This window comes from Eucalyptus grandis, chromosome 9 (assembly GCF_016545825.1).
Source record: "Eucalyptus grandis isolate ANBG69807.140 chromosome 9, ASM1654582v1, whole genome shotgun sequence".
NCBI classification, from domain to species: domain Eukaryota; kingdom Viridiplantae; phylum Streptophyta; class Magnoliopsida; order Myrtales; family Myrtaceae; genus Eucalyptus; species Eucalyptus grandis.
Genome location: NC_052620.1, coordinates 32,353,755 through 32,425,843, shown reverse-complemented (window position 1 = coordinate 32,425,843; position 72,089 = coordinate 32,353,755). Strand labels below are relative to the sequence as shown.

At 39.6% G+C, this 72,089-nt stretch overlaps 3 protein-coding genes across 8 annotated transcripts; 1 reads left to right on the top strand and 2 right to left on the bottom strand.

Moving 5' to 3' along the window:
• Nucleotides 1-446: 446 nt before the first annotated feature.
• LOC104419339 (ATPase 11, plasma membrane-type) lies at nt 447-8,017 on the bottom strand. Its single transcript, XM_039301552.1, has 22 exons — nt 7,752-8,017; nt 7,543-7,620; nt 7,226-7,345; nt 7,016-7,114; nt 6,575-6,712; nt 6,270-6,404; nt 6,001-6,180; nt 5,345-5,555; nt 5,141-5,259; nt 4,942-5,061; nt 4,691-4,813; nt 4,507-4,611; nt 4,256-4,400; nt 3,657-3,821; nt 3,172-3,410; nt 2,787-2,819; nt 2,569-2,650; nt 2,201-2,361; nt 1,762-1,947; nt 1,488-1,670; nt 1,236-1,408; nt 447-735 (listed from the first exon to the last, which is right to left on the bottom strand). Exons 2-22 carry the CDS (start codon nt 7,594-7,596, stop codon nt 639-641), a joined length of 2,868 nt encoding a protein of 955 aa, XP_039157486.1. The 5' UTR covers nt 7,597-7,620; nt 7,752-8,017; the 3' UTR covers nt 447-638.
• A 20,482-nt stretch (nt 8,018-28,499) lies between these two features.
• LOC104419338 (inositol hexakisphosphate and diphosphoinositol-pentakisphosphate kinase VIP2) lies at nt 28,500-48,366 on the bottom strand. 6 transcript variants are annotated; one of them, XM_010030970.3, is made up of 31 exons: nt 48,157-48,366; nt 47,915-47,998; nt 47,755-47,814; nt 47,260-47,306; nt 46,165-46,248; nt 44,438-44,501; nt 44,150-44,303; nt 43,283-43,353; nt 42,308-42,412; nt 41,314-41,406; nt 40,915-40,989; nt 40,578-40,663; nt 40,007-40,213; nt 39,828-39,927; nt 39,670-39,740; nt 38,548-38,629; nt 36,660-36,818; nt 36,453-36,495; nt 35,604-35,686; nt 35,393-35,455; nt 35,240-35,314; nt 34,953-35,078; nt 34,266-34,507; nt 33,855-33,899; nt 33,085-33,151; nt 32,626-32,697; nt 31,816-32,051; nt 31,679-31,736; nt 30,987-31,154; nt 29,635-29,709; nt 28,500-29,073 (listed from the first exon to the last, which is right to left on the bottom strand). In XM_010030970.3, the coding sequence occupies exons 2-31, from the start codon at nt 47,966-47,968 to the stop codon at nt 28,756-28,758; spliced, it is 3,183 nt and encodes a 1,060-aa protein (XP_010029272.1). In that variant the 5' UTR covers nt 47,969-47,998; nt 48,157-48,366; the 3' UTR covers nt 28,500-28,755. The 6 variants fall into 6 exon arrangements, with proteins under 6 accessions (XP_010029272.1, XP_010029274.1, XP_039157752.1 ...); XM_010030972.3 differs by having other exon boundaries at nt 28,500-29,025; nt 48,157-48,365; XM_039301818.1 differs by lacking the exon at nt 46,165-46,248.
• A 3,924-nt stretch (nt 48,367-52,290) lies between these two features.
• Nucleotides 52,291-53,165, top strand: LOC104420668 (LOB domain-containing protein 27). The gene is made up of 2 exons (XM_010032467.3): nt 52,291-52,962; nt 53,057-53,165. The coding sequence occupies exons 1-2, from the start codon at nt 52,310-52,312 to the stop codon at nt 53,163-53,165; spliced, it is 762 nt and encodes a 253-aa protein (XP_010030769.1). The 5' UTR covers nt 52,291-52,309.
• The last annotated feature ends 18,924 nt before the right edge of the window (nt 53,166-72,089 follow it).

Below are 72,089 nucleotides of genomic sequence, written 5' to 3'. Positions count from 1 at the left end.
AAAACCCTAAAATTTCGCTCAACTAAATTGTTGCTTCAAATTAGAGACTATCAAACCCCATGGTTTGGCAAAAATTTGGAATTCCCAAGTCCCACAATTCAAAAATTTGGAATTCCCAGCTCGATTTTCACATATTTTTGAATTTAAGCCTTCATTGCAAAAACTACCCCGATTAAGAACAAATGGCACAAGCACTACCACTTACCGAACTTAAGATGCAAAGTCGAATTGGTTTGGCAAATTTGTGGTGCGAAACCCTCTTTTATTTTTCCTTCTTTCCTTCTTCTTTCCTTCTTTTATCTCTTTTCTCCCCAAGAGCTCTCGGTGCATAAAATGAGCTGACCGTCCAAAGGCAAAAATTATGCCGTCGAACTTCGCTTGATTATCTAATCTTAAACATTTGAAGGGAGTCAAGCTCGTGTCGGATCGGGTTGACTCTAGCCAGCTCGAGAAAGTAATCAGTAAATGTCATTCTTGGATCAACATTCAAACATACAGACAGTACGAATTCGAGGGAAAGCACCACGGATTATATTATGCATAGCTCCTATGTATATGGCACATGCTAAATATATATCTACTCCTCACTCCGGCATAAGCACTTCTATACAAGGTATGAGCAAATCCAAGGCCCCTCTCTAGACAGTGTAGGCTTGTTGGATCGTGTCGATGTCGAGGCCCTTCAGTCTCACCACTGACTCGACGTGCCCCTTCAGTGTGTTCAGCTCTCTCAGCCTGCAAGACACACGGTTGAAATGGTCGGTATCTCTGGAAAGCAGAAAGCATTTACCTCTCTAAAGGACTACAGCTTCATAGTATTCCAAAGTCGCTCTGAGTTATGAACAGTATATAGGATGCTCCATGGGATCTTGCGATATCAGAATCAATACCCAGTTTCGATTCTCTTTGTTCTGATTCTTTTCGAGTTAGATAGATGGGCATCGGCATCAGAACTTAAAGTGACGTTCTCAAGCATTGAAGATATTATCAGACTTCCCATTTTCACTCGAGTGAGAGAAAACACAAGGTATAATTGCTTTAGTTGCCTTATCCTAATCTTCTAGTGGAAGCTTCCGCCCTGCTTCTATCAGACAGGAGTAGTTTGACTCGATTATCCTCTCTTGATTGAAGAAAATATCAGATTAAGATGCAAAGTTGTGCAAGCTAAAGCAGCAGAAAGAAACTTGGTCTTTTGGCTGAGAAGAGTTGCAAAAGTGTAGCCAATGATACCATACCTGGCAATTTCAGCCCGTCTTTTGGCTTCTTCGGCCATCTGGTTCAGCTCAGTATAGCTGCTGCCGAACATCTTGGTCTCAGGCGGATGCAGGCCATGAAGTGTCCTCTGCGCATGTGCCCACTTTAGTTCACGTTCTTCTTTTCCGAAATCCTTTTTCCTCGTAAACGCAATCTGCAGAGAAACAACCAGAGTCAGCTTGCTCACCAAATGCTAGGTTCCTAACCCAGGAGTGAGTGAAAGCTGGCCATACCCTTTGCTCTATGACGAGATCCCAAGCCTTTCCGCTCAATGCATATCGTGTGAAGAATTTGATGAAATCAAGCGGTATATAGAATATAAGGTTGTAAAGCCAGACGATACCAGCCCAACCCCATCCGATCCCTTCTATCGCCGCAAAGCTCCAATTCGCATAAACAGCCATCAGGGTAGCAATCTGTTGTCCATAGAAAAGGAAAAGGTTATAGAAGAAATTGAATCGGCTTGACAAACTCCAGTCACTGAAAAGGACCGTCGAGGCATCTTACCAATTGCGCAATAACAAAAGCGGCCACCAGTAGGAGACCGGGACGCTCAACAAATGACCAACTCCTGGCCCGAGTTACGAATATGAGGGCCTGACTGATAGTGCTCACTTGAAGGTATACTGCAGAGGCGAGCTTCCTAGTGTCATCTCTATCGCCTTGCTGAAGGCTCGACACCCCAAAAGTACGCTAAAAACAGGAAATCCATAATCAGAGACTAGAATCAAGGGGTTAGCATCTCCCTTCAAACTTACATAGCAGCGAAAAAGATTAATAATTCATGAAATCAGTAAAGAAAAAATGTCGCTCACAAGACACTGCTTAAACAAAAGGAAAAGGTACACGTGCAAAGAACACAAATTTACTGGAAAAAAATTGGAACAATTATTTGTGGGGCTATTGTGTTATACGATGTTGTTCACTATAAAAATACAAAATTTACCGGAAAAAAATCTGTTTTGTACGCTGCCCAGAAGAAAATGACCGTCATCATCGCCAGGTAACCACCCAGAATAATACCAGTTGTGAAGATCTCTGCCAGCTTCCAACTGTCTGGCTGAGGTGATGGTTTCACTCTGTCCTTGGATATCGTCATGATGGTACCTGTTGAAACATACAGCATTGGGATAAGAAACAGCTAAGTGCTGCAGTATGCTCGATGGCAATACGGCATCAAGGAGAGAACTTGATGCTTCAACTCAGTGACGCATATATTCTCCTTCATTTGTGGCATAAGAACCCACAAAAATCATAACCGACTCTTAGCCCTTGAGCAGTCGGTTGGAAATTTGCAATGAAAATAGGACGCACCATCATTGAGGATAGCGATGATCAGCACCATGAAGGGTGGAAAATCGAACTGCCAGATGAGGGCCAGCAACATGAAACCAAGCTGTAATAGACATCAGATTGTGACATAACAGTTACATAAAGATAGCAAAAGTTCTTATTGGCGGTGGTTGAAAACACGACAAAACTGTAGAATTGTCAGAAATTAACTAGTTCCAAGCAAGCAACACAGAACTTACCACAATACGGATTGTGATGGAAACAGCGTAGATCTGTAACAGAATCAAAATTGGGCAAGTCTAGTCAAACAAGGAATATATCACAATGAAAAACAATACTGTAATTAATTTACTCATTCCTTTTCTTGCGACAAGGTGCTGAATGGAAAGAGAGATAGACAGCGAAGGGCACACAAAACAAGAAGGGCAAAGGACCAAAAGAAAGGGGGAAAAAAGAAAGCTGCCTAAACACAATAGCACACTGCTTTAGGCTGCTTTCTGTGAATTGTAGATTGTGGGTCAATGACTGCCAGGATTTTTAGGGTAGCTTGTATCTGTGGACTCATCCTCCAGATAAACTCTTGAATGCTCAACTCGAGGTACATTCCAACAAAACCCAACTCACCGTGTAATTCTTCATTCTTTGGAAAATTGCCCGACTAGTTAGCACTGCACTTATGATAACACTAAGGCCTGGTTCAGTAAGAACAATGTCAGAGGCACTACGCGCTGCATCAGTTGCATCAGCAACAGCTATGCCAATGTCGGCCTTTTTAAGTGCAGGAGCATCATTAACTCCATCTCCTGTCATTCCACATATATGTTTCCGAGCTTGCAAGCGTTTCACAATCTCATATTTATGCTCTGTATAGATACAGAATATGATTAGTCAAACATATAGGAATAGCAGCAGCCGATGTCATGCTAATTATGCCATGCAGATAAAATCTGGTCCTCCGCTGACATCTAGCTGGTTAAGACTCCGTGGAGGTAATTCTAGTGCAATGTCCATGCATATTCATCTAATAATATTTATTATAAGTTGAAAAGAAGAAGACAATAAAACTCGTGACAGCTGAAGGAAGTAAGACAGCAATGAAAATAAAGTACCAGGAAAAACACCAGCAAAACCATCAGCCTTTTCAATAAGTTCATCCACAGGCAAAGCAGCAATTGACTCGTCCTTGTTCTGTCCCAACAGAGCAGATGATGGATACATGTTTGTTCCCATACCCAGACGACGTCCGGTTTCCTTTGCAATTGCCAGTTGATCACCTTTATTACAAGGTCATACAAAATAGGCAAGAAACTATAAGTTGGTCGGAAAGGCATGCAGAAAGATTACGACAAAGCTAAAATGAAGTAGATTATGGATGCGGAAATCATAAACGAAGTGATAGTCTGGACAAAATTGCCAGAGGCGAGCTTTTACAAATATAACAATCTAACTATGAGAGAAGTATTGGTGCATCATAAACCCTTAAGATCTAATATTGGCTACTATCTCCTTTAAAATAGCACCATTCTGATGGGGAATGTCAAAGAAACAGTCAATATATATAAAAGTTGCAACACTTCTTCCCCCTACACCTGGCACAAGCAAGGAGTACAGGGTTCTTTATTAACATTATCACGAATAAAGAATTATGCAATAGTGCGATCATCACGCTGTCAAGCAGAAAATTAGCAATATGAGTAGTTATATTCACCAGTTATCATTTTGACATTAACCCCCAAATTAAGTGCCCTTCTTATCGTTTCTGCACTATCGTGCCTTGGTGGGTCAAACAATGGCATGAGACCTATAAACTGCCAGGGACCTCCTGGGCTCTCTTTTGTTCCTTCAGGAACTTCCTGCACAGAAGATGGTGAAGTAAGAAATGGTAAAGAGGACCGAAATGATCTGAATTATGGTAAAGCAGAAGTGAGCAATGAGGGCAATCTCTTTCAGACATTTCACCTGGTAAGCTACTGCGAGGGATCGCAATCCTCTTTCAGCGAACTTATCGATCACAGAGTGAACTCTTCGCTCTATCTCTGATCTGTTGTGGACAAGGTTCAAAATCTATAACAGTAATCACAAGGAAAAATCAGATCTGTGTTTCAAGATCAGTCAAAATGAAGACAATCTGCTTTATCCTTACCTGCTCTGGTGCACCTTTACTGACGCGATGCATTTTACCTTCCCTATCGATATATGTCAGAGCTGTTCTCTTGTCAGTAGGATTAAAGGGGAGGAAATGAACCTCTTGAATGCCAGCACGTGCCTTTGCAAAAGAAAGAATTTAAGAAAATCATAAACATTAACAACAATATGCGGCACATTTCAGATCCCTCCTACTTGAAATGACCTTCCATCATAAGTACAAGAAGCAGTGCATTATCAGTCACATACCTCCTTTGGATCTGCCAAAGTCCCAACGATAGCAGCATCTATTGCATCTTGGTTCTCCATTCTTGATGCTCTTGCTGCCATTAGAACGACAGTATCAGCATCCACCCCTTTAGCAAATACCTGAGTGTGTGAAAGATGTTACCGGACAAGTAGATAAAGGAAATAAGAAACAGATCACAAAATTGAGCTATATAATAACCTCAATAAGGTTCTTGTCAACTGTTAGCTTGTTTAGGGTCAGAGTTCCGGTTTTGTCACTGCAAAGTACATCCATCCCTGCCATTTCTTCTATTGCCGTCATCCTTTTGTGATAGCTCCCTGGATTTATCGAAAATAAGCAATGAGAAGATGCTGTTATTTCAAATATGAAACCACCAAAACATTGCACAGTGTCCATCAAGACCTACCTGCTGAGATAGCCGATGAGACCCAATTGCCATTGTTACTGATAACACTGTCGGCATGGCTATAGGGATTCCCCCAATAAGAAGTACCAGCAGATTGTCAATTCCTGGACGGTATTCTCGGTGCTGGATTGGGAACATGACAATGATCTCTACTATCATCCCCACAGCAATGGAACATATACAGAAATTCCCGATGGCAGTTAACACCTGTAAGCAATGCCAACTTAAAAAATCTGAATATAGAATTTCACGTATAAAAAAGTACAAGTCCAAATTAGGGCCAAAAAACCAAATAGCGAACACTTTTTTCGCAAAAGACATAGCTAATCCAACTTCCGGCTCCAGTATCACCAACAAAGTGCAAGTAGTAGTTATGTCAAAGAAGAAGACAAAAATATCCTGTAAAATTTAATGGGGTCGCTTCAAATTTCCGGGGCTATATGTTGGGTGCAATTTTGCAACTAGGTCCCACTTTAGTGAACTAGCCATGAGCTGGTGCTACACATGCTTCATTACAAGAAGATTGCTTTCCTTTGTGTTCAAGCAGTATCTCTTCTTTCTCTTTTCTCATTCTGTAGTTCATTTTCTGTTCCTTCTCTTGATTTTGCTGTGGTCATAAATAACGGGGACCTTGTCATGCACGTCTGCTCACCTTTTGGAAGTGTCCTACTTGGTTTGTGGAATCAACAAGATGAGCAGCCTTGCCAAAGAACGTGTGAACACCTGTTGCAATGACCACAGCTTCTATTTCTCCTTGTTTGCAAGTAGAACCAGAGTAAACACTGTCACCAGGACCCTTCGTCACTGGAAGCGATTCCCCTGTAAGCGCAGACTGCAGATTTAAGAGCAAAACCCACATCAGAGAAGTCAGATACGTTATCATAAAAATCTCAACACGAGTATCTGAATCATTCTCAGCACCTGATCGATTTTTAACGGATCACCTTCAAGGAGGCGAGCATCAGCTGGTATAATGTCCCCCAGCTTCACGCTGATTATATCACCAGGAACAAGAATCGAAGCATCCTCCTCAATCCACTTCCCATCTCGAAGGACCTGACCGAAAATTTTGGAAAAAAAAAGGATAGGTGATTTTGTGAAACGGGGGTGGATCAGCCAAATTGCACACGAAGCAATTAGAGCAAGAGAACAAGACCGACATATTGGTAAAAAAAGAAAAATCAACAATTTTTGGACATAGTTGCATTGGCTGGTCCGGTAACTACCTTAGCTTTGGGTGCCAGACGGGCCATAAGGGCTGCAGCAGCGTTGCCAGCGTTATTCTCCTCTATGAAGCTGATGGTTGAGTTGATAAAAAGCAGAGTAATAATCCCCACAAAGTCCTGCCAATCAGGAGGTTTTCCCTGCAATTCACAAAAGTTATTCTCTTATCCACCCGGTATGGTTCTATATGAATCAAATTTCGTGTCACCACTGACAAACCAAGCTCAGGCATGTAAATTCAACGGTGACAAAACAAAGAAACATAAAAAAAAAACCCATGAAGTTCTCATTGTGTTGCCATAAAAAGCAGTGTAATACTGCTTAATCTTTTCTACCCACTATTTTGTTTCAGCAACTAGGAAATTACAGAGACTGAACATGAATTTAGCTTCATTTTCGATGGAGGGAAAAAAAACAGAGGCAAGCAAGGAAGAAGCACTTACTCCACCGTTGGCCATGGCAATAGCCATGATAGCAGCAGCTTCCATGACCCATGAAAGTGGATTCCACATGAAACCCAAGAACTTAAGAAATTTACTCTCCTGCATAGTTTTTTTTTTTTTTTTTTTGGGGAAAAAATTAAAGAATGGCTCAGAATCAGAGCTTTAAAAAATCACCAACCTCGAGAATTAACGGTAGTATCATATGATTACCTCTTTCTCTTCAAGCTTGTTGTGACCAAAAATGGCCAACCTTTCTTGAGCAGCCTCCGATGTGAGACCATTTGGCTGGCACCTAAGTGTCTGAAAAACCTCTGCAATAGGAACATTCTCCTGCACCACCAAACGAGCTCAAGTTCACCAACAACATCAAAAGGAACTGTGAAGCAAAAAAAATTAAAACAGAACCAAGAACTAAAGAACCAACACCTTTACCAAAAAAAAAAAAAAAAAAAAAACTAAAGAACCAACACAAATCACAAAATTCTCAGAAGGTACAAAAGATGAATTCTTAGGGGCTGTTTTGGTACCAAATCAACGGCTTCCTTCAGCACAGCCTCCAAGGTCACATCTTTATCACCCATCTCTCACCCACTGACTGTGGGACTCTGCCAAATAAAGAACACCGTCACTCAGAAACAAGATACAAACAGTCATAGAAGTTCATCCCTAAGAAGGAGCAGGATCAGAAAGACCAACAGAGAACCGAAACCTCTGGAACTAATGATTACTGCGGTACCTGTCTCCTTGTCCCTGGCCTCTCTCTCTCTCTCTATCTGATGATATATGAAAGTGAAAGGTGGCAGAGTTTTTTGGGGAAGCTAGTACTGTTTCTGCACCATGGAAGTAGTGATGATGATAACCAGCTCCAAGGGAAGATCATGTACTTGGCGGGTACAGTCTGCTCCGCTTCTATAACATTCCTCGGCTCTCTGCTCTCACCCCGTCTTCATTTGTTTATTCTCCCCTCGGTTTTCAATTGTTATCCATCCGCCTTTTCGCAGAATATTAAAAAGGCAGAGGAAGGACATACCTAGTTCGGGTGGCTTCATGTTCATTGCTAGGGGCACGCCTTACCTAACCTGGGACAATCATTTGTGCTCGGACTGAATTGTCCTTCAAGCTGGGGCAACAATCCTCCACTTCCGCCAACTGTTTGGATGCCTAACACCCAAAAAAAAAAAGAGATTGGACAATCTGTAGAGTCGAAAAGATGTAAAGTTGGTACCTTTTTACTGTGGTAAAAAAGGGGGCACGAAAGAAGATGGGTAGAGATTCCAAAGAGGGGATTGAGTTGGAAGTTGCTGATTGATGCCTTGTCCTAGAAGGGTGGAGTTTTTTCGCTAGGTCTTTCCATTGCCGAAAAGCCACGACCAAAGCTGCTGCCTGCTCGAAGCCGTCCTTAGCCCTCCCTGGTCTGGCTATTCTAAGTAATACAAATTCAAGAGAAGGGCAATTTGCATGTGACTATCGAACTAAACTCTCATTTCATTGACTCTTTTGGTGAGGCAGATTGTAATTGGCGATATACGAGCTAAAAGAGTGCGGCCTACCACCTACTGCGAACAAAAAGAAGCGTGTACATCTATTTTGCTTGCAAATGTGGAAAAGAAAAATAGAATTCGAAGAGATAACCCGTACTTTAATTTATGTGTCCTCTTTTCAAATGAAGTAATTATAGTTGCAAGAAAATACTTCAATATCAAGGTACATAGTTCTTGAAAGTTTACGACTTTCGAAGCTATTACTTACGAGCGAAAGATTGGTGTACTAAAATCTGTAAAGTTTATTGGCGGACTGTTTATTTGTTGCATTATTGGTGAATTTCGTGGAAGGCTGTCGATAAAAGAAAATAAAATAAAAGAGGGAGAGAAGGACTGACGAGGTTAAATTATTCCAAATTTCATGGAGCCCACTTACAATTGATGTCTCTCTGTCAGCACTCCAGTCAGTGACAACCAACCAAGTCATGGAAGTCAGTAAGATACACCGAGAAATGGTCATCCGTCGTTCTCCATCGTTCGTTTCTCCTTTCCAAATAGGTTTCCTTTACCCTAATTAAAGGGGTGTTTTTTTTTTTTTTGTCAGAGATAAATAAAGGTTAAAGTACAGATTTGGTTGTCTAACTTTCACTTTGGGTAATTAAATCTAACTTTATGATGTCGTGCAACTTAAGTCCTTTTAAGTTTTGTTTTTGAGTGACCAAATCATCTGGTTGTCTTGATTTTACGTGATCAAGCACACCGTGTACCTCTGGTAACTAATGGCGTCAAAGTAAGGTTTCTTTCTTCCTTGTATGTCCCGTTTGTCTTCTGCACGTATGATGCCAGGTTAGCATCGCGTGTCATTTCTGTCATGTAAGCTACGCACCCTGCCATTGACTAATTCGCTAGTTTAATTAGATTGGTCGATCGAAGGATTTGGTTGTACGAATTGAGAAAATTCGTACAAATGTATTGCCCATTTTTCTTTTGGTGTGCTCTGTCACATCATTTGAAAGAACATGAATAATATGCTTTTCAGGGGGGAATCGCTTTCTGTTCCGGCCATGAAGAGGCATCTCCTCAAGGTCGTTAAAAATAAGACTACTACCTTCAAAGATGTCGAGGATTCCGCCAGAAAGCTCATGGGATTTGGACCCCATTATCTTCTCTTCCTCTTATTGTGGGCCGACTGGTTAGGCGTCTTGTTGGTTACTAGGTCGTCTCTGGTTGTCGATCTGTCGTTCACTCTTTTGATGGGAAAAGTGCCAAAATCCTAAACCTTTTGTTTTTGTGCCAAATTAATTATAAACCTTTTTTGTGCCGATTCAGTTCTAAACATTTTTATGGTATGCCAATTAAGTCATTTCCGGTTAATTTTGACCGGATTTTGTTGACTGGACATGGGTAGGTGACGTGGCGTGATCGATCGGCGCTAATATGGATAACTTTTAATTATATTTTAACATTTTTTATTTTTTTATTTTTTTATCTTTTTCCTCCAATCGGTCGCCGAGGTCCGACGACCAGCCAGAGGCGAGGGCCGGCGAGGGCGAGGCCAACCTCGCCAGCCACCTCGCAAGTGAGCCTCGCCGAGCCATGGGTGAGGCCCATGGTTGGCGAGGGCCATGGTTGAGGCTCGACCTCGCTAGATCGGCGAGCGGGCAAGCCTCGCTTGCGAGGTGGCGGCAAGGTCGGCCTCGCCCTCGCCAACCCTCGCCTCGGCCGGTCGCGGATCTTGGTGACTGGTTGGAAGAAAAAGACAAAAAAAAAAAAAAAAAATTTAAAAATTTAAAAAATTTAAAAAATTTAAAAAGTTGTCCACGTTAGCGATCGATCGCCACACGTCACCGACCGGCATCCGATTAGCAAAATCCAGCAAAAATTGTCCGGAAATGACTGAATTGGCACAACATAAAAATGTTTAAAACTGAATCGGCACCAAAAAAATGTTTATGATTAAATCGGCACAAAAGCAAAAGATTTATGACTTTTTTGGCACTTTTCCCCTCTTTTGATTGTTCTCAGTTGCCTCTTGGTTTTTGCTTGGCTTCCTTCCAACATGTTCATCTTGAGTGCAAGTTTTTTAAACCGGTTAGTTATACAGTTTGGCCTTATCCCAATATATTTTTCTTACTTTCACAAAAAAAAAAAAAAAGAGAAAATTCGAGTACTTCGCTGTACAAAATAAAACTCCAAGGATCAAATAGTAGGGGTCTCGAAAGTCGATAAACTCAGTAAAACTCAAAAAGCTCAAATTGGACTGAAATTTTAGAAGATTAAATATGTCCGTAGCCTAGGGGCGAGCGATTTTTGGTTTAAGTTCAATTTTATCTATATCCCAGAACCTACTTTATCAAAACTAGTACCCGGAACCTACTTTATCAAAACTAGTAGTACCCTAGGGCATGGAACCTAAACCTTGCCATTTTTTTTTTTTTGGTTTCATTTTTAGCTTAAATAAAATGAAAATGAATGTGATAATCAAAATCCTCATTTGTCAATTGCAACAATATAAAAAAATACAAAATATAATAAACAATGAAAAGTAAAAAAAAAAAACCATAATTGCAATCTCATGTTTTTGTCCGATTTTTCGGTTCCTAGTTTTTTTCCCACGAACCGATTTAACTTTTTTTTGGATCTTAAAACTAGCCGTGTGAACTTGAAGCTGAATACTGACCACAAAAAAAGAAAAGAAAAGGAACTTGAAGCTGAACTAACTCCTACGACTAGTTTGGACCGGTTCTGTTTAGCTATAAATCCAGGCTCACCCCTATCTTCACCCACGATTAACTCATGGGTAGACACGCATCAAAAATTTATATTTTCTTTTGTTGATAGTCTCGGATAACTCTCTGATGACCTCCCTCCTTTTGACCTTTCGCGGAACGTGGAGAGATCGCCGGGAGTCCACCCACGCGACTGACGAGAAAAAGGGTCTTGACGAGGCTCCGCCGTGACGCAACGCAGCCCGAGTACGGCGTCGCGTCGGGCCAAAAACTTTGCGTGTCGCTCTTTTCCTTGTCCGCGGTGTGGTGGGCCACGTAGCGCGGTGGCCGCAAGCTCGTGCGATCCGCATAAATCCACCGAGGGACAGGGAGAGGGAGCTAATGGTCAAACCGATTTGGTGCCACTAAGGAGAGCAACAGTTGGCCGATTAATTGCCATCCTTTGGGGGGATGTTTTGCTAGGGGCGCTCCCAGTTTTTTGCACAATGATCGGGCTATGTCCCGGCTGGAGTTGGTAGGGTGCCGAAACTGCCCCTTCTCGTTGGGCAGAAGGAGGACCGTCAAGGAATTCTCTTTCTTCCTGGAACAAAGCTAGCCCGGGTTGGGGGGGTGCTTTTCAGTGGCGTCCTGGGGTTGGAGTTTCTCTTGAGTTCTTTAGGAGAACACGGAAGGCCAAACAGCCATCGTGGATGAGCTTACAAGATTGGATCGCATGGAATGGGGCAGTTATCCCAAAAATCTTAACCTTATTATTGTCAACTCAGAATTGATTTTTTTAATCATACCAATTTTTTTTTCACATTTTATTAATTGAGTACATCATTACTGACTGAACATTTGCCAGTACCACATATATAATTTCGAATCATATTTTAATATTTTTTTTAAATAACTATTTAGTAATCTTTTTTTCCTCCACTTTTTCTTTCAATCTCGATGAGGTTGATCTCGTGGGCCTCTAGCGAAGCTTGGCCCCACTGGCCACTAGCACGATCAAGCCTTGCCTAGCTATGATGAGACCCGACCTCGTTTTTGGCCAATTACAAAATATGAAAAATATTTAAAATACAATTAGTACAATTAAAAGGTTTAAGCTTAATTGGTAAAAGTACAATAGGTTCATAACTTTTTAAATAATTTTTTGCCTTACACAGCACAACTTTTTTCTTTTTATTCGTTCAAACCATCATACGACTGTGTAGAACCCTCGAGGGACGCATGGTTGGGTAGAACAAACTTGACTTCTGGATACAATTGTAGCAAAAGGTTGTGCTGTCTACCATTTTTTTTCCATGTTATCCCACCTATTGATACTTTAAGCCGCATCTTCTATTGATACTTTAAATTATTTCTCTCCTGGGTAGTTGCTTACAAGTGCCACGTCCCAACCTCGTTGAGTTCTTTCCAGATTCCCTTTGCCTCCATTGTCGACGAGGGGCCCGGGAATTTTAAGACATGCAGCCAGGACACGAACTGTAGCTAGAGTTCTCTTCATACGATTCCTTAAAAAGTCACTAAAAATCAAGAAACATCTTGGAAACGGGGGATAACAGCGCCTGAAACTGGCCACGGGTCACCACGGCATGGAGCTGACGGCTCATGTCAAGACACGAGAACAATTCATTTGGAAACTCAATTCTATAAGTTAGATGATAAGGATATGGGGGCAATTAAATTAGCGCGATAGACAGCGGAGTACAGAACATCGTAGCCTGAAGAGCTCTTAGAGTGTCGTCTATCGAATTGAATAAACGCCTTGCCACCATCCGTGGGTTTCGAAATATCTTTCTTTTTATATGAGTCCATCTTCGGACAAAACCAAGGATCGGATGGGTCTTCTTCCTATGGCATTTTATTTAATGAGGCCGACCGCTATTCCGCGCACCTTCTCTCGGCCATCTTTTCCGACTGATTTTTATAATAAGAATGTTAAAGGACGAAGAAGTCTATCACAACTGTCTTTTTGAGTCAGACGCCTTGACGGAGACGGCCACCGATCGCGCGATCCCACCCGAAAGCGACGGGCGATGTCGACTTTTGGGTTTGAACGGGCGTGGTGGGATGAACATTGGAAAGAGCATCAGGAACTTCTCAGCACGATGAGGCTACAGGTGTAGATTGGAAACCCTCTCTCTTCGACATGCTGCACATGTCTACGTCGTCTGTTGATTGCAACGAAGTCAGAACGTCACCTACAGCGAAGTTGTCGACGAATTATTACCCCATGGGACTTTTACTGAACAAGAATCTAAGGCATTTAAGAATCAAATAAAGACCGGTGTACGTGGCACGGCTTCGAGAACCCTTGGGTGAGGGCTTCGCAGCCTCGCCGACTGCCAAAAACCTGAACAGATTTAGTGAGGGCCTTCAGGCCCATTGCACCCATCGCCGGCTGCGATGGGGCAATATCCTAACATATCTTCCAACTGGCGTAGTTTGTCAGCATGTCCAATCAACATAAATAGTCCAAAATGACAAGCTTAGACTCGTCCACTTATGCTTCTCATGTGAATATCCTATCTCCATCTATTAGGGATCTCATATTTGTACCGACCCAAAATATGCTTATTGGTCCATATGTATTATGGGGAATCGCGAAAATATTGACTACTTGAAATTCCACATTTCTTCTAACCCTAGCCTCACAACTTTGGATTTGGGCAAAATTAGAAACTAAAACTTGCAAAAGGGGTTTGCTACTATATTTGTGTGATTTTGTCTCATTAGAATTGCAATTTTTACGGTGGAATTTTGAGGAAGGAGATGAAGTTGGGGGAGAGGAGAAGGACGACATCACCCTTGCGGATGCCCATTGTGGAAAGGCGAGAGGCAAGGGAGTGAATAGAGCGTTAGAGCTCATGGATAGGAGTGAGAAGGCTGGAGGAGGCATCAATGAGGGCCGTGGACCCATGATGGGAGTAGGAGGAGATGAAAGGGGTGATGCTGATGTCACGGTTTGTGATTCCTCCGTACCCATGAACCTTTGGGAGTGGAATTTGGGGTTATCGAGTGAAGAGTGATGATGTAGAGGGGATGAACATAATTGGTTTGTGAGAATGGCGTCAAGATGGTTGGTGTTAAAAGTTTTTGGATGAAAGGATTATATTACTTTAGGAGGCAGAAGAACAGCTCAAGTGCCATAACTTGGCACTAGATGACACTTAAGTGCCATAACTTCAAAATGGTACACACTTGAGTGCTTGGGTTTGAAGTTAAATGGAACATTTAAGTCTTACTTAAAATCCTATCAAATGGCTGACGTGACAACTTTCCGGCAAGTTTGGTCCAAAACGGCGTCGTTTTGCACACGACGTGGCGGAGAAAATGCAAAAACGACGTATTTTTTCGTGTAAATAATAATATAAAAATTAATTAAATTAGATTTAAACTTAATTTTATTTAAAATATTCAAAAATTTTAAAAAATTTAAGAAAAATTTAAAAATTTAAAAAAGGGAAGTTCGAACGGCCCCGCTCGACCTCCCTACCTTTTTTTTCCTTAATTTTTTTAATTTTTTTAATTTTTGAATATTTTAAATAAAATTAAGTTTAAATCTAATTTAATTAATTTTTATATTATTATTTACACGTCAAACACAAACGGCGTCATTTTTGCATTTTCTCCGCCACGTTAGCGTGCAAAACGACGCCGTTTTGGACCAAACTCGCCGGAAAATTGCCACGTCAGCTATTTGGCCGGATTTTCATCGGAGTGCCACTTAAGTGTTCCATTTTACTCCGATAATAGCACTTAAGTGTACCATTTTAAAGTTATGGCACTTAAGTGTCCCTCCGTGCCAAGTTATGGCACTCCAAGTGTCCTAACCTCTACTTTAGGGGCTCCGAAGGCGGGATTAGTCTCTCGTGCACAAACTAGGTAGGAGTTGATATCGATCTTCTAATGAGACTATGGCAAATTGAAATTAGTTGTTGAGCTTAAAGAGATTTGCTGTCTCACTCTATGAACTAGACGTTTGAACAAAACCAAGTGTGATACGATCTCGTATAAAAGAGTTATTTGCCATATTGTTCATTGAAATAACTATAGAAAGAAGGTTGACTCGGCAAATTTCGCTTGTCAGGTGCCGCACGGTTTATTCCGCGGCTAAGGAATCACCGACTCGTGACAAATGGTATCAGAGTGGGGATCCCTCTAGTAGGTGGGTGATTCGGGAAAAAGCCTATGGTCTTCTTGGTCTTGTGAGGGCAAAGAGTGATTGTCAAGGTGAGTGAGGCTTGGACAACGAGGCCAGCGGCATGGTGAGGCTCCAAATCCCCGGATGAAGTGCCGATAATAATTCGTGAGACCAAGGAAGGATCTCGGTTCTGTCATCTTGATCAGCAGTTCCCATTCAACAATGGTATAGATCGGTGTCAAGAGGCATTTAATCGGCTAAAGTGGGCCATGACCGAAGAGCTATTACTCGTGCTACCTAACCATGCCAAGCCATAAGAGGTAGAAAATAATGCCTTTGATTTTGCTATCGGTGGTATCCTTATGCAGGATGGGCACCCAGTTGCCTTCGAGTCTTGGAAGTTGAACGATACCGAATGGTGATAGATAGTCCATGAAAAGGAGATGATCGTAATGGTGCATTGCCTTTGTACGTGGAGACACAACCTCTTGGAATCCCAATTTGTCATAAGGACTTATAATATGGCCATGAGCTACTTTCAAATACAAAAGAAGCTCAGCCCAAAGTTAGCTCAATAACAAGATTTCTTGGTCGAGTTCGATTATGTGCTGAAATATAAACCTAGAAAGTCCAACTCTGTGGCTGATGCCATGAGTCGAAAGTTGAAGTTGGCCAACATGACGAGTCGACCTAACTGCCCATGGATTGATCGTATCAAGGAAGGGCTTAAGCATGACCGAATGGCCTAAGCTCTCTCTCGATATGCACGAGAGGGCAAAACAAGGCGAATTTGGTGTGACAACGACCTCCTCTACACCTAAGGACGGCGACTTTATGTACCACTCCATGGGAAATCTCAGGAAGGAATTGTTGCACAAGTGCCACAATTCCAAATAGGCGAGTCATCTGGGAATCCACCGCACCATGACACTCATCGGAGATTAATATTATTGGCCACACATGTGAGATGGCATTAAAGCCTATGTGCGGACATGTCTTGTGTGCCAACAAGACAAGATAAAGACAAGATAAAGCAACCGTCGCTGGTGGGGCTCTTTCAACCGTTGCCTATCCCAAAACGTCCATGGAAGAGTGTCTCCATGGACTTCATCGTGAACCTGCTAAAGTCCGAAGGATGTCGGACCCTCATGGTTATCGTGGATCGTTTATTCAAGTATGCAACATGCTAGCTACAAAGGATTGCCCAGCTGAGGAAGTAGCCAAATTATTCCTTAAACATGTCATCGAGTACTAAGGCATACCATGCACGATCGTGAGTGATGATTCACTGGGCAGTTCTAAACCGAGCTATTCAAGTTACTGGGGTCGAACCTCAACTTCTCCACGAGCTTGCATCCCCAAATCGATGGTTAGATGGAGAGGGTGAATGTGCTTCTAAAAATTTACCTCCAGCACTACGTGAGCAACACACAAGTGAATTAAGCGTGGCTAATTGACATGGCCCAAATTTCATACAACTTACAATGAAGTGAGTTCACGAACCAGAGCCCGTTTGAGATCGTGATCGGGCAATAACATCTCACACTAGGTACGATTGCCTTGGGGTATCGAGGAAGTAGTCCCTCAGTACACAAGTTCATAAAATAATGGAACGAACATGCGGACTTGGCGCGAGCGTGCCTATATAGGACCGCTAAACGCGTGAAGAAGTGGGCTGATGAAAAGCGACGGCATGTAGAGTTCCAAGTTAGAGACCTAGTGCTAGCCAAGCTACACTTGGTCCTTCGATATCAAGACATGCACAAAGGGCTAATGTCGCTTTACTAATGAGGTAATGGCAAGCCGAAACCAGTTGTTAAGCCTAAAAAGATCTGTCATTTCATTTGATGGACTAGACGTCTGAGCGAAGCTAGACGTGGTACGATCTTGTATAAAAAATCCATTCACTGTATTGTTCATTGGAACAACTATAGAAAGAAGGTTGACCCAACGAATTCCGCTCACCAGGATCTGCATGTGTTATTTCGCGGCCAAAGAACTACTGACCCATGACAAATAGTATCAAAGCGAAAATCCCTCTAGTAGGTGGGTGATTCGGGAAAAAGCCTGTGGTCTTTCAGCAACCTGTGAGGGCAGAGAGTGATCGTCGGGGCCAGTGGGGCTCAGACAACGTGCGGCGCTCGTTTAGCATCTAAGATGGCAATGGAGGCACAGAAAATAATCGAATTGCTTGCTGAATGGGGATAATGTTCCTGGATCAATGGGCAAATCTTAAGAGAAGGTCTACGATCACGTTTCCACTAGGGGGACCCATTGTTGGCTTGCAGAGATTAGGATGAGCTTGGTAGGTGAAAGATGCAGCTGGCTAAGGGTGCCACACCTGTTGGAGAGCATAAGTGACTAAAGATTCACGAACAGCTTTGATCAAGGAAAACAGCTAATGGAGTGGAGGACATGTTCTGTTGGGCGAGCGTTGCCATCTATGTAAGTCCCAAGGAGTGGCCTTGATGGTTAAGGAACGTAGAGAAGTGATAGAACAACCCACAATGAGAGCATTGCAGAATTGAGTGGGGAAGTGTGGTTAAGGAAACGTAGAGAAGCAACAGAACAGCCCACAATGAGGGCATTGCGAAATTGAGTGGGGAAGTGTATCACAGTCCGTGATTCTCTCATACTTGTGAACCATTGGGAGCGAACCTTGGGATTATTAAATGAAGAGTGATGATGCAGAATGAATGAACACAATTGATCTATGGGAGTGACGTGAGGACGGTTGATGTTAGGAGTTTTAAAATATAAAGATTATATTACTTAGGAGCTCTAAAGGCGGCGTTGGCCTCCCGTGCATGTTGACACCTAAATTTTATAATTTTTTTTAGGACTTAATAGTGTACAAAATTAGGAATTAGTCGCTAAAAAAAATAAACAAGAAAAAATATAAAAAAAGAAAAGAAGAGAAAACAAAAACAACAAAAAAAAAAGAGAAAAAAGAAAACGTGGAAGGAGCCAAGCCGGATCTCGCCTTGGCCTGGTCCATGTCGCCTTCTCCCTTCTCCATCTTCGCGTGTGAAACCCTAAGCGAAGGGGAGGAGGCAAAAACAGGGAGATCGGGGAGAGGAGAGCTGGAGAGGGTGAGAGACCAAGAAAGAAGAAGCAGAGAGAGCTAGAGGGGGATGAAGGCAACGGCCAAGGAGAGAGGAGCCATCCCCAACGCCATTCGAGCCGCCGCCCTCCTCCCCGACGCCGTCCTCGACGAAGAAGTCTTGACGCCGTCCTTGAGCGACCCAGCCACGACGCCGCTCCTACTGTCCTTCATCCCATCTGTTTGCGCCACTCACGTCCGGTCATCAGCCACCGCCGTACCTCTCCTCGCCACCTCAACCAAATGTCGTCCGAGCCTAGTCACCACCCTCCTGCTCATTGCAGTCCGAGCTCACCACCTCTCCCGAGCACCAGATCCCGAGTCCCCACGACGCCACCTCTGCTCCCACTTGTTGATCCTTGTCAAGCCGCCGCCCTCTTGCCCGACGCCGTCCAAGCCGTCGTCGCTACGCCGTTGTCCACCCCCCCCCGTGAAGCCGTCACAACCTCACCGCTCCGCCCGAGCTTCGTCGCCAACGCCAGCATTCCCGAGCAGCCCTCTACCGAGCCGCTCTACATCGCTGCGTTGTCGTCACCGTCAAGCGCCGCCAAGGAGCCCTAAGGTTTCGGCCCAAAACTGGGTCGGGCGCGGATTGTGAACCGGGTAGGGTTTTTGAGCAATTTGGGTCAAATTTGGGTTGTTTTTGCATGTGGGCTTATGGGTTTTTAGGTTTGTGGGCTTGTAGGCTTGGTTTGTTTTAAAAAGAGAGGGGGAACCCTTTGGGCCGGGCCCACGCTTTGGGCCCACTCGCCCCTAGTCGGACCGAACCCAAATCGGACCCGATCCGCGCTGATCGGGTCAAGCCCGGGTCCGGTCCGAATTATTATTATTTAATTAATTTTTTAAAAATAAAAAAGTTTAAAAAAATTCAAAAATTCAAAAATGATGGGGTTTGGTTAGGAATTGACATATCTTTCTTTTGTAGTGTAATTAGGCATTTATTTGCTCATATGCTAACTATATCGTATGTTTAATTTACATGTCTAATTATGTTTAATTGCACGTATTTAATTTTACTGCAATTATGATCTTGGTAGCTATGATTGTTACTTTAATGATTGTGCACCCACATGATCACTTCACATGTTACTGGATATGTATAAAATCAATCTAAACTGCTCGCAAAAAAAAATTATTTTGTTAAAATGAACAAGATTAGGTACTGAAAATGCACTAATTGACCAATTAGTATAATCAAGTCCCGATCCTAGATTCTCTGGTTAATAGGAAGTGTGGCATACTCTCGTGCCCTACTTGGTTTCTAACCGACCTCAATAGGCTAGTGGCGACTCCTTTGCGTAAAATTCTTAAAAATTATCCCAATATCACGCGGGGTAGGGGCTTAGGAGAGCCCACGCTTAATAATGGGCCTTAGGCCCGTTCTTTAAGCAATACCCATAAACCTCGCGATAGCTTGGCGACTCTGCTGGGGATTTGGTTTTAAACCTTAGAGGACTTAGACCAAAATTAATTTTGTTCAAAAATATTTTTGTTTGGCAGCGAGAATTCCACGTACGCCCCTAACATTAAAGGTATTAAATGTTTTTGCAGAATGAGAGGTATAAGGGGAAGTGTTTGCTCACATTTGTCTTGTAGGGAGGTGTAGGAATGTATGGTTTATTTTTTATGTACGGAGTGTTATTTGTCTATAAATTGTTGTGCATGTATCATTTGCATTACACTACACCCAGCACGCACAACTTGCTGCCAAATCTAGACCACATAGGATCACTTAGGATGGTGTTGAGGTGGATACCACTCCGACTACAAGCATGTAGTACGAGTCGCCCATCTCAACCCTGAAATTTCTTTCTTGATGTTAGAGGTCTCCACCCTGGTCTACGAGCATTCGACACATGTCGGTCCTTTGACGAAGCCAGAGTCATGGGTAACACAACCTAGCCGCGAGCTTGTTGGTTCAATCTTGTGATCCCATGGCTCTATTTTGAGCCGGATAGATTAGAAATCGAACCACATCCCATGTGCAAAAAAACAGTGATAAAGATCGGCACCCATTGTAAGTATCATTTTACTTTTTATTTGCTCATTTTGTATTGAACCTCTATCTTGAAATTGCGGACATCAATCAATTGCCCTCGATGTTGTAGGCTTATAATTGAAAAAAAAAATTGACAATCACTTTTGATAAGTAAACATTGAATGCAAATTCTAATCACTTTGATTTGGCTCTATTGAACATATGGTTTTGTTTAAATTTCTAGTTATGGGCTCAAATCATATATATAAAAAACAAAACAAAAACAAACTTTCAAGTTGTGATTTTATATTGGGATACAAAAATTGAAATTGCATTCTTTATCAAATTCTTTCATCCTTCACATTTTGGGACTAAAATACAAATCATTTTGTGTACAAAATTCTCAAAATAGAAGTCACTTCATTTTTTTAGGAATAAAATCACAAATCAATCTTTCAAAAATCAAGACCATTTTGCATACGAAACTTTTAGAATAAAAGTGAACATTTGATTGATGGTCGTGAATTGATTATTTTAATGATGTCTTCTCTCATGATAAAATCCTGGCGAAATACTAAAACCCCGTAATAAGGATTGTGAGGCATGTATCGTAGCCTTGATTTTATTGTAAAAGGTGACCTCATTGAGATATCATTTTCTTTGAGATATATTTTTCTCTCATTCACATACTGACATTGTTGTTGTTGTTGTTTGTTTTTTTTGCAAGTTATGCGTGATACTCTTTGACATTCTCGTGGTGACCACACAAAGAAGTGAATTATAGAGCTAGGACAAGAGTTGATTTGTACTCTCATCTGTGCAAGAGTTTCTTATATTTTATCATTGTCTTTATTTTTGTTAAGAACCATGTTTTTTGTTTTGGGTTTTAATTGTGAATCCAATTTATGCTTTTGTAAATCATGCAACTCTTTTTTTTTTTTTTTTTTTATGATGGAATTCAACTTCATGAAAATCATCCTTAAAAAAAAAAATCAAAAGTGTTTTGAGCGAATCTTTACGTCTACCTTCTAAAATAAATTTCAAGAAAGCTTTGCTTGAGGCCCTCTTTTCACAAGATCGCTTTCTCCGGTAGTACAAGGAGTTTATTTGAGATTGACATTTGCCCCTTTTAAAAGATAAACATGTAGGCTCATGGAACTTAAGGAGTAAGCATGCGTCAAGGCATCGTTGGTGCAAATTTTTCATAGAGGCGGAACGAAGTTGAATTTCGTTCTGAGAAGTTTTGTTATTCGCAAATACCTTAAGATGCCAAAATAACCCATCGATCTCGTTCACTTTGCATGATGAGACAAATGAAGGGAGTTGCCAAGTATCCAAAAGGGCGAATTCGAAGGAAGAGTAAACTGTATCGATTCTAATTATCCATTTCTGATATTGTTTCTGACATGATTTTATTTTCATTGTCAATGAGACATCAAGAATACCAAGTTTTGTAACGTTCCAACAAATGCGATGGAGCATTATTGAGTCATGTTCATCTTAAACAAAGAAAGATTCAAATGATGAAACAGAGGGGTGATATTATCCCTTTCTCCATGAGAGATACCTTGGGATGTTGATCGCTCGACTTTAAAAATGATGTATCTCGTTTCTAAACTTGATTCTCTTCAGCATAAAAAATGACATGTCTTTTTCTTTGGTACAGGACATACTCAAACAGAACAAAGGTTTGTCATATAAAGAGTGGGAGAACAATGTTTGATTTAGAGAAAAATTTTCTCCTACCCACCAATGAAGTGTGCTAAACAACATTGTCAAATTCATCAAGAATGATGTATCGTTCCTCAGTTGAACTTAACTAAGAATGGAGATAACTCATTTCATCTCCCCTTTTTTAAAGGATGATAAATGAAAAAAACAAAAAAAAAGTTGCACCTTGACCATAGAAGCAACGCCTTCTACCAAGGAATCAAGAAAACGTCAAACACTTAAAAGAAAATGCAAGGGAATGGTGATGTCGAGTTACCAAATATTCACAAAGGTGAATCCAAGAGATGTTAGCCCCCAAAGGATGAAAGCGAATGAAGGGTAAATAATGTATCGTTGCCAACATTTCAATCCCTAAAGATATTTGCACTAACATATTTTTTCACATCCTTTACAGGGTTACCGAGTCACCATGCCGCAGGTAAGTACCATTCTTCTCATTTTTTTTCTTCTTTAAAAAAAAGAAAAAAAATGGAGAATTTTCATTACAAAAAAGAACCTTTAGCGCTTTCCTAGAGAAGCACAAAATGAATAATTGAGAAAAAAAAATTCTACAAACTTTTTTAGCATCATTTTTATCTCAAAATTGTTTTCTCATTTTGTGGGTTGTTCATTTCGAATCAAAATTTCCTATGGAGATTGATCTACTCAGATGATCTCGACGGAGTAAAATGGAGACGTTAACCATGCAAAACAAGGAATGCTTGGGATGAAGAAAAGCAAGCCATTCCCAAACACTTCCTTGAAACACTTTCGAGAGTTGAGTGAAAGGCGACATTCTCTTAGGACGAATGATTTATTCGCATTGAGCGCAAAGACCGAAATGATAAAGGCATTTTATTCATCAATCGCAAGCACCGAGCTAACATCTTACTACCCCTTTGGGCAGAATAAAGATGATCATTTAAAGTACCCTTGTTGAGAACGACCCTACATTAGGGCAGCATAGGAGGTTACGATCGTGTTGTAGAGCAAAAGATTGGGAAAGATTATATTACTTTCACTTGCATCAATCTTCTAGTGATAACTTCAGAGGAATTCTCATTAGAGCTTGACTCATTCTAAGGTGAAGAAGAGCATTTCCTTCTCGACCCAAATATTGATATCCATTACTTTAACCAATTTGGGCTTGATTATTCATTTCTAAACCCCGAGTGGTGATCATCTCCCTTCACTGGGGCAAGGCATAAGAATTGACCAAATACAATTGACAGTTATGATAAAATGTGAAAAACATCTTGAAAGTCATAAGAGCTCCAAAAATTCAAAGAGCAAAAAGTTCGACAAATTAAGGGGCATGAAAAAACAGTATGCCTAGTAAAAGCAAGGCCAATGCTCGTCAAGAAAAAGAGCCAAAAGGTTGCATCTTATAAGAAAAATGATTAAAATCCAAGTGCCTGCGAAAAAAAAAAAATCATCACAAAGGGCAAAGGAAATTAGAGAAATGAGTGAAGCTCCCATGCAGAAATGATTAGCCAAGGGACTTTCAAGATGTGCTATGTTCACAAGCCGAATAGTTTCGAAAGATCGGGTGATTTGGTCACAATGCCATGATGATCACCGACTCTTAAAAACCCTTTTGAAAATTTTAAGCTTTTCAAGCCTCTCCCGAGCCAACATTACAACCCTCTTCCGAAGTCTCTTCTAATTATGATGGTTTGAGTGAAAATGAGAATACCATAAATAAGCTACTACTTGAAGGAGTGGAAGTAATTCTATCTTATCTTGTCTTCCAAGCTCTCGACTTGTAAACTCGATGAAGATAATGACAAGTGTTCCTTTATTGGCCTCAAAGCAATAATTCCTTTGTGTAAGTCCTTAACTAAACCTATATTGCGGTCCTTTCAAAAGACCTTTTTGATCGATCAGATTGTGCTCATTGTGAATGTTTCTGAAAGCCTTTGACATGGGTTATGTGAGATACCCTCAGCTATCAGTTACTTCCCACCCGAATGGATGGGATCAAGCAACCATTTCATCGAGAGTGTGAGAAACCCTTTCTGACTAAGAAGCTCTAGTTTGCATGCTTAATGAGTCATTTTCACAAGTCGTAGACGTTCTGATAAGAACTTGACTCTTAGAGAATTTGATGATTAATGATACATCCTCGAACAAAATGACAGTTTTGCACCACATGGTGTTGATTGAAATCGAATATTTTTCTAAAGCAGTCGAACTTAGCTTAATTAGCTTGTTCAATTAATGCTGCAATATTGCCAATACATCTCTTGATGACGTCTCTAATGACATTTGCTCAAGTTGAGTTTGATATGATTCCTTAGTGAAGCCATGCAGTTTTCAAGGGGTTAGTGGGTGCTTCCCTAAAAACCAAAAGTTCATGGTCAGCCTTAAACCATGTTATCTCCAAAGGTTTATGGTTAGCCTTAAACCATACCATCTCCAAGGGTTCATGGTTAGCTTTAAACCATGTCATTTCCAAGATTGGTGGGTTCATTCGTAAACCACACTTGTCCGCATCCGGTTGAAACTCGTTCGTACACAGTAAGACTATCATCCGGTCGAAACTCGTTCCTGTTCGTACACTGTGAGACTATCATTCAGTTGAAATCCGTTCATACACGGTGAGACTATCATCTGGTCGAAACTCGTTCGTACACGGTGAGACCTCCTTCCCAGTTGAAACCCATTCGTATTCGGTAAGACTATCATTCGGTCGAAACCCGTTCGTACACGGTGAGACTATCATCCGGTTGAAACCCGTTCGTTTACGACCTCCCTCCCAGTCGAAACCTGTTCGTACACGGTAAGACTATCATCTAGTCAAAACCCGTTCATACACGATGAGACCTCCCTCCTAATCGAAACCCGTTTGTACACGGTGAGACCTCATTCATTTCCTTCTTCTTTTTATGACACGAAGAGCTTTGTAGCCCAAAGTTCTTCAATCTATGACATGGAGAGCTTTGTAACCCGAAGAGCTTTTGTAACCTGGAGAGCTTTGTAAGTCCTTCTTCCTATGACATAGAGAGCTTTTGTAGCCCGGAGAGCTTTGTAGCCTGAGGTCCTTCTTCTTATGACATTGAGAGTTTTGTAGCCCGGAGAGCTTTGTAGCCCGAGAGTCCTCCTTATGACACGGAGAGCTTTGTAGCCTGGAGAGCTTTGTAACCCAAAGTCCTTCTTCCTATGACACGGGAGCTTTGTAGCCTGGAGTCCTTCTTTCTATGACACTGTGTGCTTCTATAGCTCAGAGTTTTTCTTCCTCTTATTGACAAGACACGTTTCCATAGTTATGAGTTCTTTTTGTTGACCTGATACGTGCCTATGCACCTAGGGTCTCTTTATCACCAAAATAATTTAGGTGTCTTTTGTCTTTGAATGGAACCTCTTCAAGCTTCACTCAAAGAGTGGTAGCTGTTGACACATAAATTTTAAAATTTTATTTAAGACTTAATCGTGTACAAAATTAGGAATTAGTCGCTAAAAACAAAAACAAAAACAAACAAAACAAAAGCACCCAAAAAAAAAAAAAAAAAGAGAAAAGAAAAATGGAAGGAGCCGGGCCGGATCTCGCCTTGGCTCGGCCCATGCCGCCTTCTCCCTCCATCTTCGCGTGTGAAACCCTAAGCAAAGGGGAGGAGGTAGAAACAAGGAGATCGGGGAGAGGAGAGCTGGAGAGGTGAGAGATCGAGAAAGAAGAAGCAGAGAGAGCTCGAGAGAGAGAGAGAGAGCTCGAGGGGGAGGAAGGCAACGGCCGAGGAGAGAGGAGCCATCCCCAACGCCATCCGAGCCACCGCCCTCCTCCCCGACGCCGTCCTCAACAAAGAAGTCTTGACGCCGTCCCTAAGTGACCCAGCCATGACGCCGCTCCTGCTGTCCTTCATCCCGTCCGTTTGCGCCGCCCACGTCCGGTCGTCAGCCACCGCCACACCTCTCCTCGCCGCCTCAATCGAACATCGTCCGAGTCGAGCCACCACCCTCTTGCCCGTCCTAGTGCGAGCTCGCCACCTCTCTCGAGCACCCGATCCCGAGTCCCCGCAACGCTGCCTCTGCTCCCGCTTGCCGATCCTTGCCGAGCCACCGCCCTCCCGCCCGATGTTGTCCAAGCCGTCGTCGCCTCTTACCGCCGCTATTGTCGTCCACCCCGCGGGCCGTCGCAGCCTCGATGCTTTGCCCGAGCTCCGTCGCCGACGCCAGCATTCGCGAGCAGCCCTCCGCCGAGCTGCTTCGTGTCGCCATCGCTGCCACTCACCGCGCCGCCGTCGCCATCAAGCGCCGTCGCCACCGTCGTCAGCGCTGCCAATGAGCCCTAAGGTTTCGGCCCAAATCTGGGTTGAGCGCGGGTTGCGAACCAGGTATGTTTTTAAGCAATTCAGACCGGATTTGGTTGTTTTTGCATGTGGGCTTATGGGTTTTTGGGCTTGTGGGCTTGGGCTGGTTTAGCGTGGGCTTGTAGGCTTGGTTTGTTTTAAAAAGAGAGGGGGATGCTTTGGGCTGGGCCCACTCACCCCCAGCCAGACCAAACCCGGGTCCGGTCTTCGATGGGACCCGATCCACACCAAACGGGCCGAGCCTGGGTCCGGTCCAAATTATTTTTTTATTAATTTTTTAAAAATAAAAAAAATAATTAATTTTTTAAAAAATTTAAAAAAATTCAAAAATTCAAAAATGATGGGGTTTGGTTAGGAATGAACATATCTTGCTTTCATAGTGTAATTAGGCATTTATTTGCTCATATTTTGACTATATCGTATGTTTAATTTGCATGTCTAATTATGTTTAATTGCACGTGTTTAATTTTATTGTAATTAAGATCTTGGTAGTTATGATTGTTACTTTAATGATTGTGCACCCGCATGATCACCTCACATGTTAGTGGATATGTATAAAATTAATCTAAATTGCCCGCAAAAAAAAAGAAAAATCATTTTGTTAAAATGAACAAAATTAGGTACGGTCAATTAGTGTAATCAAGTCCCTAACCCTAAATTTTTTGGTTGCGTAGAAAGTGTGGCATACTCCCATGCCCTAGTTGGTTTCTAGGACCCAATAGACTAGTGGCAACTCCTTTTGTGCAAAATTCCTAAAAATTATCTCAATATCACGCACGAGGTAGAGTTTGGGAGAGCTCATGCCTAATAATGAGCCTTAGGCCCATCCTTTAAGCAATACCCCTAAACATGTTCCCTTCCCCCGAGGGTAGATCACGACGGTGCACAAACTGATTGGGAACTGATGCTGCTTTTTTTATAAGGCCATGACAAGTCAAAACCGGTTGTTGAATCTAAAGAGATCTGCTGTTTCACTCGATGAACTAGACGCATGAGCGAAGCTGGGCATGGTACAATCTCATATAAAAGAGCTATTTGATGTTTTGTTAGTCGATGTTTTGTTAGTCGGAACAACTATAGAAAAAAGGCTGGCCTGGCGAATTTCGCTCACTAGACGCCGCACGGGTTATTCCGTGACCAAGGAACCACTGACTTGTTACACTGAGGGAGGGGTTGGGTGGAAGGGAATTGGTTGCTTCATAGAAGGTGACTAGAAGGTGGAGTCAGAGCAATAGAAACTGCTTTTGGGGTTGATTCGGAATGGCTTAGTTGCCATTGAAGATGAATCCTTACTTCTTGAGACCTTGAGTTTCAATTTAAGCTATCTCTGTTCTTGGACTATAGAGAGACGAGAGAATATGAGTTTTAAGCAAAGTCATCATCCACGCTGGACTTCTTTTTTTATAAGAAAGCCACGTAGACATCAAAATTTCATAAAAGAAAAGTCCCATTGGACAGTTGGATGAATTGCCAGATTTATCGCTGAAGGCACTTAAATGACCGTTTTTATGTCAAGAATGGTAGCAACAGTGGTGATTGCAGATGACTTGAAAGTGCTAAGCAGATAACCAACGTTTGCGCCTATGGTGTCGTAAAAATCTTTACACAAAATAAATCAAGACTGACCACTTATTCCCATCACCCAACAAGAAAAGTGAACTCTGAGAAATTTTGTTCAAGGACCTCGCAACAAGATAGCTGGAATAATCTGGGGAAAGAACCAAGACTATTGTAGCTGGACGATAGTCTACTGTGAGTACTCAAAAACAACCGACCAATCGCTGGAACGTCAAAACCCCCCGGAATTGCCACAACACTAGGGTAGACCAACTCACAAATTAACATGAAGAAACATCAAAGGATTTTGTGCATGAAGCCTGGCCTAAGGGAGGAGGGCAAAATAACTGCGAAATATGCACTGAAGGACAGCTTTTCAAACAAAGACTTTGGTAAACATGACAGTCTAAAAAGCTGCCCTTAAAGGAACAACACAACCTCAGCTTTTGAAAATCATTCACATATTTTTTGCAAGTCACCAAACTTTGAATATTGTTGGCCCTGTGGGTGGGTGAGGGCCACTTGTCAAAAAGGTAATAAGTTGCTTGGGAAGCTGTATACATCACGAGCCAAATCTCAGCAGAGTTAATAACGCGTGAGGTGACAAGGTAAAAATTAACTGTGGTTGCTTTCAGTAAGAGTCAAAGAATGTCAAAATTTGCTGCAGATCTTGCCAGCTTGTTCAAGAAACTACAAAAGAATGTGACAGGAAAAGAAACTGCTCAAAGGAGGAGGTTAAGCTACTTCTTACCTCCATGAACATTTCCTTGCTTATAGAATGGCCAAAGATTAACCAGACGCTCAAGAACGGCAGCACTCTTTGAGAAATAGCCTGAGAAACCCTGAGGTGTCGCCGGTGGAGGAAAGTCTTCAGCAGGCATCGCAAATGGGCGAATCATCCTCTCCATCTTCTCCAAAGTCAGATAATATCCCACTTCTTGCAGCCTCTCTGGGCCCATTATTGGCAGCGTGTGCTCCTGATGCAGTGAAGTAGCTTCACTGTCATTCTTCTGCAAAAGCAAGACCCCACCATGAGTGGAAGACTGCCGATATGACAGCTGCTACATGCAATTCCAGTACACGTCATATAATAGATACCAATACTAAGTCAAATTCATCAATGTTCAGTATTAAATTGCATCTATCAGTACGTATAGCATGCAAGTCTTGTTTTCACAACATCATAGAGTTTTCAGATATGATTCACCATAAAAGCTATATAACGGTATAGTCAACATGCATGATTGAAGTAGATAGTTACATAGCAATGAAAATTTATCAGTATCAAAAAAAAAAAAATAATGTTTCTTTTCCCAGAAAGTTATAAAATATCATTGGTGAGGTAGCTCAAAATCCATCTACAAGATACACAGCAATAATAGTTTATCCTATTGACGAAACTGCTGAAAGACCTTGCACTTCAGAAGGGCCAAGGGACAGAGGGTCAATGCACAATTTGGACTCTTCAAGGTACTGTAGACCAGAAACATTTTATCATTATCCGATACAAATATGTTCCCAGTAAAAGGGATCCTACTGTTCCTCAATCTTCACCCTATGAACATGAGTTAGAACAATGTACTAAAAAACCATTTGCACTTGTTACTCAGTTGCATTACCTCAAGAGGAGATAAATCTGCACCTCGGCTAAACGCCATCTCTATGCGGAACCGTTTTGGATCTTCTAAAGTGACCTGTAGCACAATGTTAAGGCGATATCAAGTTCATTCTAATAACTTACCAATGCAACAACTTGAGTTAACTGATGCAAGACACAGCCACTGGAGAGATCAAGCAAAATAGTAGTCTTGCTCAACAGAAGCAAGACCTGAAATCAAGAATTATAACATCCGTGCCATAGACCTATATTTTCAAGCCACTTGGCGGACGTATAATGAAGAATGATTAGGAAATTGTCATGTACGAATCACGAAAAGAAGACTGTATGATTGCAGAAATTCTACCGGAAAATTCTAAAAATCCTACATTGACTGTGTATCAGGGATAAGCAGCAAAGTACTTCAAGCAGAAGCTAGACACGTAACCTCTCCAAAGGTCGGGTGTACTTTGGATGATCTTCCATACTCAAAGTGGATAGATTGGTTGCAAGAATTTCATGCTTGTATGACTACCAGATCACTACACCCTGAACTATCAAATTTTGTTATTCGTGTTAAAAATTTGGAAGATGTGAACCAATGTTTGATGGAAGCAAAGCACTTGATTGCCCAAAGTTAAACCGTTCTTAGCCAGAACCCGTTCTCTAAGTATGGTTGTGAAGACCTGGCTGGGCTCTGTCAGAATATATGCTTTGCTGTTCATGGAGATTGCTAACGTGGAAAAGAGAATATGAGATGCAAAAGATAAATGCACAAAGAAGAGTTAACAAGAGAATGACAAGTCAGAGAAGAGTCGGCTCATATCAAAGAACAATTAAAATATAAAACAGCGCATTTTTTAGACCATTTGCACAGATGAAAACATGAAACAACCAAATGATACCCTACAGATAGGATTACATGGTTTCGCAGTTTTCACAGTCTCAGTCCCATGAAATGCTTGTGCTTGCAAATTTAGGAAAATAATCCTCCTCTTAGACCAAATTCCAGGGAACTTTATCCGCTAACAACTGCTTGACCAGTCCATCAATTAGCAACGATGCTGTCTCAGACAGTTCATGCATAATATTGCCAAAACACATACTTCCTTCTTGAGTTTTGATGCTTGCTTTCTGTCACATTGAATGGCAGTGACTTTGCTTCGAGAAACCCAATTACTTACGTCAAAAATTTCACCACTAATCTTGTATGACGAGAGATTTGAAACTTCTTGACATACGCAATTTAAAACTAAGGAGTTGGGACTAGTCCAGATAACAAGTTGTTTGGTTAGTTTCCTTCATACTTGACAAAATCGGATCCAACTTTCGGGGAAAACATGGTAAGGAGCCGACAGATTGAGAAAGACCAACCTCTGTGTTCTCAAACATTCTCAGAACAATATAACTCATGTAATCAAGCTCTTTAGTCCTGTACAAGCGCTCCAAGGCATTATGGAAAATTAGGCTATCCTCCCCCTGAAGGGACTCATCCAGGTTACAGTAGCGGAGTACATTCATAAGAGAATGGATATGCGATTCCTGTCATCCAAGACAAAGAATATTTCAGAAGCATATTATAGATTTACTGATCTGAAGATGACACTGTGAACCAAGTTCACAATGCTAAAAAAGAATCTTGCTCAAGGCACCAGCATCCAGACATAAAAGAGGAGATCAAAAAGTCTAGAACATCAAATTATATCTTCGGTTGGTCTAAAATGGGTTCACAAAAGACTCAAGGAAGAAGTTGAGCAATATTAGAATAATGTAACCCTACAATGATATTACTCAGACAAGAAATATTGGTACTATTCATATAAGACATCATTCACATGAAAAGAAAATTAACAAAGTCAAGATATAAAGACTAAGGACAGTGATTAGAAATAATTTCATATATAAAAGAACTCAAATATGGCATATACAGCACAAGCAAAGATGGATACTTCCAAGACTTGTTTAGTAGGAAATATCTTCCTAGATCAGCACTTTTAAGGACTGTCCCACACACAAAACTTAAATTAGGAACAAACTGTTTATCAGAAAATTGTCATGGAACTCACCGATGTGAAGTAAAGCCGCGTTCGGACATGACGTTCAGGACTTTTGACATTTGCGTACCTAAAAGAATTATGCAGGAAAATGTAAGACTGCCTGCTTTATAGTATATCATTGCAATTTAAATGAGGGCATGGAATACTTTGGATCTAAACGATATTGAGACTCTCTGTCATCCTCATCATCCTGCTCCATTGACTTCTCACTAGTGGCACTACATCTTCTGAATTCGTCGTTCCAACATTCCTGATCATCCCATTCAGTCTCACTTGGTTGTGAACTTTGTTCTTGTCTGCTCTTTAGTCCAGCAATACAAATTGCCTCTTCACGAGTATTTCTGAGATCAATCAAAATCTTTCCCAACAAACGGCGAGCAATCTGAAGTTGAACAAAGTGAGATCTCAGAAGAAGATGCAATGCAGTTGTGTATTAAAATTAACTCATGACCACAATTAGAAGATATCATTGATGATACAAGGAATTCATGGAAAAAAGTAAAGCAGACAGTAAATGACATCTGACTAAGAAGATCCATAAATAATTTGGAGCAGCAAATTTTTACGATGTTGTTCCTATAAATTTCAATTCCAACCTTACTGCTGGTGAAATTGTTCAGACTATAGAAAGATCAGTAGTTTGCATGATCTACACCATTCAACGAATAAAAAGGGTTGATACTTCACTAGCGCAAATGTTACATCAGTAGAACAATTTTTATGCTAATTCAAAATTTTGAAGTTTCTGGGTTGAGATGTGACATCTCAACAATTGATGTAAACTATGATTTCTAAATTATTTTCAACTATAAAAAGAGATGTGAAAAGGTTGAATATTACACAACCTACCCAAGGGAGAATATTTTCAGCTTGCGATGAGCTCACAAGAACATCACCTTCTTGTCACGATTCATAGACAATTCAAAATGTAGAAGTCATATGAAGCACAATGTTACCTTTGATCCAATCTTCAACTTCTGCCTTGGATTAATACCATACTCATTTGGAATTACACCATCTGCAAGTAACTTAGAGACAAAAAAAAAAAAAAAAAAAGAAGCATTTTAGGCAATACCTCAACCAGACATTAATAAACAGAGAAATGCTTGAGTTGCTTCTCCTCTGGAATCCGTTTCCATGCCCAAAAAGTAAATTCTCATGCCATGAGATTACTAGCTCTTTCTTACAAGAAAAGATTCTCTTCCCCTTCCTTTCTAAAATTTAAGAAAAATCACAACCATAGGTAGCAGAAGAAAATGATCCATGGACAAGCATTTTTAACAGACTACAAAAGACATCATTGCTCATACACTGCAATAAATTAGATTCAAATTTTAAAGCGACCAACATCTCTGAAAGCACTCGTTGTTTTGAGACTGGTATAAAACTATTGCTTGGAATTATTGTTTCTATACCTGTGCTACTTTGAAAAGGTCATACAATCCCTCGAGATTAAGATGTGCATTGTGTAGAAGATCATATCTGGCAAATGATGACAAAAACTTATGTAAGACCGAAGAGGGGGAAGAAGCACAGAGATATAAATGGTAAACATAAAAATATGCAATTCACATGCATGATAGAATCAAGTTTAATCTGAAGATTTACTTTTAGATCAAACCAATTAAAAGTTGTCAATATTAGTAAAGGTATCGCGATAATGAAATGGCAGAAAGTAACATGACCTGACATGAAAAATTAGTTACCATAGGAATTACCAAAGACTCGTTACATAAACAAGTCCTTTTTAGGGCTATAAATCAAGTATAGGGCAAATGCTACTGGAGAAAATCAGTTTACATAAGGTTATTGCTAAGCAGAATAGCTGATGTGAAGCTACCAAATAAAAGACCAGACAAAAAAGATATCAAGTACAAGATTTGGACAAAAATCAATCGCTTGACAATGACCAAGAAACAGATGTCTTGCGCTATAACTACAATTCCAATGCACATGTAATCTGTACAGAGAGAGAGAGAGAGAGAGAGAGAGAGAGATTCTGCAGAGAAACTACTGTCTTAAAAGAAAAAAAAAATTAAGACAATGAGTCACAAAAAGAATGAGAAAACTTAGGACCCAAAGCCTAAAATCTACTGGCACTATGTCAGCTTCATGTACGTGGTATATGCTGATAGCCATGACTAAAACATTATATTGGCAACGCTAAGGCAACAAAATGACTTACTTGCATGAGTCATAAACATCAGGAATTTGCGTTATGTCAAACCTCCTGCAGAAAAATCTATATCATCAGCAAATGCCCTCCAGTATCCATGACTCTTAAATCCAAATTCAAACATTCAAAGGGCTTCCAGAATTTCTGATATCATGCTTCAACACCACATCAAACAACAGGGAGAGAAAATGTAGTAATCTTTCGTCAACCTAGATGAGAGGTTAATATGAAACACAAAACTGTCATTAACAATTAAGAATTGTATAAGCGACTTACCACCTCACAGTGCAGGAGAATTACCAAATGATCATCTATATTAATGCAATCAATGCTGTCATATTAAGGAGATCAATATGGAAGAAATAAGATGAAAAATAAAACCAGCATAAACAAGTACAATTATAATAGGAAATTACTTACTCCTTGCGTTCGTTGTACAAATCTCTTTCAAGTTTTCTCCATCGAGCAAACATCAAGAGAAAGCCCTCACTACCACAGGGTAACCCAGCAGCAATGCGATCGACATCAATATTGGTCTTACCAAGTGCTTTTGCTTGATCATATGGAAGAATCAAATTATATCCAGTTGTCTCTATAAGTTCCTCATCTTCATCCTTTGCAAGTAGTTTGACTTGTTCTGTTACCTTCCTCGTCAATTTCACCTATTCACATGTAACTTATAATAGTGAACAATTAAATTATAACTGACAATTGGGTACTTTCACTGAATAGTTGCACTACCAAGATAAGAAAATCACAGATTAATAACAAAACTGAAAAAAAAATAATGGCAGCAAAATCAGAGGCTGTATTATGAATATATCAGCAGCAAATGCAAGCAAAATAAGTACAAACCATAAGAACAAGCAAGCTCGTTGCACCAAAAATAAGGAAAAATGTGCGAAATGAAAATTGAAAATAGTGCAAATGAAAAATAAAGGGTGAATGACAAATGAAATCCAAAAGACAATATTATGACAGAAAAATCAGAGTCAACCTCCTTTAAGTAGCATGTAGCCCAAATAGTGCAGATAATGCTGCCTACGAAGAATTGCTTCTACCAAAATGTGTGATCATATGATTAAGCTAGAAAAGTAGCTCAATTACCAATTCAGGTAGAAGCTCTGAAGCATTCGGAGGCAATCCAACCCCATCAGCCATCCAGGGAAGTTCAGAGGAACCATTGCAGCTGCCCTTACTTACACCAGCCGTAATAATTTCATTCAACATTGCCTGAGAAAGCAAAGACGCTTAGAACATACAGCGTATGAAACTAGAACATCATGAATGACTTCATAATGTAGCCTTGGTGGCCTCTTACTTCTCATGAAATCATTACAAGCATAAAAAAAAAAAAAAACAAACAAAACAAAACAAAATATCCATTTTCTAACCTTAGCTTCTTCCATCTCAATACTAGCATTATCAAGTCCATCCAGCATAGAGGAGTCCTTGCTAACGAGTGAAACCTTCAAACAGTTACTGAATTAGCACTTAACTACACAATAGCAACAAGTTTTGAAATAGTCCTTCAACAGTTCACATACCAAAATAGGTGTTAATTGACCTTCCAAATCAAGGAGGCCCTTAGCAAATGCAGCAGCAGACATCTGTTACCAAGCATATTATAAGTGATGGAACCAGAACAATCTGAGCATCTCAATATAGAGGTAGATTCATGACCAACTCTCAGAAGGGGGAAAAAAAGCATATGTTAGCCATTTTTAGCAAATCAATTAGACATAGGGAAGCCCACACCTGCACACGGCCCTCATCAGAGCTGTAGATTTTAAGATCATGACGGTATGTACTATGGAGGCGAAGCAAGCCGGTGCCTTCTCCTGAGAAAGCAGATAATGATAATGTCAAAAGACAAAAACTGAACTGAATACTTCTATTTATGATAAAGCCAAAAGGCCAGAATTACAATATCAACCTTATTGCCCCCATATATAAAATAATAAAGGAAACAGACAAATATACCCCTATCAGTCAAATACTCTCAACAGATAAATAAGGACACTGCAACATGTCATGGCCCAAAGAAGGCCGTCAGTTTCTCAAATCGTGATTAATACTTAAACTAAACTATAATAGAAAGAATCATGTATTCAATGATACCAACTTATTGACATAAATCATCAATAAAAATATATCAAGAAAGCATTAAGCCAAGGCCAATTGACCCGATCAACAAATTCTACTTGGTTGGAGCGACAGACTGCCAAGCTAAAGCAACCAGGATTTACAACCAAACGGGGGTTCCCAACCTCTGCTGAATTAGATGCAATGCAGGAAAAATATTGTTCCAAAACAAGAGCAGCTTCCATGGCCCAAAATACAAGTTAGAATACTTAAAAGTGCAGAACCTATCACAGTGCATTAGCTATGTTGCAGCAGGGAGGACAGGACCAAACTGTCAATTTTGGAAAACCCTAACAAGCTGCTGATTCACTGATATTGATTAATCATTAGAGGTTCAATAATGTCATAACAACTGGAAGGTGATTACTCAATGCAGAAGTACAACAAAATTTAAGTTCCTACTTGGGTAACTTTCTTGCTCAAAATCTATAAATTAGCAACAACTCCTAGGGATAAGAATACCTGGATAGATGTTATTCCGGAAGAATCTACCAAGTTCTTCAGCCTGCAAAAGGTAGAAAATCATTCCTGATTGTTCAAGGCAACCTATAATTTGACAGTGCACATATCAGTGCAAGGTGTAGCTAAGTACAACTCTTTAGACATTAACGGATAAATGAATTAGAAATGACACGAAAAAGTAAAGGCATCAAAGTAAGCAGATGAAACCTGCTTTCTTCCAGCATGAGTGAGAACTCCCCCATATTTAAGAACCATGAGAGCTTCAACAGGTCGTTCTTGTTCCCCTTCACCATCACTTTTCACAACTTTAATCCATTTTAGCGGTTTTAGTTGAACCTTCCTATAGATACCGGAGAAGTGTCCCCCCTGTGAAGAAAAACAGAATAATAAGGGTGAGATTTGTGGGACCAATGCCAATTGTTCTAAAAGCTTTAGCTGTTAGATAAATGCGTGGTTTATAATTTAAATATTCTAACACTCCCCCTCACGCTTAGTCTGGTCTTTTGCTTAATACTAAGTGTGAAAATTTATTTGGGAAGGGAAATGGGGCTGGAACAATTTAATCTCAGGACCTCTAGCTCTAATATCATATAACATTTTGTAGGACCATTATCAATTGTTCTAAAAGGTTAAGCTGTTAGATGAATGCGTGGTTTATTACTTAAATATTCTAACAATAAGCACCTCATCTAATAAGTTAAAGGCGATATTCGAAAGAGAATGAAGACATGACTACTTATACACAATACATAGTCTAGGAATTGAATGACAGGGACATGCAACTAGACCAGATCAACCCCATGACCAGCCAATTCCCCATAACCAGTAGAAATTGGTCGAGAGAGCCCACAACCAGCCAAAAATTGGCCTGATCAGTTCCAATCCAAACTGATTGCCAGTTAAAAAATAAAAATAAAAAACTCACTAGGAACTCAGGTTCCACCTTCGATTCTACTGGGAAGGATGTAATCAGCTGGTTCCTGGTTGGACCAACTATGTCTTGCTTAAACAGTTCAACTTCTGCACTTGAAGGGAATAAATCCCTTGGCCAACAGTTTGAAAAGCCACATGCAAACACTCTTAACAAGGGCGATTTTTGTGTCCTAATTTTTTTAAACTTTAATTAATAAGCTTAAAAAAGGCCAATACCAAGGTCAACCTAGGTATGGCTTTCTCACTTCCCGCTTCTAGGTTCCTCGGAACTGACCCCCACAAGTTAGTTCTACATTCCAACATAAAATATGGCCCCTTCACGCCATGTTTAATATGTTATTCTTGAGGACAAGTATCAGTCGCACCAAAAGAAATTTTTTTTTTTTTTTTTTTCTGGCGGGGGGGAGACCAAAAGAAAGGTTAAATGGTCTAATTATTAATGTGTTGAAATATTTTCCCACATCGCTTGACAACAAGTCCTAAATGCTCTTTATATTTATATGGTCTCCCTCCATCTATTAGCTTAAGCTTTCAGGTTAGACTTTCTAACATAATATCAAAGCCAACCACAAGTCCTAACGGTCCCCCTCCACCTATCATCTTGCAGGTGAGAGGGGATGTAGAAATATTATCCCGCATCGCTTGACAATTGGTCCAAATGCTATTTATATTCATGGGGTTCCCTCTACCTATCGGCTTAAACTTTTGGGTTGTACTTTCTAACATAATAATGTACATTGAGTTAATCCATTTATAAGAATAAACTGCGGGTCATTTTGAAGAACAACAACATCTTAGGCGATTTCAAACCACCACCAAAATTAACAACGAAAAAGTTTGTCAAAGATATTGGCAAAGGAAATAAACATACTGAACAAAATAGAGAAAACCCTTTGAGAAGGATGAACCTGCTCTTTTCACGGAGTGATGGACAATCATGAGGAAGGGTAATCAAGCAACAAAGATGAATGAAATGACATGCTCATGGATTTGATTATATACAGTGTGCTGGATGATGATCAGCAGATGTTTACATGTGATTGAAAGTGGACACATTACCAAGAATTGCTTACTCATGGAAGTAGAACAATGAAGTTTAAACTTCAGCAAAGTAACAGGAAGATAATTTCATAAAGCAGAAAGGAAGGAGAAAATTTGTAACCTCCTCCAATACGGCTTTAACTTGACGAAGCTTCTCAGCATGTTCAATGTCTTCTGCCTCACTATCACTTTCACGACCAGGTCTAGCCAATATAAGTACTCTTGTTACTTGAAAAACTACAAAGCCAAAGCATTCTCCAATTTCCATCAGCTAGTGTAAAGTATTGTGAAAACAGCACTCTGTATTAAGTAGCTTGCAGACATTTTTACAGCTCTCTTTATATCAGTAAAAAGGAAATCATAGTTAAGTCCATCACCAGAAAGCTACACTTCCTCAAGAAAAGATGAGTGTTCATAATATCCAATTATAAGCATTTTAGTAAGTGAATTACTAATCCTAATAAATAGGATGATGAAGCAGTAATTGGAGGAGCTAGTGGAACTTCAACTGATACTTTGATCTCGCAATTGAACACATAAAGTGGAAAACCACTATTCTTTCAATGGAAACAAAAGGAGAACTACTTGGTAGCCAATATACAGAAGCATGAAAGAGTTCATTGAGCTTTGACAGTGCATCATGTCAAAGAAGCGTAAATACTGTCAACTACATCTTGCTCATGCCTTCTTTTTTTTTTTTTTTTTTTTTTTGCACATTCTGTAGGCCAAATATTTGTCTTATTTTAGAGATCTTGATTTCAATAAGTCATGAGATATTCCTTTTCTTTTTTTCCTTTTCTTTGTCTGGTAGTATCAGGGGAAGGAGATGGAAGACTTTACAATTACCAATATAAATGGATAATGGCAGAGAGAAATGAATGAGGCTATAGAATGGAGTTTGCAAAAAGACCCAAAAGAATGACAACAGAAAAGCTAGTACCCAAACAACAACGATGACAACAACACAAAAAAGAAAAAGGAAAAAAGCAAAGCTGCAATTATTCTTCCACCATAATCAGTAAGGACCAGAACAAAACCAACAACATTGAAAAATGACTGCTATGAACCCAATTTCGTGCTTGGTCCAGTAATATGTCAGTAGGCCATATTTGTGACGCGAGGTTGGTAGTTTTCCTCACTTATGAATGAGATGAGTGTATAAATTATCCTTCTCAAAAGGGAAAAAACAAAGAACTTTCACACTGAATTTTCCAAACATGAGAACCATCCTTAAAAGTAATACCTGGTGCGAGGAACTAGCATCCTTGTTGCATCTAACAAATCTTGCAATTGGACAGCACTTTTGAGTTTTGTCTACCAGCAAGTGAACCAAAAAATGTTCCAATGAAAAAATAGATAAATGATAAACTGTAATTAGAAGCATTAAATAGGAAAAATCACCTCAGATCTAGGCCTTCCTCCATTGTATTTGAGCATCAAGTTTAGAAGCTTTTCCTCAGTAACTTTCAACTTTACTTTCTGTTTGGGAGTTCTATCACCGCTGCACATCTTACAGATGAATATGATAGGAAAAAGGAGCCTAGTACCCCAAATAATTGTAATGGTGGAGCACAACTTACTGACGAATGACAGCAATCACACAACGCAGCTCCTCAGCCTGCCCAAATGTGCCAATAATCCCACTTCCCTGACGGGTTAGTCCCTCAGAAGGCTGCACAGATTCATTGACTTTCCATGGTAATATTGGTGGAATTGTTGAGGAGAGATGAGGTGCTTTTGCCTCCAATAACATCTTTCTCAAAACACATGCGGCATCATCATAATATCTTGCCAAAGAAAAAGAAGAGGGGTCAAGATTCTGTTTTGAGCAGATTTAAGAGATTTGTGTGTGGCAAATGCAGTGTCAGAAACATAGATATACCAAGGTTGACAGTGTCTAGAGGACCACAAGAGTGAAGGGCAAGTACTGCCAGGCAGTAATCTTTAAGTAGACAAGTCCTATGAGTGATCACAATGTACAACAGCTTTTTCCTGTTATAGTAGAAAAACTAACATGAACAGCAAAATGCAGATTCTGATTCTTCTTAAGAGATAAGAAAATGGCAAAATGAGTTTAGTTTGTTATAAAATGGGCATTGCTGTGATTAAGTAGAGAAACAAGCCAAATAAAACCAAAGTAAGAGCCCTTACTTATGGGAGTTCTTCACGAAACTCCAACCATTCACATCACAAACATATGAGCGTCCCTCACAGCGCAATAGATCAAACCCACAGACCTGGAACAAAAGCAAGTACTCTACAGAATGACATAATTGAGCAAGGGAGGACCAACAGTATCAAAGAATAAGGACACATGAGGCAAGAAAAATGTCTGCTGGGCTAAATTATGTCTAAGCAAAGAAGATCTACACATAGCAACAAAATTTATAGAACAAACGGCCCAAAGGATGTCATATGATTGAAGGACTATATGATCTGTCTTTTAATTCAATCAACATTATTCAATATGGAAGTTCACATGACTTACCATTTGCCGGAATGCAATGCAAACTTCTCTTGCCATTTGCTTCTCAGCAGGAGTCAATAGCACAGGATACCTCACCTGTAGGTATAGCTCAATCATACTTTCACATTCTTCAGCAGAAAGATAGAAAGCCAAACAAGAGGAGAGGGGGACGGAGTTAAACTATCGCATGTAAAGCCACTTTACTTCATCCCCAGAGGAAATATATATTGCCTACTACTGAGTCACAACATTACACAACTGTAAAATTCTAGCTGTTAATTTGTACTGGAAACAAGAATAAAGAGATGCCCTATCCTCAATATCCCCAAAGAAACGTTGCTTTGACCAGTCCAAGCCTTATTTTTAAGAGTTCAATTACAAATATTTCTTGGAAAATATATCGGAACTGGAATCACATACTTCCTTTCCGTCAGGATTTCTCATAACAACACCATCTACAACTGGTGACTTCCTTGCTTCAGCATGCGCATATTCAGGACCAACAGTATACACCTACAATCATAGGTAGACTGTTTAAGTGACTGGTCACTGCCTGGACTTTATAAGTAGATAAGTACCCAACTGAAGTTCCCAGAGTAGTAATTTTTCAGAGTAATCATGAAAACTTCAAACAATATCACAAGAATGTTATCCAGCATATGGCATACAAGATACAAGAGGTGAATCAGAAATGCATTTGCGCAAAACCTGTGCAAATTTAATTTACATATAACATGCAAATTGGAAAAGCCATTTTTGAAAATAAAATTAATGATCTTTAATTGAAATGCATACATCACAATCATTGCAAGTAGCTTGTGTAAATTAAACTAAACATAAGCTATATAACCTAAAAATAAAAAAAATAGACATGATGAGACATGTCATTGTCGTGACCAACCATAATGTTTTGTTAAGGACACAGACATTTGACATGAATCGATGATATAAGGCACTGAACCCTCAACTTCCTCATGGTGTTGTTCTTCACCAATTATTACTAAATAAATATAATAAAAGAACAAATCCCATCTTTCAACTGTTACAAGTATAGAGGTAAAGAAACTCAGTGCTCTCAGGATTATGAGTATATTAATTGACCTGCAATTCTCCCAATTCATGTTGTTCATCCTGATCTAGCCTGTAAGTCTTTTCTGATCTCAAAGAAATGTCCCCATTGATACGTGTAACCAACAAGAATTAACATATACAAATTCAACGAAGGAGAAGAAGCAATATCCTAACAAAAGACATTCTTGGGACTACTTCAACCAATTCACTAGGTAGCAAAGAAAAAATCTAGACATAAAGAAAAATTACTGCACCAGAATATCAACAAATGGTTCAGAAAACCTCTATACAACAAAATTTGACTTTGCAAGAAGTCATGATCCTATAAAAATAGAGATAGGACCTTCACATCTGTCCCTCCAGTGGGCATAAATTCCTCATATATGTATGAACCTTCACGCCTCACTCTTCTTACTTCCGGATGAAACTCACTCGACCTATTGCCAATCTGAAATAAGAATTGCAGGATTAATTCTTTTGATGGAAAAAAAGAGAATATCAAGTAATTTCCTAAATTTTGGCAACTGAACATGAAAAGCAAGTGTGAGTTATTTGCACACAAAACATGTTACGTCCAAAAGGCTCATCAATCATGATGGGCAAATGCTACTTTTTCCCTTGCTTAAAACATATATCCCCGATTGTAGTGATATCACTGCATGAACTGTACTTTTATGTTCGCATGACTGGATTGACCATACTTTTTACTTTTTGCTTAATCTATCTTGCAGTTCACACATTTTTGCTTTTGCTTAAGCAGAAACAAGTGCACCCTAAGAAAATCAACCTGCTCCAAGCTACTTTTATTGTATATTTCTAGATTATAAGAAGTATATTTGCAGAATCCTATACAAAGAAAAAAGTTAACCAGACATATTTGAGAAAACCCATAGCAAGCCCATCCTCAAGACAGCTCTCCAAACTAATGCCTCTCTACACTAATAGACCAGTGGCAGGCTACATCCACAGGGGAGTCTCCAGGTCCTGGTAGCACTATAGCACCTGATGACTAAAGAATACACATACAAAAGGCTTCATTCCAATCTTTTGACAACAGAAAAAGACTGCCTAGAGAGGCCCAAATTTCATTATAAAGGCAGCATGTACTATGTGCAGTCCAACATAAGAAAGCAAAAAAAGGTCTCACCTGCATAAGTAACCAATAATACATGCAGAAAGACCTCATTTCAACTTGAGCTTCTAAACCTAGTGAGCTGAGAAAAAATTGACTTACACTAAGAAAAAAGTATATGCCAACCATACGCCCTTGAACAAATCATGCCCAAAAATAAGTTAGAAAATTAAAATTAAAAATTACCTTCCTAAATAATTCTTTCATCCCCCCACCAGCTGAACTTGGATAGTATATCATGATGCTGTGATTGTCACCTTCAAAACAGAACCCCAGGACAGTAAAGAAAAAGTCAGATGACATAACCTGCATGATGTGCTGCAACACGGGAAATGTGCCGTTTTGGATGCTCTTCTTTTCAGTTATAATAATACAAATCTAGTTAAACATGTAGATCCACAATGCATATCCAGTTCTAAGGAAGAATGCTCTAGTATATCGCTTTTAGTTTGGGAAAGTTAAAAAAAATTCAAACTCAATTAGGGGACATACTATTCTCTTCTGATTATCAGAATTTCTCCCCTCAGGTAAAGTGACCGTAATATAGTTCAAATCGATGTTCCAGCCTTGTCAGTTTCACATGAGGAGAAGCTCAAGTCAGAAATTGCACGAACTTTTAAATAAGTTCATCCATTTCAACTTTCTTCCTCAATACTACAACCATTTCTCCAGGTGGCCATATCTTCTCCAAATTTAAGGCAAGATACATCCTTCTAAGAGGAGGAGATAAGTAAAAAGGATATTATTCAGAGTAAGAGCCATGTGCTGACTATCCATGGGAAACACGCAAGACAAACTACTCTCCTAGAATATGTAAGAAAGGTAACCCGGTCATCTAAAAAGGTCACTGTTGAGGATTCCCCTTAACAAGTGATTATATCATCCCAAAGTCAGCTGGATGTAAAGTATTGTTATATGACCAGAACTGAGTGACAAGAACTCTTTGTTTCATGTGATCATCTACTAAACAACTAGATTTGAAGATTGCGCAACTTCGTTAGTCAGCCCAAACAAGAAGATAATTGTGCAACTGATTTAGGTTAATCAACTCACCATCAATAGGCTTTTCCACAAAAGGCTTCCAAAAACGATCTCCATGAACCTCAACAAAATCTTCTTCCTCAACAAAATAATCCAATTCTTGGTGTGGTACCTCCCTATTCACAAGAGCGTACCTTGGAACAGGAATTCCAAACATTTCGAGATGCTAAGATTCAACAAAGTAACTTGTTAGAGAGTATGAGTACAGAAGTGCAAAAAGTGGTACAAGAGAATGAAAATCTTTTGATATTCTATTACGAATTCTTTGAGAAAAATGAAAATTCATAATATGACACTTACCTCATATACCTTCCTTCGGTCATGAAGAAGGTGCTGTTGTTCCAGTTCGTTTACCAAGAAAGGCCTGAATCACATGAAAAAATAAAACAGAATAAACTAATGGATCTGATATCACTAACTACAAAAAGCAGATAATAGTTTTTTTTTTTTTTTATAACTGAGGACTCCACCACGGGCCCCCCGTGCCCGAATGGCTCCTGAGGGCCAGGCCCTTATACCTCGGGGAAGACTAGCACAGGACCCTAACACCATGGCCCCCCACTTACAACGCTAGCAACCGGCAGGATTCAAACTCTCGACCTCGGCGATGAGGGAGGGACTCTAATACCAGCGTGGCTACTGACAGTTGGGTAAAAGCAGATAATAGTTTATAAATCAGGGTGTAGTAAACTAATTAGCTAGCTGTTAGTCTAATCATTAAACTTTCACAGGCCAGGAAAAAAAAAGAAGAAGAAACATAAGTAAAACTACAAGAAGTAGATTAGTGGCATCAATATCCCTACTGCTCCTAGAACAAGACTCTGGTTAGGGAACCATTGCCATATCATATTGATGTTGAATGCAAAGTGCAATATCTTCAATATATAGTAAAAGCATTTTCCTCTGGGTTTTCGCAAATCACTGAGTGCATAAAGATTTCAAGAACTTTGACATGGAATACAGAGAAACTTTCAAGGATGTAGAGGGAAAGAAGAGGACATATCTTAGGGTGTAAAGTCCATAGAAGCACATGGAAACTGAATACATCTAAGATTTTAATCAATAAACCAGACTTTCCAGCCATTGATATCCTCTGTTCCTTTCTACTGGGTACTAACTGACAAAATTCATAGGTACAGGTACATTACCCATTTATCTTTACCTCCCATTCTGTTACAAGGTATGTGTAGAATATAGGCTCAACTAAAAAAACCCTGTCTGACTGAGCAAAATTGATTGTTCCCGTTTTGTTCCCATTTAGCAGTCACAAATGGGGGGAAAAGAAAAGGTTCATTGTATCTCCATCTTGTCAAGCACACGTGATCATTATCAAGTTATGGAAATGGTCATTAGATGGTAAGGAACGACTTCCATACGCTAGAGGAGTACTACATCAACAGTCATAACAATACACATCCCAAGACTTGTCATCAAAATTTAAGCCCTCATGATTGTGAAAATTGAATTCAGTAGACAATAATTGGGAAAAGGAGTAGCAGAAAATATAAATGCCAACAACAGAGGAAAAAACCATGCATGCTTGGAAGAGATCCGTTGCCTAGAATAAAAGAAGACTCTGAGGTGGTAAAAAACTTGGAGAGCTGGCCAGGAGACTGCAAAAAATTATGGAACTACCAACCAATTGATATATTATGAAGATCTAAACTGTGTTCTTCAATAAAAATATTGCTATCAAGCATTATCCAAAATTTGTGACCTTCATCAGGCTTGGGAAGTTTAATCGACAAAGCTAACAAAAATGCAAGTGTAATGGTTCGACCCACTTCCTATCCCCAAGAGATGAAAATGTGGACCTCTTCAATAGGACCTGCAATGATGTAAGGCATTTTGAGGTTCCACTTCACAGCTAAGCACCTGAGACAAAATGCGCTTTTGGCAGTTTCCACTCCACTGGTTCTTTCTTTTACTAGTTGAAACTATGATGACATTCAACTAAACAACTACCGGAAATATGTAACACGGAAAAAAAAAAAGGAAAAAAAAAATCAAAAAGAAGAAAACCTTACATCCTTAAAGCTACATATGCCTCTGCCTTGTCAAGGGGATATCCATTTGAACAAAAGGCAATCAAACAATCACAAATTGGCCAGCTGAAAGATGCAAATAGTAATAAATTAGAGATATGAAGACCAAACATGTTTTCTAAAATCTTAAATCACACTGGTAGTACTGCATCAGAATCAGAAAATGGCTAGTAATAAAAAAGACGGACACAATTTTCCACTCAATCCAGCACTGCCACATTATAGAGGACTGGAAGTGGTAACAGCACCAGATCCTACCAATAAGGACCCCCAGAACAAACCTTTATATGAATAAATTTAATTATCCAAAAGCACAACCAACATAGACCTCTAAAATAATCATCTGGGATGATAAACCTATTAATTCTGAAACTCCATAAGTTCAACCATTATGGAGTTTCATTTCAAGGTAGTGCGGAAAGTTTTTCCTGCAAGCTTCAGGGTGAGTCAACAGAACAAACTATGGATTAAGTGCACCAAAACAATTAAAGAATAACACCATTGCAAACAGGAACAAATCCAATACATGTAGGAAGGTTTGTGCCTATGTTATAGAATTATCTACTCAAGTAATGGATTACTTGTTAAGAAAGTCACCTTTAGTCTCCAGAAAACCTCAGACTGAATCATACCCTATTCTCCCTCCGATATTTATTGCTTTTCACTTAACCAGAAAAAGGTTAGAGTCCAACTTAGTGTACAATCTCAAATTTGTCCCCTGTTCTTTATTTCCCCAGAAACCATGCATTTAAGAAACAGACCTCAGCTATATCAAGTTCCTAAGCTGCAAGATATGCAGATAAATTTTACATGAGTTACAACTCGGTAGTTGGCAATCACACACTACGGCAGTAATTTCAAGCCTTGCAATGGAAAGAGCAAAAAAGCAATGTGACCACTCAGCATACTAGAGAAGAAACACGAAACGAATGTCGTGACATATGGGACACTTGAAAATGTAGAATTTTAAATATAATTATCACGAGAGGAGACACAAGTCACCAATTGATCTTGCGTGTCATGACATGCAGCATACTCAAACTGCAAAAAGTGCACTTTATATCGTGAAGCAGGTACCTCTCAATAGGATCTTCCAGGATGACGTTGTCCCCAAATATAATAATCTAATGACACACAAATAAGAGCAGAAGCATCAGTGAAAAGCATGGATTACGTTCAGAGACATTGCAAGTAGCACGCACTAACCAATTCCACACAAGACAGTCTCATCCGCAGCCACAAGAGATGCTTCATGATAATGAACTTAAGAAAAAGTAAATCGAGAACGTCTATCATTCACTAATTCCGTAAGGGAAAAGAGAACAAGACATAATCAAACATAGAGTAGACAGATCACTCTGCATGAAAAAATATGTAATCACCGATTGCCGGTTCCTATAGATTATATCTACCGATCTAGGCCAATGCTAAACGAACGTCATAAACGGTCGCTCCATTCAAAATCCTCCGGCACTACAGCAACCGACATTTGCATGGAGCCTAACCGCATAAATCCACAACAAGCGGACAGCGACAAACGCAGATTCCGAGCGAGCACCGAGCACGACTCACCTCGAATTCGCCAAACGCCTCCAACCTGTCCAGGATTTGTCCCATAGGCGAGGAGTGCACCTGCAAAAAAAAAAACACGAACTAAGGCGCGCGCGCGAAATGAGCATACGCAAAAGGCAGCTCGCGACGTCCGAAGGACGCTAAGCAATCTCGGTTTCACCTTCTTCTCCATCACGCACACGCCGACCGTTATCTTCTTCCCCGCCGCCGCCATTTCGGAGCTCGCGCCGAGCGACGAACCGCGCTGCAGAAACCGGCGAGAGACACGCGAGATCAGAAAGCCGCGCCGCCAGAGACGAGAACACAGAGAGAGAGAGAGAGAGAGAGAGAGAGAGAGAGAGAGAGAGACGGAGAGAGGCGCGGCAACGCAAAGCGCGGAACGGCGCGCGCGCGTACACGTACTCGAGCCGGTCGGTCAGTGCACGGTAGATAGCGAGAGAGTGGGGCCGAAACCGCCGCCGGAGCTATGCCGGAGCGCCGCCGAGAGGGGCGGAGCCACGAGGATCCGCACCGGGATTGGGGGGGAGAGGCGAGCACGAGGGACGCCGACTCGAGAGGAGGGCCGCTTTTTGGAGAGAGCCGAAGAGCGGGCGATGAATGGATGGGTTTGGATTCCAGAATATGCAAAAAGAAAATATATGAGAGGAGAGGAGAGGTGAGGAGTGGGGGACGTGGAAAGTTATTGCTAGATTTTGGATTGTTATGGTCCGTTGCGGTGCGGTTGCCTTTTGATCCGGGTGGGACCCCACCCCCTTTGATCCGTGACGTTAATTAAAGGGCCGCGAAACAGAAGTGATAATTTTGATTAATCATCCGTTTTCCTCGGCACTGCTATGGTCCAGAAATGGTATGAGGATCGCATCTTTTCTCTTCTTTCCTTTTTCTTCCTTGACGAGGTCGCAAATTAGATTCGAGCCATGAATGAACCCGTCTGTCTCCAGTTGCCTAATTGCGAAGCCATGTTTAATGTGGAGAGACCTCTAACCTTCTCATCGCATGAAGTAGAAAGTACTCATGACTCGATCCGATCATTTCGTAAGAAGTATAAGATTCTTATAATGACGACCAAGGGACTCAAGATATCTCACGTGGAGAAATCTCTAGTTTTCATGTCGCGAGTGTTATGAAATAGTTATAACTCAATACAAACCTATCATAGGGAGTAAAGTTCAAAAGAAAGTTGTTAATGCTTGTCACCCACATCCGGCTTTTTGATTTTAAGGACGGGCTTTTTCAATGGCTTTTAAATCTCTGAAGGCCCTTGGGGAAAAGTCCTCTCATTTGGCAAATTTGCACCGACAAAAGTCCTCTTATTTGGCAAATTTGCACCTACAAAAGTCCTCTAAAGTCACTTACCCAGGATAAGTCCAATTTGGATTTAGGCTTTAGCATTTTTGAAATGCTAGTGCCTTCCTTTTCTTTCCAACTTTGCACTCGCTAAATCTTTGAAATTTTGAAAATGCTCTCACCATATTCCACCTCGTGGACGTTACTGGCAAGCCAAATCTAGCGCCATGCGAGGACCAAGCTGAGGTCATGCAATCCTAGGTTAGCCAAATTTGGGTTGGGGTCACTTAAGGTTGTACGACCTTAGGGGAAGATTGGCGATACTAGATTTGACACACTAGCATCTAATCATCATTAATGGTCATAAGTAGTTTTTCTCTTTAATTAATTATTTTAAATATATATTGAATTTTTTTTACTTGATCTACTTTTCTCCAAACATCATTTAAATCAAAGTTGGTTTTTTGCGTGTCAAAAAATAAAATTCCTTTAATCTAGAGTTTTTATTTTCTCAAAAGTCCCATAAATGCGCCCTTTCTTTATACCTAAGTAAAGTAAGCTGAAATGTATTCTTCTTAATGGCTTTTGGTAAAAAGTGAGCGCAACCGAAGAATTGATCGGCCAATTTGACAACAATAAACAATGCTTTACCATAAACCCTGGGATTCACGTATCTCTCTGGGAATGTCTGTTCCTACTAACCTAGAGCGTCTTTGTTTTTTTTTTAATCATTTTTTCTATTCCTTTTTGTTCCTTCCCTTTAAGGAGGGCCCGCCATCGGAATCTCGTTTTCTTATATTAATAGAAACGTGCAAGTGGGGCTTGAGTGGGGAGTGGGGAGTGGGGAGTGGGGACCCGATGGAGAAGAAGGCGTTGACGACCGCAATCCGGGAGCAACGATCCGCTAAATCGCAGACGACACGTCGGAGTTGACGACCAATGATCGACTTCGTAAGTCTGGAGAACAACTGCCGACGTGCATCAGGATTGAAGTTAGATTCCAAGTCGCTTGACGCGTTCCTGTTGTACGTGCGGCTAGGAGAGACTGAGATTTTTATTGGACTGGGGATTGGACCACCTCTGTTCTTGACGTGTCATATCATGCCCGCTAGTGCTAGCAATGTTCTAGGGGGACATAGGTTTCAAAATCAACATCGAAATCGATCTGTTTCTCGTTTTTGTCTTTTGGGTCTACCCACGGCTTTTCACTGGTGACTTCTTTTTGATTCAGTCCCTACCATTGCCTTTAGGATTTACACCTTTTGATTGGTGCGTTATAAGTTATTACCACGTGTATTCCATAGGTATTGCGCGAATACTCCTAGTATTAAGGTTTAGAATAAAGTGTGGAACCAGGTGCGATTTACTTGGAACTCGCCTTGTTGTATAAGTTATCGAAAGTTCCAAATCAATCTCTTTCTACTTTTTCTTTTTGCCTTTTTTTTTTGTCAGTTTCTTTTTGCCTTTTAAAATATACCTTTTTTTGTGAACGGGATAAGTCTCATCTCCCACTTTTAGTTTGACAAGTTGTTGAGGAAATGTATTTTTTATTTTTTTTGTGGAAAATGCCAGAAGAAATCACAATTAAAATTTATTATGATAAATGTACCTTGGACTTCTTCTTTTTCACAACAAAAGCCCCAAAATATACCCATTATAGCATATTTGCCTTAAACTTTTTATTGTGATATCAAAAACTCCTAATTTGCACCAATGTGACATATTATGATTCGTTAAGGTTTTGATGGACGATTTTCTATTATTTTTATGTCACTCAAGTGAGGTCCAAGTGCAAACACTTTATACACTTTTTAATTTTGGTAACTAAATTCACTCCATTGGTAGACGAGTTTCAATTCATGGCCGATTGCATAAAGAATACTCTTGCATCGCCCAACAAGTTCTTTATCATGTTGAATGTACATGCGTTGACACTTTTGCACGCTGTATTTGTAAGAAAAACTGATACAAATGATTCCTAACTTTAACTAAATTTGTAATGTAATCCTTGAACTTTAATTTGTTCAGTATAATTCTTGAACTCTTAAATTTTTTAATGTAATCATTAAACCTTTGGTACGTGTTCAATTTAATCCCTACACTATATAAAAATATTTAATATTGTCTCTAAATTTGAATTAATTGAAGGATACTATGAAACATTTCCATATAGTTTGGGACCGAATTGGACACGTACTAAAAGTTTAGGGACTGCATTAAATAAATTAAAAGGTTAGGAATCACATTAAATATTAGGGTAAAGTTTATGAGCCACATTAAACAAATTAAAGATTCAGAATCCAAATTATATATTGGGTAAAACTTCAAGAATATTTGCGTCACTATCCCTATCTATAATCACCGCCTGCAAATCTTACGTAAACACTTTCTCTAGTTGCTTGCGAGCATAAGGATTAGTTAAGTGCATCAAAATGACACCGACGATGACTGATCTAATCCCACACGCGGAGTGAGATCTCGATCAACTAGTTTCAGCTACAAGGATTTCGATCATCGCATGATTACATTAAACGTTATCTCTAGTTCGTCTGGAATTTCATGTCTTGATTCAACGCATGTTGCTGTCAGTGAGATAAAAAAAAACCCAGGCCTTATTTACTTAGGTAAGAACCGGCAAAATGCTGAGAGATGGACGCGTGTTTTTATTCAATAACTGCTCCCAGATATATTAGGTAACTGCTCACAGATCGATATAAGCTACATTCAAAATTATAAATCAAATGCGGACAAAAAAAAATTACAAATAATTGACTAATGATGCCTTTATTTTATCTGATCTTCAGTTTTATTTTATTCAGATAAATAGGACATAATTTCAGTCGAGAAAAACATTATAATATACATCATCCCCTCTTGATTTTTTTACTGATTTTGGTCGTTATAATTAAACTGTTAATGTAAAAAATTGCCCGAATTGCTCATGCCATTCTATGTTCTTTTACCCGAATGAAATTTGAATTTAAATTTTAAAACACGTGCAAATTCTACACGCTCAAGAAGGAGATAACTCCAAGTTTCAAAAAAAAAATCTCCCACTTTAATAGGATTCAAAATTTTTACCAAGTCCCCAGTGGAAAAAACTCCCCCCGATCTACAGTTTCGATCCAGCAAAGATATCTGATGAACTCTTCCCATCTCCAACAGTCTTGAAAATCCTCTCGAGATCCATTTTTCTCCTCCTCCACCTCCGCCTCCGCCTCCCTTTCTCCCTCTCCCGCTCCCTGATGGGAATGAGCTGGAACGAAACATGACGATCAAAGGAGGGACGAGCCAGGCGTGCGCGGTCTGCAAGTTCCAGCGGCGGAAGTGCCACAAGGAGTGCCCCCTCGCCCCCTACTTCCCGGCCGACCAGCCGAAGATGTTCCAGAACGCGCACCGCCTCTTCGGCGTCAGCAACATCACCAAGATCCTCAAGCAGGCCCCGCCGGACCTCAAGCAGGAGGCGATGCAGTCGGTCATCTTCGAGTCCAACATGCGCGCGCAGTACCCCGTCCACGGCTGCTGCTGGTACATCCGCCGCCTCCTCTGCCAGCTGCACCAGGTGACCGAGGAGCTCCAGCACGTCAACACGCAGATCGCCATGTGCCGGGACCAAGTCTCGGCCTCCGCCTCACCCTCTCACTATCCTCCTCCACCCGAACTGCAATTGGGGAACGTCCACGCAGACGCCGTCCCGACCCGACAATCTTTCCCGGGCGTTTTCGTGAACGGGGAAAGTACTAAACAATCTATAATGTCTCAGCAACCATATAATTATGAGCCCGAGAACACTAGTCACGTCGGGGCGGCTCAGCCGAACCTGGCTTCATTACCTGAACTTCTAATGAATTATGGTGCGGACGTGTTCAGCTATGAGGACGTGCCATTTGACACGATCACGATCGATAAGGAGGAGTCGAGGTAGTGTCGAAAACACGGGACTGACCGACGATAGTGTTACGCTTCTGTTCATATGTATCGAGTTTTGATGCGCTTGATCTTGTCTCAAATGCAGCACGGAATCGTCGTTCTCGTTCAAGAACATGACGCATTCCATCGAACACGCCTCGCGCAATGATCTGAAGAATGCAGCCGCAGGATTCAGCCTAAAGAGTGTCAGATAAGCTCATTAGTGGCCGAAATTTCATTATTTTATTTTTTCCTTTCTTTCCATTTCGTCTTATTTTTAATTTTTTTTCTTCCAATTTTGCTTTGACAAGCGAAACTCATCAAGAAAAGTCTTCGCTTTCGACATATTAAAAATAAGAGATGTTGATGGTTGGAAAAATAAGGAACATCGTTATTTCAGTCCGTTGTCCCTTGTAAAGGTTATACTCTGTGTTGTCCCTTTATTAGCACAATCTCTTGTAAGCACTGGTCAAAGATCCGTGTGCTGCGTGAATTCGAAAATTTAGTTATTTAAATTGCACTTAAGTATAATATGGTGCAACAATATAAAATGCTGTACAAATATTTCATTATATAATGATTTCATCTTGAACTTCGTCACCATTAATCCAAACCATGCCCATTGACACATTTACCTTTTGTAGCATGAAAATCCTAAAGTGTGTCCGGACACAATTACCAAAATTAATTTTTGTGTCAGCGAAGAATCTCCACTAATACACCTTACCCAATTTTACTCCACTATTAAAATGCACAAGTGTCATCAAACCGGTATCCTTACCCAAATTACCATTTGTCAAAATGCATACTTATCAACACACATGGATTTCCATGATTCATACACATATGGGGCAAACATAGTTTTTGGTACATATGTCATTGGGTATCAGTTTGTGATTTTTTAGATAAAAATTAATTTGAGATAAATATGTTATGTGATAAGAATTTGGGATTTTTAATGAGTTGAACATTAGATTTGGGTAAACATCTCATAGAAATATCAGTTTGGAAATTTTGATAGTATTAACTCTTATTTGAATGTATTAAAGATTTATTACTGTATAAACAATTAAATGCACTATTATAATTTATTTGTTTGTAATATAATGCAAACAAAATGTTTTTTTCTTCGGAGATCACTTACCTTTCTCTTCTCAAAGTGCTATCAACAATATGTTTATTTCACTTTTTCCAGACAGGGGCATTTAATCCCAAAGAACTACTACTTACAGCTTCTAACTCAAATGAGCCTACTTTATCGCCAAGAAGAACAGGTATCAATCCATGTGGCAGCCCGCGAGGAAAATGCGTGAATTTAACAAATTCTAAGTAAGATTAGTCGTAGATTAAATGTTAAACAAATTCTATTTTCTTACTGTTGATTGCTTTTTAACGCTTTCATGCTATGTTATAATTCCATTTTCTGATTATCCAATCTACTTTAAGGCACCGACCAAAAAAAAAAAATCTACTTTAAGGCCCAAAAAATAAAAACGTTTTTGCTTATGCTCATCGTACCTAATTCTGGGATATTAAGTTCTTTTTCATTTTAAAGTGATAAAATCTTGTGCTATGGGTTATATGCACGAGGACATTTTAGAATTTATTTTCTATGATTTGTAATGTTCTAAAATGGGATTGAGTGTAAATGTCTGATTAGATGTATAGAACAATAAGAAATCAAGATTTAGCTTCGACTTGCATTACTTGGTGAATGTTATTAGCATAAAGGTGCAACATTTCTACATCCTTTTTTTTAATACTAAAAAATATTATCATTTGTGATGAATCCATATATAGGTACGTCACTAAACATTTTGGTTGATACTTGTTCAATAACTAATTAAAAAGTTGACTTCTGTTGTCTCCTTACGTGGCTAATAAATTAAAAATCTAAAAAAAATCTATAGTGAATTTAGCTTGTTGCTGGGAGTTATATCCAAATTAATAAGCCCAATAAAAATAATGTCAAAGGATTTTTTAGAATACATTAATCACAAAAGTAAGTGGTATAAAAAATACAATGTTTCTGAACCCTTCTCATGTCACATGGATCCAACCATGTTGGCTTGCGTGCAAGATTAGAATTCAGAGGATGTTCACATGCATTAATGATGTCCATTTATACAAAAGATAGTAACTTTATGTAATTTGACATATGGTATATTATTTTATGTAGAAAGCATGGAGCAATGTGTTAAAAGCATTCTACATTGCCTATAAAGGTTTTTTGTTTGGATGACAAAAAGGTTTACTTCTCTCATAGTGGTCATGATTAAAGTTCTTTTGGGAGCACTACGAGAGCACATCTTGAATGCTTCAATCCAATGTGGGTAATGTGCTCCAAGACCGTCCGAGGAGGTGGGCCAATGTGAAAAATGTGCTTCAAGATCGTCCAAGGAAGTGGACCACAGAGATGCGCGAAAAGTGAGTAGAGACACCGCTTGACCGCTAAATAAAAATATAAAAACTTCTATTCATGTGTTTCAAGTATAGTTTTGAAATAAAGATCTGAATATTTTCCCTATAAAATCTTTATTGTCCAAATTATTTGATAGATTTAGTGAGGTTTAGTGGATGATCATATCATTGTCTTGATGTTTTTAGCTTTTAAAAAGTAATGTTTTTTCATTACCCTCAATTGCAATGGAATGCTAATATCTTTATACATCACTCTTCATGCTGTGAGATTTTATACGAAATAAATTGGTGGTTGACAAGCGCATCTAATTTCACTTGCACTAGAATTATCAGTAAACCTATCAAATGGATGGATTGTATCGCGTTTGGCTCAAGTCGAAAATAGTCCGGCTCATTTTACCCATTTTGTCTAATTTTTATGCAATGCAAATCTTGTGACTCATACTCGATCCATGTCCGACTTACACGACCTAATCTACATTGCTAAAACATTTCTAAAATTTAACAAATCTAGAAAAACTCATACCCAAATTAAGGTGGGAGCACAAAGCGAGCAAACGCAAGATTGAATGAAGGCGAGACAGAGTGAAGAGTCTTCATATAGGTGAGTCGGATCTAAATAAATTGTGAACCCATTCAACATCTGCATTAAACATTTTTATATAGAGTTCAGTCTAAATCCATTTACTAAATATAAATAACCCATATGATAACTTAATCCATGAAATATGAGTTTTTTTTTTTTTTTTGGTCTGACATCAAATATGAGTAAAGAAATGAGTTTATAACTCATTTTGATAGGTTTTATTGTTATTGGGTCACCCATATTGGGCTAACTCAGCCCATAACTCAAAAGGGCCCATAACCCACAATTCAAAGAAAATAACCACCAAGGTTTCTTATTTGAAAGAGAAAAGAATGAGTTTTTCTCTAAGTGTGGAAATATAGAATTGTGTATTCTAAAGGAAAAGAAGAATGATAAGACCCTCTTCCCGTGAAGAAAATTGTTTCCACTTGATCTCTCTCATGATGTTGCAATAGGTGCATTTATTCCATGAAAAATAAGATATGTTCCGTTGCATGATGTACAGGTATTTTTGGCACATTTTTGTATGCAATTTGACATTACTCAATAGTTTGACTTTAAAATTTTGGAATTAGTTTCATTCATTGGTATTAGAGCATGAATTCTTGTTTCCTCATCGTTTAACATGTTTAATAATTGAATTGTTGGATGGAAATCGTGAAACGGCACCAACAATTGCTCTAGTACGAAAAACTGACACCTGACCATATTGTTCAAGGTCATTTCTCGATGCTACGTGTGATAAATTTATTTTTGGAAGTGTAGGGTCGTAGTTTTCATCGAGACAAGAAAAACAAGTGGCGGCACATCGGAGGAGGAGGCTAGACGCGTCTCCTCGTGCAGCCGGAAGGGACTAGGATCGTTGGCACGTGCATAGCATGCAAGGAACTCCCCTAGGCATGTGCTAGGCACATGTGTAGCAACTACTGGTGCGTGTGGCACACGCCTACATGAGCAATTACCTTATTGCCCTTGCCACTTTGCGTAAATGTAGTTTTGCCCCAGCTAACTTGAATTGGTTGACTTGTTGACCCAACTTGGTCATTCATTTGGCCATTGACCCAAAAAAAACCAAAATGCTAATGAGTTACATTATAGATTATGTGTAATCCCTTTTGGTTATGCATTTGTTGTAGGAACACTGTTGAGTTTCGTACACACTCGTATATTCGTAAGAACGGGTAAACAAAAGGTGAGACTTGAAGGGCTAAGAGCGGAATCGGCTAATTATCGATGGAATGATGATGATATAGTGACGCATGCGGTCAAGGTCAATGAGATGATATAAGAAATCATTCGAAATGGTTATCCTATGCTGGATTTTAAGAATGTGCTAGCCTTAATGAACACTCTTTCATCTTAATGGTGAGGAGTGTTAGATAGCTTATGGAAGGCCAACATGGTTTCGGCTTATAAAAAACTTGCAATAAAGTTTCTAAGGAATTACTATAGGATAGAGGCAACGAAGACTTCAACCCTCGGTTAAATATAACTTAGCATAAAATAAGTGCACCATGGAGGAGTCATAAGGGATCTTCGAGGGTCTTTCCGTGGTTACCCAATGTGACCTTAGAATTTTCAGAGGAATTTTCTAAGAAATTTGAAAAGTCTTTTCCTGTTTATGAGATAGTTAAGTATCGTTAAATTTATTTATTTATTATTATTTTAGGTTGGTTTTAGATATCTTAGGTGTAAATATTTCTTTCCATATATATGTTGATATCTTTCTACCGGATACGTTACTTTGTGTAAATGCATGTTTAGTTAATAAAAGTTCAATCTCATTTATATTATTTGTAGGAAGTTCAAGAAAGTTTTAATGATTTTGGAGAATTTATTTTTGCATAGATGATTATATTAATGATAACTTTAAGTTAGGAATTTTGGATGATGATTGGAAACTAAGTGACATTTTGACTCTAAGACCTTATTTGAAATTATTCATTAATAAGATTAATTGATGCAAAATAGATGCATAAATGTTAGACATTAATAATTCATGCAAATATGTTTGAAATATTCATATACATTAACTTTAACTTCTAAGAACATAGTGGTTGAACTAAATAGATGAGAAAAATTAAATGGCAATAATTATGAGATATGAAATATGAAAATTTAATATGTGCTAGAAAAACAAGAAGCACTAAAAAACTTTTAACCAAGTTATAGAAGAATTTGAAATGAAAATACTGCACAACATAAGAGAGATAATGCTGCATTTGTTGCTTGGAAAAAGAAGAACTTAATTGCTCGCATCACATTGTAGAGTAGCATGGACAATGACGTTATGCGAGAGTTTAGGCATTTTGAGAATGCCAATGATATGTGGGCAACATTGGCGACTAGATTTGGTCAAATATTTATAAACCAAACTAAGACAGCTCACTATCGGATTTGACTCATACAAAAAGTCTCGTGGACAAACCATGAAATAACACCTAAGGCAGACATTAAACATGATTAATGAGTTGAAGAATGATGTTCACGTTCTGACTGACGAGCAGCAAATGCAAGTAGTGATTCATCTTGTCTCAAAGTTGGGAGCACATGAAGGTGCACTTGACCTGTGATGTGAACATCAATACATTTAAGGATGCCGTGTACCAACTTAAGCTAAGCTGGAGGAGGACAGTCTTTTAGTGGCTAAGTAGGAAACATATATTTATTATATTGTATCTAACTCACAAGGAATTTCGAGCTCCAAAAATAAACGTCTAGATTAGTTCAAAAAGTGGAAAGGTAAGGGAGCGAGCTCTTCAAGAAAGAAACTAAGACTTGATCAACATGAGAGAGGAAAATGTTTTCGTGTGAAGAAAATGTCAGGAGCAAAATGTTACAATTGTAGTAAGAGAGGTCATTTCGCTCGCGATTATAGTGAGCCAAACAAGGTAGACACCATTTGTGTCCTTAGGAGTATTACTTTTGTATCAAGTTTAGTTTTTTAACAGAATCTAATTCTTTGTAAACTATAGATTTGGGAGTAACAAATCATGTAGTGAAGGATAAAAATGTATTCATGAAGTTCCAACAAGTTTGACCGAAACAAAATGAATTTATGTAGGGAATAACTCCAGAGTTGAAGTAAAAAAGATTGACACCTATCAATTAAATATGCGTAGTGAACACACTTTGTTCCTACATGACATATTATATGCTCCAAAAATTCATTGGAATTTAATGCGTATTTTAGTATTGGTTCAACTTGGTTTTAATTTAAACTTCCATAATAGTTGTGTGAATTTGTATTTGGATACAAATATTTATGATTCAACTTGGTTTTAATTTAAACTTCCATAATAGTTGTGTGAATTTGTATTTGGATACAAATATTTATGATTATTGATATTTTCTAGATGGTTTTATTGTGTTGAATGTTTTTGTATGCAGTTTAACATTACTCAATAGTTCGAGTTTAAAATTTTGGGATTAGTTAAGATCATTGTCTATGATTTTTTGATTAATTAGAAGCAAAAAGCAACCATTTCTTTCTTTTCGAAAACTAAACTATTATTCAAATATAAAAATATTATAAAACATTATAAAATATCATATTTTTTCAGGTATTAGAAGTTAAAATGATTATATGTGGAGTTTTTTTGACTAACTAGTCACAAGACGTTCAAAATGCGCACAGCCCTCTTCGGCACGAGCAACATGATCACCCTAGGGTGAGGCCTTTGTGTCCAACATATTCCTTTGCCAACTGCACTGGTTGATGCATATAGATTAACGCAGGCCGAGACCACTTATCGGCCTCTGACTCTCCCTCACTTTCTTGCTATTGTCCTCCTCCAGAATTGCAATCTAGCAGCATGGTGTCTAGTATGAACACGGTCCCAATCGAGCAATATTTTTCAAAGAATTTTTGGGAATCAGAAAAAATATGAAACTATCAATATCTTGATTTGACAATGTTGGTAGCGTGGTAGGCCTTATCGGCCTCTGACTCTCCCTCACCTTCTTGCTATTGTCCTCCTCCAGAATTGCAATCTAACAGCATGGTGTCTAGTATGAACACGGTCCCAATCGAGCAATATTTTTCAAAGAATTTTTGGGAACAAGAAAAATATGAAACTATCAATATCTTGATTCGACAATGTTGGTAGAGTGGTAGGCCACCTGAACTTGGAGACATTACTTGGAAGTTCTAATGAAGGGGCCCCGCCGGATATTAATTTTGACATATGACTAGACATTAATTTTATTATAAATTTTGTTTTATATTTTTAGATTTGATGTACTTTCACTTGGTCAATAGATTTGGTGTACTTTATTTGCCTGTGAATGCATACGGATTCATGGTCATATTAAATTGAAGAATCAACGAAGGTCCATTTATCATCAACGTTGATTTTTTTCTTTTTAAGTTAATATTATAAAAAATTTAAAATTGATACATTTGTGATAAATTTATTAAAAACTCATTTTTAACTACTAAAAATCCTAATTTGATCAAATTTGTGATAAATTTACTCAAAGTTAATTTTTTTGATTATCAAAAATACTAAACTGACCTGTGAAAAATTTACATTGCCAAAACTCAATATTTATGACAAATATATTATCTATTAAATTAAATTAATACCATAAAAATCACAAAATCAATACAATAAATAGATCGTAAAAATCCAAATTAATACACTTGTCAATTGTCATATATCATTTAACTCAATAATTTGATATTAAAATTTTACGGAAATTAATGAAGGATAAATTTATCACAAACATATCAATTTATGATTTTTTTTTTTTGTGGTCAAATAATTAGCTTATGGGTAAATTTGTCATAAGTGTACTAATTTAGAACTTTTTATGATAAAAAAATTAGTTTTGGATAAATTTATCATAAATGTATCAATTTAGAGTTTTTTGTAATATTAAATTTTATTTTTCGAACTTTTTGATTTTATTGGTTCATTTTCGGTCACGATTGCTTCTTTGCAGTGTGTCTCTCTTGTATAAATTTTCTTCGCTGCTCTTTAAATTAGTACAAACGGCTATTGGACATCACACATCATGGATAAACGATTGAAGATTGATGTCCCTAAAAACTTCTAGCTAAAATGATTAAAAAAAGTAATTACCATTTGACAATTGTCAAAATATGAATATATCCCCCTACAAAATGGTTTAGTTTTCCGAATTACAGCATCCATATTTTAGCGTTTTTGATTTAACTGATAAATGTTTCTTTTACTTTTCGGCAAAGGAATAGTGACTATTCTTGAACTATGTAATTTGTGTCATGCGCCCTCTTATTTTCATGCAATTAAATTCTTGAAGTTTGTTCGCTTTGGTCACTCTCTTAAAACATCCAATGTTGACGTAGCATCCATATCTCCGCCACATCAATACATTCTCTAAAGTAATTGTTTACTTGGATAAAAAAAAAAAAATCAAAAGATATCAAATCCTGGACCGACCGCCAGCCTCAAAGTCACTCGAGTCGTATGTTACTATTTAATTGCTCATGTGAATGAATTAAATGTTTTTCCTCTGTCTTTGCTCAGAAGAGCAGTTTCTCCGGGACTTGTGTTCTCAGTGGGAATCAGCTGCTCTGGCCATCTTAGCAATTTAATGCACTATTGGCTACGCATCTGCCTCACGAGCCATAACAGATTTGAGACGGGTGTCGTCCCCTCTCCCCAACCTCTCTCGCCACGGTGTTTGAGCCGCCGCCGCCGCCGCCGCCGCTGCCGCCTTCTTCTCCTGAGCGCGACCAGCGTCCGCCCACCTGCGCCGAGGGTTGGGCCGTGGCCTGTGCAACCCTTGTCAATTGCATGTTGCCGGTCCTTTTGTGCTTTTGCCAACAGATTCTGCCGGTCCTAGTTGTCTGAAATTTTGCAATTTAGAGTTTTTATACTTTTAATTGGCATTTACGACACTAGTAAGGCACTTAGTGGGCTACTTAACAACCACGTCGGTACTTCAACATTTTGAAGAAAGGACCAATTCAAACACAAAAGCACATCCTTTGAGGAACTTGCTATGCCATTACCTTTTCTTCAAATAAACCCTTACATAAAATTAACAACGAAATCCCTATCCCAACCTTTACAATCCATCGGTTCCAAAAAAACCTACTCTCAAACTTAAGTGACGAGTAAGTCGATATTAAATTAGTTTCATTAAATGTAAGTTAAAACATTTAATGGATATATTAGTACGTCCACATGTTGCTTTAATAACAATAGACTAGCTTCATTGCGAAAGTATATCATCGAAGGAAAATCATTATGTGATGATTGGCTTTATAAAATGTTAAAAAGCAAGGGATAAAGACACCATTAATCTTCATATTGTTGGAAAATATTGAATCGGATTTTTAATTTTTTTTTTCTTTTGGTTGACCGACTCCTAAGCTTTTCTTGTTCATGTTGGTCCCCCCAATTAAAATATGAATAAAAACGTAGCCGTAGATGAATTGGACCAGTCAATGTCCATTAAAAGTAAAAAGAAAGATGAAAAAGACCCAGGAGAGCGATTATTCTTTCCTACTTTACACTGCCCGGGACTTAAAAAGACTAATGAAATGAGAAAATCCCATGTATGTATAAAAGACTTACCTTGAAACATGACTTGGACCGGGTACTCCTTTTCGCCTTGATTTACACATACGTAATGCATACTCGTACCCACTTGTCTCCCCTATAATAGAGCAAGTTTCGACATCGGGAGAGGTGATCAATGAATGGGCGGACTTGGGCTTCAGAATATTTCTAGGCCCATTGGTCCAGGAGGAGCCCTTAGTGTTGTCCAAAGTTCATCCATTACATGAAATCAATGCAAAAGAAGTGCGTAAAACATTAGGTCTGGCCGGGCTTCTTCAAAGAGAGACTATTCTCAAGCAATGCGAGCAAGCGATAGTCGAGATGAGTCGAGTAGGTAACTCAGAGCCGCAAACCCATCAGTAAATCTATCGATGCGTGTTAGCTCAGTTGCATGTTGTGAACCGATGCTCAATTTAGATTATGCCGTATTGAGGGCGACGTGAGAATTTTGTAAAGTGGGCAGCCGTGCGATTCCAATTCAATAATAACATTTGCAATTTGCTATAAACTCGATACTATTTCCAATTTGATGATACCAATGTTAGGGTTGTGTAGTTGCTCCCGAACGCCACAAGAAATGGATCGTTGTTTGCCACAAGTAGCAAGTGATTATGTGTGAGGCTTGCATTAATTCAAATGACGATAAACCTTGCAGATTGAGTGGACTTTACATAGATCTCATGAATAGACATGGTCAGATCTCAAAACTATCACATAGGGAAGTACCTCCAGACCAATCATGGACAAAACACAAGTACTGATAATCCAAGGCAATCGCCAAAAATTAGTGCTACGTATCTAGCGAGCAGCTTCGACGTGGGGTACGTACAGAGCATGCATGGAGGGCTGCAACGCTAAGAAATTGAAGTAGGATCGAAAACAGTGAGAAGGAAAGCTCTTACGAAAAATGGCGTAAAGGAACACGGCGGGCGAGTTTCGATTTGCGCACAATACCGGGATCGGAGGGCATCGTGTCGCAGGAGGACGGCGCTTGCCGAGAGCTCCTGGGAGAGAGAGAGAGAGAGACAGGGCTGGCACGGCGTGTGCCGTCTCTCCTGCGACATGGCTCCCTCGACCCCTTCATTCGATCTCCCTCGTTGTCACGCGAGATTTTTTAGTAGCTTACTTTCAGTGTGATGTGCTACCCGAGAGGGCTCCATATTTATAAAGATCGAACGAAGCATTGGGTCGTGTCGGCGGGCGCGACGAGGAGCTTGTGGAAAAGGGTTTGATTAAGGATCAGTGGATGTGCAAAGTGTAAATTACGCTGAAGCAACTCGGGTCCGTCCCCTTTGACGGGTTTCGGTTGGTGAGGAACGAGAAGCTCCTCTGGCAATCCACATGTTCAACAAGGTTGACCCGTCCCAGTTCTGCGTTCATACATTTGAACGAGAATTTTCTTTCTCTTCTGGAGAGCGATGTGTCTCTTGGGAGTGGCTGGCTCGTGGGAGAGGGAGGAGACCGAGACGACCCGCCAGCGTCTAGTGGCCGTCACCTAATTGCCAGCTATCGTTTTTTCCTCTCTTTTTCTCTTTTTCCTTCTTCTTTCAGTATTTTTTTTGCTGAAGTCGAACCGGTCAAGAAGTCAAAAACCAGTTGGGGCAAAATCCTTCTCACATGGAAAGAAGTTCTCGTGTGGGAACGTTTAGTTTTGAACGTAGGATTCGGCTTTCACATTTTGCAAAAAGATACAACAAAATATCTGAAAGTGAGTTGAGAATTAAAGGAAGATAGAAAAAAAAAATCGGTCTAAGAAAAGAGAATCATGAGACTTCATAAATGGGAAGGACCACGGATCTAATGTCGGTGATCGCATGAGTGACTTAAACTATATCATCATCATCATCATCATCATTTCTTTGGACTAGACCATGTCAAGGAAATTTGAAAGTACGTTCTCTAGTCTTTCTCGACTTTCAATGGGGTGTGAACTTGACTGGAATATTATTATTATTATTATTATTATTATTATTATTATTATTATTACCACTACAACTGGAAGAGCGATCTACAGCTGGAGACTGTTGATGCGCCCAATAAATAACCACGGATTAGAGTTGGTGAAATGATTTTCCTAGTTTCTCGAGCTTCTCATGGTTTTGTTGTTGAATGCGTATCACCTCGATGCAGCTTCTGGGGTTCTGCCTCGGAATTTCCTGGCAAGGACGTTCATATGCAGCTCTTTCAACGACATTTGGACCTAAAGAACAAGTTAGGACCCCATTAAAGTTGCACCTTAGCATGGTTTTTCCTTGTATACCAAGGAAATGACATCTCAGAGATCTGTGGGAAGTTTCGTGTCAATTTGACAGGCAAATTCCCACCACAAAAAAATCACGACTTCTCCCCTTATTATTATTCTTTTGATCTTGGGCCACGCTCTCATTGGCGCTCGAGAAGGGTTTAGGTGATGTTACGTTCTACCCACCTACCACACGATGCTTTTGGATTCGTAGGCAGTGACCTCACGAAAATGATACGTCGCTTAGAGAAAGAATCACTGTATTGAAATCTTTACTGGAACTATTCTTTGTCTCGTTTCATTTTAATTTTGATTCTTAAGACTCTGCAGGCATGAGGTTTTTATGTGAAAGGGGGAGCATCGGGGTACTTAAACAGCTCTCCATGACCATATTTATTGGCTTATACTTTTAGATCGATTGACATTGGTCATATAAATTTTTGTGGTGGAATTTTTTCGTTACTTAACTTAAAACGATCTCTTCATACATATGACACCAAATTTTATCCTCTTAATTTAAGGATGGTAGAATATTTAAATATAAAATCACTTATGATTGGTAGCATTAGAGTATTTAAATATTGCATCATCTATTCATCTAATAATTTAGATTTTCACGATTGTATAGTCAATTGCACAGAGCTATATATTATAGTTGAAGGTTGCTTGGTCCATGAGATACTGTTAATTAGTCGCTTGATTCTCTCATCAGATTAAAGAAGGCTCTGAACGCTACAAATGTCGCTAGAAGGGATGCAAAATGTCACTACGATTCGCCGTCATGCTATGACACAATACAATGCAGCTGCCGAGAGAGTTCTCGTTCTTGGTTAGGGTGTTTAGTGTTTTCTCATTTCTGAAATATGCTTGAGAAACACTTTCTTCTCTTCTTCTTTATTCTTGTGTGATTAGTGGGCTTTGAGGTAGTAATAATTTGTTCTTAATTCTCAATTTCACTTGACCAGAAAGCAAAGGAATCCTTGACTCGTGGACATAGACAAACCGTCGAATCAAGCAGATTCATTTGTCACTATATCTTTGGGTTTTATTATTTATACTATTTCTCGAAAATTATGAATCTTTTGCAATCACACACTTTGTCTCGCTTTCACCCAATAGATACATTACGTATTACTATCTTCATTTACCAATGCGAGACTAAGTAAGAATAGGTGACTAATGATATTTTCAGAATCGGTTATGAAGATGATGAAAACCCCGAAATTTCACTCTCTTGATTTCTTCTTTTTTTCCATGTCGAGAAGAGTTTTGTTGTTGAGCTCGACTTCATTTCCGGAGCTTCATCTTTCTGTGCAACTTGAAATGCGGCAATTGACCGTTCTACAATGCATATTCCCGATATTTTAGAGGGAAAAATGGAAATTACCCCCACGTTTACACCTAATCTCATTTTGCCCTTACAAGTTTGGTTTGTATCCAATTCGGATCCTGAAATTTGCATCTTAGATTACCCCCCAAGCTCACTGCCAATCACAATTTGATTGTGGTTTGGCGATATGATTTATAGATAAACATGTTTGGGTAATGAAGTTTCATAGACAAACCACATGTTTAAAGAAAGCACGGTTTAGTACAGTTCCAATAATAAGTTTTGCTGTTTGCGAAATGTGGAACTTCGATCTTATGCACTACAGAATTCTAACTTTACTGATTTATTTATTTTGGAAAATATAGAGTATCCAAACCTTACGAGAGAGACCTAGGCAAGACAAGGTCGCCGAACCCAAATATATCGAGTGAGTTGGGTCGATGGGAAATCATATTATTGTTACATATTGGCCACAGCACATAACACCAGCCATTGTAGATGAATTGAATAAATAAGAAAAGTTAGATTGTGCATTAAAAAAAAATTAAAGGATTAGGTTGTGCAAACGGAAAAAACTTAAGAGGATTAATTATATACTTAACTAGAAGAAAGCAATGATAACACTAGAGGTACCAATCAGTGTAAAATAAAAGTTTCGCATAGCACAACTAAATTCTCTTTGTAAAATATCTGTATGCTTTCGACCTCTTAGATCCGCCAATAAGTGGCTAGTGACCTTGCCAAGACAAGGAGTGAGTTGGGTCGATCAGTAACATATTAGTGTTACATATTGGCCACATCGCATCACATTAGCCATTTGATGGCATTAATAATTGTAGATGAATTGAATAAATAAGAAAAGTTATATTGTGCAATTTTTTTTTAAAGGATTAGGATGCACAAATGGCAAAACTTAGAGGACTAATTATATACTTAACTAGAATAAAGCACTCGAGGTACCAATCAGAGTAAAATAAAAGATTCAGATAAATATATTTTTCAAATGGAATATGGACTTCTCAAGGGAATAAACATAGTATGAAAAGCAAAAAACGCAAAAGGCACGATTAATTTCTCCTTGTAAAATGTTTCTATGCTTTTGACCTCCTAGATCTAAGTGCCTAGTGACCTAGGCAAGACAAAGTCATTGAACCCAAATGTATCTAGTGAGTTGGGTCGATGGGCAACATATTATTGTTACAATATTGGCCACATCACATCACATCAACCATTTGAATGCGTTAATAATTGTAGATGAATTGAATAAATAAGAAAAAGTTAGATTGTGCAAGAAAAAATTAAAGGATTAGGTTGCACAAACGGTAAAACTTAGACGACTAATTATATACTTAACCAGAAAAAAACAATAATAACACTAGAGATATCAATCGGTGTAAAATAAAAGATTCACATAAATATATTTTTCAAATGGAATATGCACTTCTTAAGGGAATGAACATAGTACTAAAAGCAAAAAACACAAAGGGCACAATCAAATTCTCCTCGTAAAATGTTTCTATGCTTTCGAGCTCCTAGATCCACCAATAAGTGGCTAGTGACCTAGGCAAGACAAGGTCGCTGAACCCAAATATATATGGTGAGTTGGGTCAATGGACGATCATATTATTGTTACATATTGGCCACATTACATCACATTGACCATTTGATGGTGTTAATAATTGTAGGCGAATTGAATAAACAAGAAAAGTTAGATTGCACAAAAACAGAAAAAAATTAAAGGATTAGGTTGCACAAACGGCAAAACTTAGAAGGCTAATTATATACTTAACTAGAAGAAAGCAATAATCACACTAGAGGTACCAAACGGTGTAAAATAAAAGATTCACATAAATAAATAAATAAATATATATATATACGTATATATATTTGAAATGGGATGGTCACTACTCAAGGGGATGAACATGGTATTAAAAGCAATGTTGCGACCTACCCTTAGGAAGAAAGAATAGGTTTAGGGGTATTGCCTAAAAGACGAGCCTATGGCCCATGATTAGGCGCGGGCTCTCCTAAGCCCATATCTCGCGTGACGTTGAGATATTTTTTTAAAAATTGTAATAAAGAGTCACCACTAGCCTATTGAGGTCAGTTAGAAATCAAGTGAGGCATGGGAGCATGCCTCACTTCTTACGCAACTAGAGAATTTAGGGTCTGGAATTTGATTATACTAATTGAACAATTAATACTTTTTCGGTACCTAATCTTGTTCATTTTAATAAAAATGATTTTTGACAAGCAGTTTGGATTGATTTTATACATATTCACTAACATATGATGTGATCATACAGATTTGCAATCATTAAAGTAACAATCATAACTACTAAGATCCTAATTGTAGTAAAATTGAACAAGTGCAATTAAACATAATTAAATACACAAATTAAAAATGCGATATCAATATGCAAGCGAATAAAGGTCTAATTATGCTAAAAAAGCAAAATATAACAATTTCCAACCAAACCGTATATTTGTAATTTTTTAAATATTTTTTTATATAAAAATATTTTTTAATTTTTAATATTTGTTTTATAAAAAATATTTTTTAATTTTTTAATTTTTTTGGGGGGCGGGACCGGGTCGGGTTCGGTCCGGCTGGGGCGGGCCGGTTGGCCCGCTCCGAAAAGAGACTAGGCCCGGCCAGAGGTGGCCGGGTCTTCTCTCAAATGGGGTTGGGCCCATCGACGGGCCCGACCCCTCTTCGCAGAAGAGACTCCCCTCGCAGGCCCACGGCCCAGATTGACCCCGGGCTGTTGGCCTGCGGGGCGGAGGAAGCAGAGCGGGCCAGATCGCGAATCTGGCCCAGCTCGGCCTGCGGTCCCTGGCAGCGATCGCTCAGTCGCGACCAGAGAGGTCGCGACGGCGTGCTGCCAGCGGAGGTTCTCCGAGGAAGGCGGCGGCGCCGGTCGGGGCTCCGCCGGACGCGGCGAGGCGCAAGTCGAAGACTCCGCCGGCCCGCGACCCCGTTCAGCGGCTCTTCGGCCGCAACGGAGGAGAAGGCAGCTGCGAAGGTAACAGGCGGCCTCCGGATGGGGCCGCGATGGCGTCGCCTCGGTCCGGCGGGACGCAGTCCGGCTTCCGGGCAAACGACGGCGGCCCTCCGTGGCCGAAAATCCTAGCTGGACTCTACACGGAGGAGTCGGAGAGGCGGAGCTCACTCGGGCAATTCGTCTAGCAGGTGGCATGCGCGCGCGAATCGGGGGAGTTTCGGCTCGGCCGAGGCCCGAGCACCGATCACAAACCTCGAGGAAATACACCAGAACATCAAAAACAATCGTGGAGGACTAGTGGTGGCCGGAGCTCGCCCGAAATGGACGGGACGAGCTCCGGCCAGCTCGACTTCAAAAGCTGCACGCCAAGTGTTCGATAAAAGGTTTACCTGGATTCCGGCGGGAATGGAGGCTCGAAGACACGTCGGCGGCGGTGGCGGTGGCCAGTTCTCGCCTCTACTCCCGTTTCCTCTCTCTTTCGCTCTCCGTTCGCTCTCTTTAGGTTCTGCCTCCTGGACTCCGGCAGAGTCGGAGGCGGTCGGCAACTCCGGGAGTGATCGACGGCAGCGATCGACGGCTCCGGGGTGTCTCTTGCTCCTCTCCTCCTCTCTGTGTTTCTCTCTCTCGAGCTCTCTCTCAGTCTCCGTTCTTTTTTCTCCTCCCTCCTCCTCTGTGTTTTTTTTTTCCTTCCTTTTGTTCTTCTTCTTTTCTCTTTTCCCGCTCCGCTCGCCCGCATGACTTCGTCCGACCAATCAGCTGCCTCTGCCAGCAGACCCTCACTCGACGATTCCAACGCTCGCCTGCCCCCGCGAGATGATGCTGTCCCCCCTGCCCTGGCGGCCCCTGCTTTCGGCTTCGCCAATTCCCCGTGCAAAACGACGGCTGGGGAAGAAGACAAAGGCGCTGGCTGGGCCGAAAGGAAGAAGGGGGGCTTGGCCGCGCAGGGGGCAAAAGAAAGAAAAGAAAAAGGAAAAGATGGGGAGGGGCCTAGGCCCATGCGGGAAAAGAGGAGGAAGAGGGGATTGGGCCCTCTCTTCTTCTTTTTTTTTTTTTAATACTTTTTTTTTACATATATATTTTTAATCAATTTTTTTTTTCTCTTTTTCTCCTTTTTTTTTTTATTTCATTTTTTTTTTTGTGCTTGAAAATATAGATTAGGTGTCAACAAGCAAAAAACGCAAAGTCACAATTAAATTCTCCAAGTAAAATGTTTCTATACTTTCGACCTCCTAGATCTGTCAATAAGTGGCTAATATGCACCCTAAATTGAGCGAGGATGCCATCATTAGCTGATTTCATATCCCAATTAAGCGTTTAACCACTCCACCAACTCCTTGAACTATAGGATCCACTGGGTTTCAGGTCTCACGAGTCCTTCATCGCTACCTAGCATAAGAAACAAGAAAAGACAAATAGTATAGGACTTATGGACATACAGGGAACCACAAAAAGTCATCACACTCATCAATCTAGTATGCAAATGGGTTAGAAAAAAAGGATATAACAAATGATTATATGAATCAATTCCTCATAAGAACACTAATGCTAATTGAGAGTAGGACTTGGGAGCCGCCACAAGCGCAAATAAGGATGTAACTCTGTGGAGAGAGAAAGGGGGTTGGAGGGCAGGCGGGTAGTAGGGCACCTTGTCGCCAGAAGCGACGGCACTTGCAAACCATGACTTGTCACACCAAAAGGCATGCAAGTGCCGTCTCTCCTTGCGACGAGATTCCCCCAACCTCAAAGCAAGTTTCGCTCTTCAATGGTGTCTTCTTGACCTTCTCTCTTCTAATATATAGCCCACAGCTCTCTCTCTCTCCAAGACACCCCTCCCCCTCCCCAATACGTTGGTCTTTCCCGTAAATTACAGGGAAGTTACATTAATCTTCGGACGGTCTTTGTTAGGGAAGATTGATTAGAAACTTGATCACCGTGGTCAACAAGGATTTCAGGGTTTGAATGGGCATTAGTCGGTTCGAAGTTTCTTCATCAGATCATGTCGTGTGTTGAAAGGAACGACTTGCCGAACCACCCTATTGACTAATCGGGTTACAATCAGTCAAAAAAAGGTAAAGGTTGAGAAAGATCATCTTAGGGAACAGGAGTAATTATGTTGCTGAATCCTCTACTTGTTTTCGTTGTCTTTTCTTTGGCATGACGTTTAGGGGAACCGTTGATGCGTTGTCCCATTCGTTTGAATATTCTTCCTTATATCCAACAAATACCCAGGTATACTACAAAGAGTACAGAAAATTGATCATAGTATGTGTGTTAAGTTGAGGGGGCTAAGAAAAAAAGTTGATTAGGAAGTTCCCTGAAGTTGCCCGTCAACATATGGGAAGTTTCACTAAAATTCATGAAATTATAATGTTTCCGTCTACATACACTTCTAAAATTATAATTAGGACTTGTATCCAAGATGAACCTAGATTTACAAGTAAAAAAAAAAAAAAAATCAGAAACAGCAATTATCTTCTCTGGAGTCGTGTTATGGATTGAAATTAATGTCTTCATTAACTCAGATAAATAATGGGTTCATGATCTCATTTTGTATTACTATATAAAGATATGCACACTATCTTCTACCTAAAACATTAACTTGGTAATTTCTTGATGCCTTCCTTGCAATTCTATAGCATCCATCACGCAATTGCAACGTAGGTGGACCGAAGACTTAGAAATTCCAAAAAAATAATATGAACCAGTCAATCGGAAGGCTAGATGGAATACATGTTTCTTAGTCTATGCGCCAGAGGAAGCAACCTCACGCTAATTCACCGAAAAAATGTTTGAATGGTATGGTAGCACCCGTTTCAAGAATTTTGTAGAAGTAGCTTAGTTAAACACATATGACCGTTATAACGCCATGAAACTAATCAATTATCACTGTCAGGAAATATAACATGAATATGATCATACTCGACGTTACGCAACGATGCAGCCATAATCTAATAGACGAGGAGAGGAACTTTGATAGTAATTCTAGTACATACTTATTCTG

Excerpts from the sequence above, each read along its gene's own strand:
- LOC104419338 (XM_010030970.3), bottom strand. The coding sequence starts at position 47,968 with ATGGCGGCGGCGGGGAAGAAGATAACGGTCGGCGTGTGCGTGATGGAG. Across the intron at positions 35,456-35,603 it reads CTGATGAGGGCCGTGTGCAG|ATGTCTGCTGCTGCATTTGC; the intron begins GTGTGGGCTTCC and ends GCTTGGTAACAG. Across the intron at positions 35,079-35,239 it reads TTGAGATGGAAGAAGCTAAG|GCAATGTTGAATGAAATTAT; the intron begins GTTAGAAAATGG and ends TTGCTTTCTCAG.
- LOC104419339 (XM_039301552.1), bottom strand. The coding sequence starts at position 7,596 with ATGGGTGATAAAGATGTGACCTTGGAGGCTGTGCTGAAGGAAGCCGTT. Across the intron at positions 3,822-4,255 it reads TAATGTCAAAATGATAACTG|GTGATCAACTGGCAATTGCA; the intron begins GTGAATATAACT and ends CTTGTAATAAAG. Across the intron at positions 736-1,235 it reads AGACGGGCTGAAATTGCCAG|GCTGAGAGAGCTGAACACAC; the intron begins GTATGGTATCAT and ends TGTGTCTTGCAG.
- LOC104420668 (XM_010032467.3), top strand. The coding sequence starts at position 52,310 with ATGACGATCAAAGGAGGGACGAGCCAGGCGTGCGCGGTCTGCAAGTTC. Across the intron at positions 52,963-53,056 it reads ATCGATAAGGAGGAGTCGAG|CACGGAATCGTCGTTCTCGT; the intron begins GTAGTGTCGAAA and ends TCTCAAATGCAG.